The sequence below is a fragment of the Myotis yumanensis genome, unplaced genomic scaffold (genome assembly GCF_028538775.1).
Source record: "Myotis yumanensis isolate MYYU_CA2020_CCGP unplaced genomic scaffold, mMyoYum1.0.hap1 SCAF_4, whole genome shotgun sequence".
Lineage (NCBI taxonomy): Eukaryota > Metazoa > Chordata > Mammalia > Chiroptera > Vespertilionidae > Myotis > Myotis yumanensis.
The window spans coordinates 1,290,857-1,351,804 of record NW_027223755.1 but is presented as its reverse complement, the minus strand read 5'-3'; the positions used below and the strand labels follow the sequence as shown (position 1 = coordinate 1,351,804).

The 60,948-nt window shown below is 60.6% G+C and overlaps 2 protein-coding genes across 2 annotated transcripts; both read left to right on the top strand.

Moving 5' to 3' along the window:
• The first annotated feature begins 413 nt into the window (after window positions 1-413).
• HSPB3 (heat shock protein family B (small) member 3) lies at window positions 414-1,588 on the top strand. The gene is given in 2 exon segments (XM_070411405.1): window positions 414-970; window positions 972-1,588. Coding segments are annotated over 2 exon segments (453 nt in total). The 5' UTR covers window positions 414-616; the 3' UTR covers window positions 1,071-1,588.
• A 13,672-nt stretch (window positions 1,589-15,260) lies between these two features.
• SNX18 (sorting nexin 18) lies at window positions 15,261-31,510 on the top strand. The gene is made up of 2 exons (XM_070411748.1): window positions 15,261-16,920; window positions 29,149-31,510. The coding sequence occupies exons 1-2, from the start codon at window positions 15,303-15,305 to the stop codon at window positions 29,400-29,402; spliced, it is 1,872 nt and encodes a 623-aa protein (XP_070267849.1). The 5' UTR covers window positions 15,261-15,302; the 3' UTR covers window positions 29,403-31,510.
• The last annotated feature ends 29,438 nt before the right edge of the window (window positions 31,511-60,948 follow it).

Genomic DNA, 60,948 nt, shown 5'->3' with positions numbered 1-60,948 from the left:
GCACCCCCCTAGGGATCGAGCCCACAACCCGGGCCTGTGCCCTGACCAGGAATCGAACCGTGACCTCCTGGTTCATAGGTCAACGCTCAGCGGTGGAGCCAGGCCACGGGCTGTGTGTATCTTAACTCCTCGTCACGGTCAGCGGGGGCCCTGCAGCTTCGCTCACAGAGCTGAGCCCGCCTGCCAGCTGCTCTAAGGAGTCACAGTGGCCCCGGCCGCTGTCCCTCACAGGGGCCATGTCCTGACATTTCTCAAATGCTGCTTCTGACGCTAAGGCTCTTTTTGTCCCGAGATAAGCCAGGCGGACAGGCTGCCCGGGACAGCGGAGGAGGGGCAGCCTTCGGGGCAGGGCAGGCCCAGCAGCCCTATAAATAGCGCTCGCTCTCAGCTGTGACGGGCAGGTGGCAGTGGGGGTGTCTCAGCCTTGCGTCTGCGCAGGTCATAGCAAAAAGCTGCCCCTGCTCATCCGGCAGAAGCGGCTGCAGCTGGGCAGCGAGGGGCCTGGACAGCGAGGGGCCTGGGCAGTGAGGGGCCTGGGCAGCGAGGGGCCTGGGCAGCGAGAGGCCTGGACAGCGAGGGGCCCGGAGGGGACACTGCCCAGCCGTCCCCGCCCCCGATGGCGCAGGTCATCCTGAGGCACCCCATCCACACCCCGGTGCGCTACCAGGAGCAGTTCGAGGCGCGGGGGCTGGAGGACTGCCGGCTGGACCACGCTCTGTACGCGCTGCCCGGACCGACCACCGTGGACCTGGGCCGAGCCGGGGCGGCCCGCGCGCCTCCCGGGGACCCCGCGGCGGAGACGCCGCCCCCTGAGGGCCCGGCGCGCTTCCAGGTGCTGCTGGACGTGGTGCAGTTCCTCCCGGAGGACATCCTCATCCAGACCTGCGAGGGCTGGCTGCTGGTCAGCGCGCGGCACGGCGCCCGCATGGACGAGCACGGCTTCGTCTCCCGGAGCTTCACCCGCCAGTACCCGCCTGCCGCACGGCGTGGGCGCCGGGGACCTGTGGGCCGCGCTCGGCCACGACGGCATCCTCGTGGTGGAGGCAAGGCGCGGGGCCGGGGCCCAGTGAGGTCCGCGGCCCAGTGGGGTCCGCGGCGTGGGCAGGGCCACGCGGGGGGTCCCGGCGCAGGAGTGGGTGCGGGGCTCCGTGGGCAGCGGTTGGGGTGCAGATGGAACGTGTGGACGTGGCGCTGGTCGGTTGCGTGTCTGTTCTCACGCAGAGAGATGCCGTCACGCGTGTTCCCGTGGCTGAAGGCGATGCTCTGCCCACACCGAGAGCTGAGGCTTTGGAGCCGAGTTGGTCCCGGAGGGACTCGGACTGACTTCCTCTCCCCGCGGCCGGCAGCGTGGGCGCCAGAGCCACCGGGCGCGGGAGTGCGCGCCCCTCGAGGACACTGCGTGGAGAGGCCCGCGCCTGGCCGGCCGTTCTCTCCGTGCGTGTTGGCTTCAGCGGCGAGGACACGGGCTGGGACACGGGCTGGGAGACGGTCTGGGAGACGGTCTGGGATGTACGTCTGATTCGCTGTGGCGGTCACTCCTACTCTCGTGTGGCATCTAAGATATAAATCTTACTTTTACATGTTCCAAGTATGTGCCTGGTTCTTCTTTACACTGAAGCGACCTGTTTTTTAACAGCGAATGTTCTGTGGGTGCTTTCGAGCTGAATAAGACACCGAGTCACACTCTGAGAGCTAATGTTAAGCATGGAAGCCACTCTCAAAGCACAGTCGCGGGTCAAGGAGCTCCACTCTGGCCTCTCGGATGCCCCTGAGCAGCCCAGGTTCCAGGAGGACCCACGGCGGGCCTGCCCTGCGCACCGGGCTTTAGCGGAGGCGGCGAGGACGCCAGGCGCTGGGTACAGGGCCGGGGGCTCGGGCTGCTTCTCTCCCGGCTGCTCCGGCCCCAGGAAGCGCCCCACGCAGCTGGGAGGTGGGGTGAGGGATCCGCTTGGGGAACGCTGGCCTGGACAGCTGGTCAGTGACATTCCTGAGGCCCCACCCGTGCGGCACCGCCCACCGTGCTGGGTGCTGCTCTCAGAGCCGTGGCGGGGAGGGGAGGGGACCGGCCAGCCAGCCGCTGCTGTGTTCCCTCCCCCCGAGCAGGTCCAGCTGGCAGGGAAGCTCCTGTTCTGTGATGTGTCATCCAAGCCGCGCGGCTGCTCAGCAAACCAGGTGCCTGGGGTGACATTTCATCCAGGCCTCCCCGCGGAGGGGGGGGGGGGGCAGGGCGCCAGGCGGGGGGGGGGGGGGGCAGGGCGCTGGGGGCAGGGCGCCAGGAGGTGGGGGGGTGGGGGGGGGCTCACTGGGGTGAGGAGGGTGGGCTCGGCCTCCCACTGGGAGACGTGAGAGACAAGTGAAGGCTCTGGCCAAGGCCGCACGGTCTGGGAGCAGGGGCGCCTCCAGGACAAAGGGGGTGGCGAGAAGGTCCACGGGACTTGTGTCCAAGCGGCGCCGGCCCCGGAGCCACAGGAAGGGGCTGAGCCCACAGGCCCGGGGCCCACCCCAGCGCCTGCACCGCCTGCCGCACCGGCTTCACTATCGATCGTTTGGTTTTCCCTTTTCTGTCTTGGAGCGTCACGGTGAAATATATATTTCAGGGAGGAAGGGAGAGAGAGAAACATCGATGATGAGAGAGAATCCCTGATGGGCTGCCTCCTGCACGCCCCCCCTGGGGATCGAACCCGGGACCCTTCAGCCTGCAGGCCCACGCTCTATCCACTGAGCCACACCTGCTAGGGCTGGAGTGTCCCGCTCTCTACGCTCACCTCCCTGCTCTTTCCTGTTGGTCTTTAAGGCGTTAAAATGTAAACATTGTCAGAAAATGTGTAGGTTAAAAGCACATTTTTTAAAGAAACCAATAAAAAATAAAAATATGTACACATTTAAAGTTATTCATTGTTTCTTCACGCTCCGGAGGACAACTTGGACTTCCAGTCCCACCGTCATGGCCCTCCCAGTCCCCTGGTCCCTCCCGGTCCTCTGGCCCCTCCCAGTCCCCTGGTCACTCCCGGTCCCCTGGTCACTCCCGGTCCCCTGGCCCCTCCCGGTCCCCTGGCCCCTCCCGGGCCTCTGGTCACTCCCGGTCCCCTGGCCCCTCCCGGTCCTCTGGTCACTCCCGGTCCTCTGTCCATTCCCGGTCCTCTGGTCACTCCCGGTCCCCTGGTCACTCCCGGTCCTCTGGCCTCTCCCGGTCCTCTGGCCTCTCCCGGTCCTCTGGTCACTCCCGGTCCCCTGGCCCCTCCCGGTCCCCTGGCCCCTCCCGGTTCTCTGGTCACTCCCGGTCCCCTGGCCCCTCCCGGTTCTCTGGTCACTCCCGGTCCCCTGGCCCCTCCCGGTTCTCTGGTCACTCCCGGTCCCCTGGCCCCTCCCGGTCCTCTGGCCCCTCCCGGTCCTCTGGCCCCTCCCGGTCCCCTGGCCTCTCCCGGTCCCCTGGTCACTCCCGGTCCCCTGGTCCCTCCCGGTCCCCTGGCCCCTCCCGGTCCCCTGGTCACTCCCGGTCCCCTGGTCCCTCCCGGTCCCCTGGCCCCTCCCGGTCCCCTGGCCCCTCCCGGTCCCCTGGTCCCTCCCGGTCCTCTGGTCACTCCCGGTCCCCTGGTCACTCCCGGTCCTCGGCTCCTGTCCATGGCAGTCTGGCCCCTCACTGCTGTGTGTGAGGACCCCGCGCTCACAGGAAGTTCCTTCCCTCTGTGCTCCTCTTGCTTCCTTGTTCCAGTTTCCTCCAAGTCCTTCCTCTTCCCACAGCCCCTGGTCACGTTCGGGAGGGTTGAGTGGGGGGCGGGCGGGGGGCTCTCAGTCTTCACGCTGGTCACTCCCCGATGAGACTTAGAGAAAATCTAGACGCGCAGGGACGGACGGCTGCTCAGCGCGCCCTCTCCATCACAGCGAGGTTTCCATCGGCCACAGGCGACTTTACCGTGTGGGCAAGTGGCTCTTCTAAACTGATTGACGCCTGCGTCTTCCTCCAGCGTCACACAGAGGCACGTCTGATATACACACAGGAGGCCCTCCCTCCAGGGGCGCAGTCTGGTGGCCGGGGAGGAAGGTCCGTTCAACAGCCCACCCCTCCCTCCCCTCCCCCGGCCCGCCCACAGGCAGGCGCAGGGCGCCCGACTTTATCTCGCTCCCTCCCCCCCCCCCCCCCCCCCCCCCCCCCCCCCCCGCCCCCGGCTGCCCGGACACTTTTAACTAGCTCCCTGTGCCCGCGGCATCATCTGCCCCGGGGTCACCGAGACATTTTGGGGAAAGGGTGCGGGTTTCTGCTCGGGACAACTGCTGGGAGCCTCCGCTCATCTCCAGATGAAGATCGTGCTTCAACATGACCCCCGCTTCTCCGTGTTCCACCCGTGACCGTGGGTCTGCGGCTCCGAAAGTCTCCGTCCAGGTCCCGGAACCCTGAGCTGGTCAGTGCGCACCTGGGCAGGAGCGGAGCCTTGGGCCTCCCGACGGTGAGGGTTGGCTCCCGGCAGACACAGCTGCTGAGTGAGGGGGGACAAGCCTCCAGCCCAGGCCCAGGCCCGAGGCCTCTCTGTCCACAGGTCTGCCTGGCCGCCTGGCCGGCCTCTCGCACGGACACCGCCATGGAACTGGTCTGAACAGCCGATGAATAGCCGATGCTGCGGCTCCCAGGGGCTTTCAGTTCGTGGAATTGACTAGATTGTTTACCAACAGAATAAAGTCGTAATTTAAAAACGAGTCTAAATGGACGGTCATCGGGAGGAACAGCCGTGCGATCCCAGCCGAGAGGGTACAGCCTGGCCCCGCCTGAGGCATCTCTAGCTTGGAAGCACCTGATGACTGTCTTTCCAGAAACGCGTGTTTGAAAAATGTGGGGAATAGATAATGTTACCATGTTCCTGTGTATTTCCCCACCCAGACCTTTCAGCTCTGTGACTTTTAAAAAATACATATATATATTTTTTATTGATTTCAGAGAGGAAGGGAGAGGGCGAGGGAGAGATAGAAACATCCATGATGAGAGAGAATCATGGACCGGCTGCCTCCTGCACGCCCCACAGTGGGGATCCAGCCCACAACCCGGGCCTGTGCCCTGACCGCGAATCGAACCCTGACCTGGTTCCTAGGTGGACGCTCAGCCGCTGAGCCACGCCGGCCGGGCCAGCTCTGTGACTGTGTATTTCACAGACTGACAAAGAAACAACTTGCCCCGGGGTCTCCCTGAGACATTTTGGGAAAAGGGTGCAAGTCGTGTCTGTGCGGCGGTTACAGAACAGAGAATGCCGACGTCCCGCGTGCCGCCTGCGGCCTCAGCCACACTCGGAGATGGCGGTTGGCAGTCTCATCTCGGCCGGTGTGCTTCCCCAGGGCGAACCCGATCCTTTCCTCCGTGTCGTGGGCACAGTCAGCGCTGAAATGCCGATTCCCGTCTCCCGTGTGAACATCACGGAAGCAGCACCGCACAGCCCCGGGTGGGACTGCGAGGCGGCACCGTGACCAGCCGTCAGCTCTCCACGGCTCAGCGAACGGCTCAGCTCCAGGCAGCGCTGGCTGACACGCGTTCACTGCGCATCCAGCCATCACTGCTCGAATCAGTCACGGTTCGATTCCCGGTCAGGGCACGTGCCAAAGGCGGCATCACCGAGCAGGTGCGGTAACCCGGTGCTCATCACTGCCGACTGCAGGCACGCGTGTGGAGAGAGGGGTTATCATTGCCCAGTGATGGCGAGCCTTTGAGCTCGGCGTGTCAGCATTTTGAAAAACCCTGACTTCACTCTGGTGCCGTGTCACATATAGAAATTTTTTTATCTTTGCAACCATAGTAAAACAAAGACTTATATTTTTGATATTAATTTTATATATTTAAATGCCATTTAACAAAGAAAAATCAACCAAAAAAAAATGAGTTCGCGTGTCACCGCTGACACGTGTGTCACAGGTTCACCGTCACTGTCATAGCCCAATTCCACACCAGAAACTTACTGTCAGGGCCCAGAGGCCCGGCGTGTAACGGCGCCGCTGTCCTGGGCTCGCACCCTTACACCGGTCTCCCAGGAGAGGAGAGAGGAAGGCCACCGTCCCAGGCAGAAGCAGGCTCCCGCCCGAAACACACGGCCTGTGGCACCCGGCCCCTCACCGGCCCCACCGGCCACCTCCAGGTGGACAGGGCGCGGCAAACTGGACCAGGCGGCATTGGAACTACGTGCCTGTGCACCTGACTGCTAGTCGAGCTCGGACTTCTGTCCCTTCCACGTCACATTGACACATGACAACAGCCCACACAGCAAGGCCCGTCCGGGGCGAGCGAATTAGACCTCCTTTTTGTCAGAATGTTAGTAATTAATTTATGACGAAAAGGGTTGAAAATCGCTGCCCTAACAGGACGCCAAGCAGCACAGGGCTTGGAGCAGATAGAAGACTAGACAGTGCCCCCTCGTGGTAAACGGGCTAAACACCTGGAAGCCTTTTTTTCTTTTTTCTTTGATTTAGGATTCAGACTGAAATTGATCACAGAAATACAATGCAAAGCTACAGGGGTGAAACATTCAACAGTAATCGCACAGGATCTTAACTCTCACGCCATCTTGTAAAGCAAAATAAAGGGAAACGCCCCTGTCGATTATAAAACAAATCGCAGTGCAATCCTGTGAGCAACAAGATAACCCGAGCCAGAAACCACTTCTTTTTCACTCAAATGTGAGTCACGTTGCCTCCCCGCTGCCCTCGTGACCAGCACTAGATCAGGAAGCGACGTCAGCAGTCCGTGGGGTGAGTGGACAGGCCTCTCTCTGGGTTCAGAGCAGGCATGTCTGACCATTCACGGGGTTTCTGTTTTTAGAAAAAAGGAAGTGAACCTTTCCCAGAGGTTTTCCCGAAGCCTGAGCTGTCACACACTGAGCCCCCATGGACTGGACACTAACAGGCTGGCCCCGCCAGCTCCCGGACCCCACACCCTCCCTCTGACCGACACGCCTGTCCTTCAGGCTCAGCCAGGGCCATGGCCCAGAGGGCCTAACCCTCAGTGTCACCACTCACTGGCCACGGGGGCTTTACGCCTCGTCAGTGGAGCAGCAGCGAGAACACCAGCTGCTTCGTGGTGTGTGACCAGGACGGGGGAAGCTCACACGCGGACAGTGATTACAGGAGAGCCTGGGAAGTGTGTTTTGTTTTTTTTAAACAGAACATAATTATATTTATTTATTTTTAATGATAGACACATACTTCTTTTTTAAATATATTTTTATTGATTTCAGAGAGGAAGGGAGAGAGATAGAAACATCATTGATGAGAGAGAATCGTGGATCGGCCACCTCCTGCACGCCCCCTAGTGGGGATCAAGCCCATGACCTGGGTAAGAGCCCTTGACCGGAATCGAACTCGGGACCCTTTGGTCCACAGGCCGACGCTCTATCCACTGAGCCAAACCGGCCAGGGCCATAATTATATTTAATACACAAGTCTGATACAACCAAAAAGGAAAACACCAGAGTAAAATAGTAACAAAGACCATGGTATTTCATTTGCAATGCCTGAGAAATGGTTCACATCTTTAGTCATAAACAAGCTCTTAAAAACCAGTGACAGACACTATAATAACCAAGGAAACTGGAGAAAGTAAAAGGAAAGAATACAAGTGACGCTTAAGCGTGGAGTATATATGGTTTTGCTGAGCAGCGATGAAGAACAATTTCTCCGCAGTGTCCGTGAGCAGAGTAAAGACACTGACACCTAATGTTCTACCGCTGTGAGGCGTGTTGTGCTGGGAAGGGTATGATGAGCTGGTCTGTGCCCACCCTCCCCGGGATTACAGAGCGCGCCCGGAGCTTACGGGAGAACCAACCCCCCACCCCCCCACCCCGGGAGATCGCGCCTGGACCCCACTGCGGGATTGCAGGAGGAGGGCTTGTCCTTGGACACGCCCCTGGCTCCTGTCTATTCTCGTTCCCCCAGGAGAAGGGGAGGCTGGCGCGGAACGGAGTGGCTGGGACGATCCTCCCAGTGCAGTTCCAGGCTCATGCGACCCTCCCCTCACTCTGCAGCCCCTCCTACCAGTTAGCACAGAGGTTCTCAACCTGTGGGTCGCCACCCCTTTGGGGGTCGAACGACCCTTTCACAGGGGTCGCCTAAGACCATCGGAAAACACACATATAATCACATATTGTTTTTGTGATTCAACACTATGCTTTAATGATGTTCAATTTGTAACCATGAAAATACATCCTGCATATCAGATATTTACATGACGATTCGTCAAGTAGCAAAATTACAGTGATGAAGTAGCAACGAACATAATTTTATGGTTGGGGGTCACCACAACATGAGGAACTGCATTAAAGGGTCGCGGCCTTAGGAAGGTTGAGAACCACTGGGTTAACAGGTCAGCACTCAACCTGGGACCTGGGCTCCCGCCTGCCAACCCCTGAGTGGCGTTCTCCCTGCTCAGAGCTCCACCTGCGGAGCAGGAAGTGCTTACTGAGGGGACCCCGCAGACCCCAACAGAACACGCTGCCCACAGACACCACCCGGGGCCGACATGCACGTGGACCCTGCCCCGCGAGGTTTCCAGGAAGGAGAGCGGGTGGGTGCGGCTGAGGCAGCAGGAGCCGGTGCCTGGGAGTGGGGCTCGCGCTGGCTCCGAAGATGGGACAGAATCTGGATGGTGAGGAGGCAGGACAGTTCGATGTTGGGAGAATTTCTGACGAGTGGGAAAAGGGAAACTGAGGCAGGTGGTTAGAAGATAGGGCCAAACAAGTCAAGCAATTTACAGCCGCCAGTAAGTCACAAGCCCTCATCTTCCCTAACCCAGGACACGTGAGAGCAAACATTTTACCCCTCTGCCCCCAACCAGAGAGTAAAGAGCTTGCATCACCTGGTCAGGGAGAGCGATAACAGGGACCCAGTGAGTGCCTCAGTGCCAGCCCAACCCCGGATGGATGGAGTCGGGGGATAAATAACAAGAAACCCCAGTCAGAGCCGGACAAATCCAAGGGAGACCCAAAGCCGGCCAGCAAGTGGCCCTGGCCCCCTCCGCACTCGGTGTCCCATCAGCACATGAAAGGGCAGCCTGGGAAGCTGCGGAGCTTCCAAGGAGGCCACCCCAGGCCTCTTCTAGGCTCTCTCTGGTCCACCCCCTACCTCCCCTCAGGCCGAGCTCCTAAACTCCAAAACTCTCAGGGCCCCACGAGACCTGCAGCCAGGGGAGCAGCGGGCGGTGGCAGCTCGTCCTGTCTCCAAGGCACCTCTTCTCTGACTTTGCAGTGACTTCCGCGTCTCAGTGAATTCCCGCAGCCCCCTGGCTCACCGCTCTCCTATCACATTTCTATGCAGCCGAGCAGCCCCGCTGGGCTCTCCTGTTTCTTCTGCCCAAGCCCTTCCTCGGCCCTCTGTCCCCAGCCTTAATTCACGCGCTCTCAGCATCACCTGGACCCTAATGAACGCACTCTCAGGATCACCTGGACCCCAATGAACGCGCTCTCAAGATCACCTGGACCCTAATGAACGCGCTCTCAGGATCACCTGGACCCCAATGAACGCGCTCTCAGCATCACCTGGACCCTAATGAACGCGCTCTCAGCATCACCTGGACCGTAATGCACGCGCTCTCAGCATCACCTGGACCCTAATGCACGCGCTCTCAGGATCACCTGGACCCTAATGAACTCGCTCTCAGCATCACCTGGACCCTAATGAACGCGCTCTCAGCATCACCTGGACCCTAATGAACGCGCTCTCAGGATCACCTGGACCCTAATGCACGCGCTCTCAGGATCACCTGGACCCTAATGAACTCGCTCTCAGGATCACCTGGACCCTAATGAACGCGCTCTCAGCATCACCTGGACCCTAATGAACGCGCTCTCAGGATCACCTGGACCCCAATGCACTCGCTCTCAGGATCACCTGGACCCTAATGCACTCGCTCTCAGCATCACCTGGACCCTAATGCACTCGCTCTCAGCATCACCTGGACCCTAATGCACTCGCTCTCAGGATCACCTGGACCCTAATGCACGCGCTCTCAGGATCACCTGGACCCTAATGAACGCGCTCTCAGGATCACCTGGACCCTAATGAACGCGCTCTCAGGATCACCTGGACCCTAATGCACTCGCTCTCAGGATCACCTGGACCCTAATGAACGCGCTCTCAGGGTCACCTGGACCCTAATGCACTCGCTCTCAGGATCACCTGGACCCTAATGCACGTGCTCTCAGGATCACCTGGACCCTAATGCACGCGCTCTCAGCATCACCTGAACCCTAATGCACGCGCTCTCAGGATCACCTGGGCCCTAATGCACTCGCTCTCAGGATCACCTGGACCCTAATGAACGGGCTCTCAGCATCACCTGGACCCTAATGAACGCGCTCTCAGCATCACCTGGACCCGCGCTGTGAGATCTTTCCTGCACAGTCAGAACCTCACACCCTGCCGGCCGCCCCAAGGCAGACCCACTCCGGGCCTGGTCCGTGGGCCTGGTCCCCGTGCCATCGCCGTGGGAGGGAGAGAGAAAGATCCCTCTGTAGGCAGAGCACTTGCCCCCCAAGACTCACAGCAGTTCGCACTGCCCCCCAACCAGAATAAGCACAAGCGATTGGGTTAAACTCACAAAGTCATTTCCTGTTTGGTGGCTACAGAGCGACCCAGCCAAGCTCCGCGGAGACAGGCGGCGTGGTCCTCACTGCCCGAGTCTCCACACCGGTGCTGCGGCCGGGCATGTTCTGAGCCCCTTGCACATCTCAGTCACGGGCCCCCGGCACCAGCCCCAGGACACGGATGTTACCACTGCCGCCGCGGCACCCCGAGGGTCCAGAGCCCAGAGAGTGGGGGTTCGTTCGACATCGGCACAAGGGACAAGGGGACCCCACCCTCGCACGTCATTCTGCCCTGTGACCTCTGAGCTGAGGGGTCCTCTCTCAGCGAAGAGACCAGCCTGGCCCCAGCGAGGGCGTGGCCTTCAGAGGCGGCACCAGGAGGTGGACAGGTAGGTGAGGATTAACGAAAATAAATAAATAAGGCTCCTACGCCTCGAAATAACAAACAAACAAACAACAGCTCTAGCCGGTTTGGCTCAGTGGATTGAGCGTCGGCCTGCGGATTGAGGGGTCCTGGGTTCAATTCCAGTCAAGGGCACATGCCCAGGCTGTGGGCTCAAGCCCCAGTGTGGGACGTGCAGGAGGCAGCCAGTCAATGAGTCTCTCTCAGCATTGATGTTTCTATCTCTCTCCCTCTCCCTTCCTCTCTGAGATCAATAAAGATATATTAAAACAAGCAAACAAACAAACAAACTTCTGCTCTGGGAAAGACAGCGTCAAGAGGATGCGAAGACAGGCCTCGGGCTGGGAGTGATATTTGCAAATGACACATCTGATGCAGGACTATTGTCCGAAATATACAAAATATCACAAAAGTCAGTAAGAGAACAAAGAACCCAGTTCAAAATGAGCCAAGGACCTTGGCAGAGACCTCCGCGCAGAAGATACACAGACGGCAAATGAGCACACGGGAAGATGCCCACATCCTATGTCATCAGGGAAACGCAAGCTAAAGCGACAGCAAGGTGCCCCCGCCCGCCCGGCCTCCCTCTGGGCCACTGCCCACCGCACGCTGTGAGGATGCGGAGCCACGGGGACGCGCATTCACCGCTGGCGGGAGCGCAAGGCGGGGCAGCCGCTGTGGCGGACGGTGGGCAGCTTCTTACCAACCTAACCATGTACCCCTCCTACCCGGTGACTGCCTCCTCGGCATTTACTCAAAAGAGCTGAAAAACCCGCACGCGGGTGTTGCTATTTGTAACTACCAAGACGCGGAAGCGACCAAGAGGTCCTTCCGTGGGTCAGTGGGCAAACGGTGGTATAGCCAGCCAATGGAGTATTACTCGATGCTAAATAGCAATGAGCTAACAAGCCAGGAGAACACCCGGAGGAACCTTAGATGCATATGACTGCGCGAAGGCAGCCAACCCGGGAAGGCTACGTCCTGGAGGTTTCCAACTCCATGACTTTCTGGAAAAGGCAAAACTATGGAGACAGTGAAAAGGTCAGGGGTTGCCAGAGGCTGGGGGTGGGGAGGGGTGAACAGGCAGAACCCCGAGGTGTTTTAGGGACGTGCCCACGACGCCGTGTGACACGATCATGATGGAGGCTTGTCATGATACATTTGTCCAAACCCACAGGCTCCCACACACAGAGGGACCTAATGTCACCTCTGGGCTTCGGGTAGCGATGCCGCGTCCGTGTGGGCCCATCGTCACTCCCAGGCACGCGCTGTGGGAACGCTGATGGCGCAGGAGGCCTTGTGTGCGTAGGGGCAGGTGTATGTGAACATCTCGGTACCTTCGCCTCGATTTTGCCGAGAACCTAAAACTTCTCTTTAAAAACAGCTTATTAAAAAGGAATCCACGGCCCTGCAGACACGCTCGGCTCGCTCCAGGACAGCAGCGAGACCGGTGGGTTTCTCCCGAGTGGAGGCGAGGGGCAGAGGCCGGACGCCTCCAGGCTGAGGGATGAGGTGGGAAGGTGCCGATGTTTGGGGCCATTGAGTGTCTCCTGAAGACTCCTTTTCACAAAAGCTCAACAAATAGAAAGAGTGAGCCGTTATAATGGCGACTGCGTCATCTTCTGAATGAATAATACGCTCCGTTTTCTAGAGGAAACTTTAGCAATGTATGACTGTATCTACGCCCTGAGTGGACAGCGGTCAGCTTCTAACTGGAAGACATGGTATAGATATACCAGGTACAAAACCCTACGGGGTGAGGTTTCCCTGCACGTGGTGCTGCGGCCAGGTGCTTGCGACCGCCTGTCCCTGCCCATCACGGAGCCGGCGCTGGGCCTCCCACCAGACGCAGAGCCGACCCCGGCCCGTCACCCACTAGCACCTGCTTCTGCTTCTGCGGAGCAGCCAGCCGTCCGTGGATGCGTTGCCTCCAGCTGCGCGAGCGCTGGCCCCGGAGGAGATGTGTGGTCTCCTTGCTTCAAAGCCCACACGTTGCACATTTTATGTTCCCGTAGCCCTTTCACCTAAGAAGTCAGGAGAAGTCAGGCTGAGTCTAAATGCATTTACCCGAAACATCTTCGCCTCTAGCCAGTGGTCGGCAAACTCATTAGTCAGCAGAGCCAAATATCAACAGGACAACGATTGAAATTTGTTTTGAGAGCCAAATTTTTTAAACTTAAACTACATAGGTAGGTGCATTGTTATTAACTTAATTAGGGTACTCCTAAGGCTTAGGAAGAGCCACGCTCAAGGGGCCAAAGAGCCGCATGTGGCTCGAGAGCCGCAGTTTGCCGACCACGGCTCTAGGGCACTGGTTCTCAACCTTCTGGCCCTTTATTATTTTTTTTATTACTATTATTTTTTAATATATGGCCCTTTAAATACAGTTCCTCATGTTGTGACCCAACCATAAAATTATTTTCGTTGCTACTTCATACCTGTAATGTTGCTACTGTTATGAATCGCCACGTAAATATCTGATATGCAGAATGGTCTTAGGCAACCCCTGTGAAAGGGTCGTTCAACCGCCAAAGGGGTCTCGACCCACAAGTTGAGAACCGCTGCTCTAGGGTCAATAACACACACTGTCTCCTCAATGTGTAGTGAAAGCCGGCTGCCTGCTTCTGCCCACACCCTGCTGCCCCAAAACGCGGTGACCTCGGTGGGTGCTCCGAGAAGACTCCCAACCCAGAATGTTCCCTAAAAGCGCTGTCACCTGGAACGTGCTCACGGAGTGGAACTAAGGTTTCGCAATGTAAACACACACGGTGGGGCAGTCCTGGCCTGTGGCTTGTGGCCGGGCGGGATGCTCGGAATGCCACCGCCATGACCAACACTGCTCTCTGGCCTGCTTCCCCGGTTGGCTGGAAAGGGGGCAGGACGGGCTGAACCCCAATGAGAGGCGTCTGCACAGGGACAATGAGGTGACTGAACAGGCAGAGAGAGCGAGAAGGAAGGGCCCCGGGCCAGGGCCACCCTGAGGGGGAGAGACCTGGGACCGCAGCTGCAGCCACGGGAGCTGCTCAGCATCGCAGGACGTGCTCGCTGTCTCCTCGCTTAAAATGACAGCGACAGAGAGAGCTGGGGGCCACTGACCTCAGCCAGGAGCAGGGCGAGCTCCGACCGCCCTGTGCGCCCGCCTGGCTGGGCTTGGGGACCCAGCTGTTCCTCAGGAGGGGACAGCGTGTTTGCTTTCCAAAGAGCAGTCACGGCAGCAACAGTGGCAGCCAACACCTGAACGGGGCGCACCACGCAGACGGCCATGTGTCAACGCCCCTGTTTCGTGGCCTCATCTGTAAAATGGGGTACCCTGCACTGCCCAGGAGGCAGGGGCGCTAGGGGACGCACTCACGGTCATGCAGGGAGTGTGGTCAGAAGGTGGATGCAGCTCAGCCCTGCTCCGCAGCCTGGGCTGTTACTGCGCCCCGGGCTTTGCTCCTGCCCTCCGCGCCCCTCGAGGCCCGCAGGCCGCAGCTCGGCACAGGCACAGCGTGTATCCGGGATGCAAACGCTGCGCTGACAGACTGTCTAGGGCAGTGGTCCTCAACCTTGGCTGCACATTAGAATCACCTGGGAATCTTTTATAAAATCCTGATTTCTAGGCCTCATCCTCCGGAATTGTTTCTTTGTTACTAATGTTGTGGCCCCACCCCATCACAAAGAAACATAATTTCCGGAGGATGAGGCCCAGAAATCAGGATTTTAAAAAGATTCCCAGGTGATTCTAATGTGCAGCCAAGGTTGAGAATCAGCGATCTAAGGTGTACCCGTGTTCGGTATTTAGTAGTGTATTGGTGTTCTTGAACATCAAATATGAAAAAGATTCTATTGAAATAGAAAGCCGGTGTGGTTGGCAAACTGCAGCTCGCGAGCCACCTGCGGCTCTTTGGCCCCTGGAGTGTGGCCACGAAGTTTCAATCGCACTGTACGTGCGCGCCCGCGCGTGGTATTTTGTGGACGAGCCACACTCAAGGGGCCGCAGTTTGCCGACCACACCAGGGCACCGTTTCTCACTTAAAAGCCGACCAGCCTGCACCACCACCTCCACCTGCCGGGGGCTGCGGCGGCGGCTGCACGCGCCGGCCACCAGGGGGCAGCGGCGGCGCGGGCTCGGCGCTCGGCGGCTCGGGCGTCGCTTGCTCCGGCCTGGCCCTCGGCGCTCGGCGCTCGGCGCTCGAGGCGCGCGGCTGGGGACGTGGGCGCCGCGGCCCCGCCCCCCCGGCGGCGGCTCGGCTCAGTCGGCGGCGCGCGGCGCGGGCGGAGGGCGCGACCGGCGGGCGGGGCGCGGGGCGCGGCGCGCGGCGTGGGCTCCTCCGCGGCCCTCGGCGGCCGCGGGCTCGGCGGGGACCATGGCGCTGCGCGCCCGCGCGCTGTACGACTTCAGGTCGGAGAACCCGGGCGAGATCTCGCTGCGCGAGCACGAGGTGCTGAGCCTGTGCAGCGAGCAGGACATCGAGGGCTGGCTGGAGGGCGTCAACAGCCGCGGCGACCGCGGCCTCTTCCCGGCCTCCTACGTGCAGGTGATCCGCGCGCCCGAGCCCGGCCCCGCGCCCGACGCCGGCCCCGGCCCCGGCGGCCCGGCCCGCTACGCCAACCTGCCGCCCGGCGGCCTGGAGCCCCTGCCCGCCCCGCCGCCCGCCGCCTTCCAGCCGCCGATCGCCTTCCAGCCGCCGATCGCCTTCCAGCCGCCGAGCACCTTCCAGCCGCCGGGCGCCTTCCAGCCCCCGTACGCCGGGGGCGCGCTGCAGCCGTCGCCCCAGCAGCTCTACGGCGGCGGCGGCGGCTACCAGGCGAGCCAGGGCAGCGACGACGACTGGGACGACGAGTGGGACGACAGCTCCACGGTGGCGGACGAGCCGGGCGCGCTGGGCGGCGGCGCGTACCCGGACCTGGACGGCGCCTCCGCGGGGGGCCCCGGCCGCTACCGCCTGTCCACGCGCGCCGACCCGTCGCTGGGCCCCCGGGGCGGCCCGCTGCCCGCGCCGCACCCGCCGTCGGGCGCCAAGAGCTCGGCCACGGTGAGCCGCAACCTGAACCGCTTCTCCACCTTCGTGAAGTCGGGCGGCGAGGCCTTCGTGCTGGGCGAGGCGGCGGGCTTCGTCAAGGACGGCGACAAGCTGTGCGTGGTGCTGGGCCCGCACGGCCCCGAGTGGCAGGAGAACCCCTACCCGTTCCAGTGCACCATCGACGACCCCACCAAGCAGACCAAGTTCAAGGGCATGAAGAGCTACATCTCCTACAAGCTGGTGCCCACGCACACGCAGGCGCCCGTGTACCGGCGCTACAAGCACTTCGACTGGCTGTACGCGCGCCTGGCCGAGAAGTTCCCGGTCATCTCGGTGCCGCACCTGCCCGAGAAGCAGGCCACCGGCCGCTTCGAGGAGGACTTCATCTCCAAGCGCCGCAAGGGCCTGGTCTGGTGGATGAACCACATGGCCAGCCACCCGGTGCTGGCGCAGTGCGACGTCTTCCAGCACTTCCTGACCTGCCCCAGCGGCACGGACGAGAAGGCCTGGAAGCAGGGCAAGCGCAAGGCCGAGCGCGACGAGATGGTGGGCGCCAACTTCTTCCTGACGCTCAGCACGCCGCCCGCCGCCGCGCTGGACCTGCAGGAGGTGGAGAGCCGCATCGACGGCTTCAAGACCTTCACCAAGAAGATGGACGACAGCGCGCTGCAGCTCAACCACACGGCCACCGAGTTCGCGCGCAAGCAGGTGACGGGCTTCCGCAAGGAGTACCAGAAGGTGGGCCAGTCCCTGCGCGGCCTCAGCCAGGCCTTCGAGCTGGACCAGCAGGCCTTCTCGGCCGGCCTCAACCAGGCCATCGCCTTCACCGGGGACGCCTACGACGCCATCGGCGAGCTCTTCGCTGAGCAGCCCCGGCAGGACCTGGACCCGGTCATGGACCTGCTGGCGCTGTACCAGGGCCACCTGGCCAACTTCCCCGACATCATCCACGTGCAGAAAGGTGAGGCCGGGGGCAGGGGGTGGGTAAGGCGTGCTGGGGGGGGGGCGGGGGAGAAGGGGGACGGCCTGGATGGACAGGCGGCTCTCCCCTGGGACTGGGGGTGTCCAGGCCCCATCGGAAGGGGACGCAATCATCATGGGCCTCTGTGAGCACCGGGGGTGGCTTAGGGTTGGGGGTCAGGACGCTTGGAGGTCCCCGGGAGGCCTGCCTGCAAACGCAGGTGAGTCGGCTCTCACCCCCGCCCCGCTCCGTGGAGGAGTTGGGGTCAGTGCTCCGAGGGGCTGGCCGGGCAGCGGAAGCCCTCTGCTTCCTGCAGGCCTCTGGCTTGCGGCCTTGGTAGACTTTGAGGAAGTTTTGAGAAATCTGTTTCAGCCCAGTCCTTGTGATTTCGGAGCCCGTAGACTGAAGTGACCAGGGTGTGGGACGCCGTGGAATGTAGAGTCTGGACGTCGGGTCTGAGGGCCCGTCCTGGCATCTCAGGGAGAACCAGGAACTGCCCGGCCGCCCGGGGTTTACTAGTGATAGTGGCTGCCTGACACTTGGTGAAGCTCAACGGGCCCTTTGTTCCTTCGCAGCGTAAATGAGGGCAGTGTGGCCTCCGGGGACAGCCCTCCCCGTGCGCATCCCGGCCGTGCCTGGTGAGGGCTGGGAGGGCTCCCCGTGTGTGTCCTCTGAGAAGGAGGGGGGAAGGGGAGGGGAGGAGGGGGTCCCCGTCTAACCCCCTCCGGGAAACCTCCCGGGTAACAGGCCAGCCTTCCGCAGTGAGGGGTCGCGGCCTTTCCAGGGGCCAAGCCCAGTGAGGACACCCCTGGCCTTGGACATGGTCTGACCTGCATTGAACTAAAATCTGCCTCTTGATCCCCTTTCTGCTCCCGAGAGCCACACAGAACCTGTCGGTCCCTCCTCCGTGTCAGCCCTCAGGCCCGGAGGCTGCAGCCTCCCTCCTCCCCCGCCAGTGCCAGTCCTCACTCTCGGGGTGGCCCCTGCAGACACCTCGGTGTGCTGGTGCCCGGGAGACCGTGCCTCGCAGGGCGCTGTGAAGGCCCACAGCCCTGCCTGGCCCTGCGAGCCTGCTCTCCACCCCTGCGCCTCTGTTCGCGTAAACTGGTTTGAATCCTTGACCCCGGCTGGTCCTGGTGGGTCTCACTCTTGGGCCTTGAGTGCAGGACCTGACATTTAAATTCCACTCGTGTTACACCCATGGGGACCCAGGCTGCCTCTTTGTTTATTCATGTCACTTACACAAATTGTTGGTGAGTAGTTGGGAGGGTGGAGCCAAGTGCACACACCTGTGGCCTTGACCCAGGTGACTGGTCCTGCCAGGTGACTGGTCCTGCCCGCCCGTCTCGGTCTCGGTCTGGGTCTCGGTCGCTCCGACCACACTCCGCCAAGCGCCTGCTCTGGGAGCTGCTTGTTAGAAAGGGCGTGTGTCGCGTGCTCTCAGATCTGTTGGGCGTTTACAGCAGTGCTTGTGGCGTCTAGTGAGCCATGGGGCTGTTTATTTTTTAATCCTAAAGCTAAAATTGTCTCCTATGACTTGGGACTTGAGAAACTTCCTTTATTAAAACCAGAACCGTTTTCTGTCGTTTAAACCGAGTCAGGGGCACCAACCATAACCTCCAGGCGCCTGGGCAAGAACACCGGCGGGTGTTCGATGGTTGGTGTGTGTCGCAGCCTCCGTGTGTGACGCACAGGGACTGGGTCCCTGGGTGACGTGTGTTCAGGATGTGCTGCCACTTAAGGCTGCAGCGCGCAGGCCAGAGCGCCGGCTGCCAGGCAGGTTACCAGGTGAGAGACTGTCACCCCAGGTGACGCACAGGGAACGTGCCCGGCCATCGGCAGCTCCTGGCTGTTTATTCATGTAACAAGTTTATATTTCAACTCAGGGAGAATGTTAAAAATTCCAAAGAGTTATTTCCTCTCTTAGGTTCTTGTTCTTACAGAACCGCTCACTCCTGCCTGGTACTGTTCCGATAGGATGCGAGGGAGCTGATTGGAAAGTGCCGTGGAGACGCCGTTAATGAGGTGCCGCCCCCCGACTCCGGGGGGACAGGGTAGGACCACTGGCCCTCTGAGCTCGTCTCTAGCCCGGGGACTGCTTTCCTGTGTTTGACCAGGGCTGCTCCGTGCTGGCTCTGTGAGCCACGTGTGGCCACTTACGTTTAATTAAAGTTGAATAAAATGGAACGACTCGGTTTCTCAGCCACACTCAGTACCCTTACGTGCTTGGTAGCAGGTGGCCACCACATGGGACCGCAGGGATGTCGCTGGCCCTTCCCCGCTGAAGGCTGAGCCCAGCCCGTGCTGGACAGCTGTCCTGTCGGGCCTCTCCAGCCGAGAGTGGTCTTCCCACGCGCTTCCTGCTCACTCGGCCCCTCCCGGCCGCCCCTCCCGCCCCGTGGGCTCAGGAGGAGACTGGCAGGGGAGGAGGCCGGAGGACCCTCTTCCCGTGGGGACGCCCACGTGCCCGGCAGCCGCCTCAGGACGGGCGTCTGACGAGCTGGGACGCGCGGCGCCTCACGCGTGGGCTGGCCCTCCTGGCCGTGCTGACACGGAACCGCTTCGTGTACGTGCTTCCTGCAGAACTGAAGAGCGCCATATGGCTCCTCTAGCTGAGGGAGAATTCTAGGATGGCGGTTTTTTTCATCAGCTAATGGAGTCTTGGATAAACAGACCTGCTTCGTTAATGGGCTGAGTGAAGGAGGAGACAGCTTCCCCAGCCTGCAGGGCAGTGGATGGAAATTCAGAATCTGCTGGGATTTTATTCATGTTTTGCTTTGTCTTTAGAGGAGTCCCACCCGGCTGGTGTGGCTCAGTGGTTGAGCACCAACCTAGGAACCAGGAGGTCACGGTTCGGTTCCGGTCAGGGCACAGGCCCAGGCTGTGGGCTCGATCCTCAGTGTGGGGCGTGCAGGAGGCGGCCGGTCCATGATTCTCTCTCATCACTGATGTTTATCTCTCTCTCCCCTCCTCTCTCTAAAATCAATTTTAAAAAAAGAGGAGCCCTTTAGTTCTCCGCTCACTGGTTCCTGCCGAGGCCACGCCTGCCCTCAGCTGTGCAGCCCGCAGCCTGGTTTTCTTTTCCTGTCGTCCCTGCCCACGGGGATGCAGATGTTGGTGAGTTTGAGGTACAACAGGGTCTGTCCGTTTCTTAGCTTATGTCATTCTGTTTCCAAAGATGTGACTAATCTCTCGTAGATAATAACGCTCAGTGCCTGGCGTGAGTCACGGCTGCACGCTGCAGGCTTACCTCCAGGGAATGGTGCCGAAGGGAAGACTGTAAGCCTTTGGCGATGAGAAATGTGGTTTTATCTCTGCTCCTGCATGTGGGCCGGGAGCTGGAGGGCCCTCAGGGGACATTCTTCACCCAGAGGACAGGTGAGGCCCGGCCAGGTGGCTTGTCAGTCTGAGGGCGTGACGAGGACACACAGGCGTCCGGGGTCTGTGCTCTTGAATGGGGCCCTCTGAGCGCTCCTGATGGAGCCTTCTGTTCCACCCAAGCAGCCCTGGCCCCGCCCTCCCGCCTAGAGTTTCACCATTGTGCTCCCTCCCCACGTGCAGGGCGGGCTCCCTCCCACATGAATTAAAGATGGCCAGGCCCTCAGGGCAGTGGGGTGAGGCTGGGCTACCTTCCCTGTCTGCTGCCTCCTGAGCTAAAAATAGCCCTGGGGCGGAGCCAGGGAGAAGGTCTCGGAGGCTCTTAACAGACTCCGCCTGTTTGAAAGGTCTGGGTAGAAACTGAGTCACTGGTCTGCCCCCACGGCCACCCCACGCGCCTGTGGGAGGCAGCCAGCCTTCTCCTTGGGCCCAGGCTGAACTCCCAGCGAAGGAGGATTCCTGCTCCATAGAACCCTCCGTCGCCCGCCGGACTTGCCTTTCCTCTCCCGAGAGAGGTTGGTGTTACTTTGCAGGTAGGAGGATGGTGGCTAAGGGGGGCTGCTCAGTCATCAGGGGTACTCAGAGGCCTCTGAGAGAACCCGGTTTCATTCAGCAGCTATCTCAGTGCCCACCGTGGCCAGGCTCGCTAGTGCTAGGGCTGTGCCTGCCTGTGTGGGCCAGTGGGTGGGCGTTGCCCCGGGGACGGAAAGGTTGCTGTTTGATTCCTGGCCAGGGCACATGCCCAGTGGGGTGTGTGCAGAAGGCAGCCCATTGATGTTTTGCTCTCATATTGATGTTTCTTTCTCTCTCTCCCTCTCCGTTCCTCTTGCTCTAAAAATCAATAAAAAATATTTTGAGAAAAGATGCTAGGGTTGCCTCAGTGACAAAGCAGAGATGCCTGCCCTGGTGGAGGGTGCAGGCGAGCAGATGGAGAAACACGAAAAGCACACGCAGTGATCGTGCTAACGTAACGTGCGCTGGAGTGGGGTGTGCGGGGAACATGGAAGTGGGGCAGGAAGTGAGCCCAGGGAGGCAGAAGGAAGTTTAAAAGGCTCCGAGTCGGCCTCTTTGGGAGCTGAGATCTAAGCGGCCGGCAGAGGAGGCGAGGGAGGGAGCCACCAGGAGTCCCGGGAGCCAGGGCGCTGGCGGGGGGCGAGTGCCGGGCAGGCTGAGGCGGCGAGGAGGCCAGGTGACCCCCTAAGAGGATTCGGTAGGGGCTGAGGGCCCGGGAGGCCGAGCTGCAGGGCTGTGGGTCGTGGTCAGACTTGCAGGAAAGCCGGGTGAGATGCGGCCTGATGGACAGCTGGTCCCGACCCAGGCTTCCTGGGGTTGCTGTGTGAGGATGAGTGGGGAGGGGCCGGTGCCACAGGTGGGAGCAGGGAGCCAGCAGGAAGCTGCCCACTGATCCAGGCCAGAGACTCGGAGGCTGGACCAGGGACCGGGGAGGCGCAGCGGAGAGGGGAGGGGCCATCTGGACATCAGCGGAGTAGGGTGGACAGCTTTTCTCAGGGCCAGGGGTGGCGGGGAGGAAGGGGAGGGGGAGGAGGGAGTGGGCTGCCGGGAGGGAGGCTGTGAGTGGGACCAGGTGGGGTAGAAGCAGCTGAGGCTCCTGCTGTCAGATGGACAGGCTGCTGTGTCTGTTCCCATCCCCCGCCGGGCACAGCATCAGGCCCGGGACCTCGTTACTCCCCCAGGTCATCCCCTCGGGCTCCCGCGGTCCTGCCTGTCTCCCGGGAGGCGCAGGTCCTGCAGGGTCCGGGGTGTGTGCGGACGATGGAGGTGGATGTGGACGTGTGTGCTGTTGGCAGGGAGAGGCCAGGGTCTGAGGGAGCAAAGGTGTCGGCTGTTGGGGCTGTGGGGAGCCTTAGGCTTTTCCTGGAAAGGCCGTCACGGCCTGACTCGGAGGAACTGGGGGGCGGGTGCTGGTGGGTCCTGACTCGCGGGGACTGGGGGGCGGGTGCCAGTGGGTCCTGACTCGGAGGAACTGGGGGGGCGGGTGCTGGTGGGTCCTGACTCGCAGGAACTGGGGGGCGGGTGCCGGTGGATCCTGACTCGCGGGGACTGGGGGGCGGGTGCCGGTGGGTCCTGACTCGCGGGGACTGGGGGCGGGTGCTGGGGTCTTGGAAGCCCTTGGGGAGGCTGCTAAGCGCTAGTAGCTGCAGCTGGGGGTTAGTGAGGGAGGCGGACAGCAGGAGCTTTCCCCACGCAGAGGGACACGCACACGCGTGGGCATGCGCCTGCGCCGCCTGTGAAACAGGACGGGGTGGCTGACTGGGGGTGGGGAGGAGTGGAGAATAGGAGGCCGTCTGGCCCGCAGGGGAGGGCGTTCTGAACCCCAGGACAGACCAGGCCAGATGTGGCTCCCGGAGCAGCCGGAGCCGCCTGGGAGCGGCCACGGCGGTAGGCTGGCTGCCTGGCTCTGCTGAGTCAGTGCAGGCCTGGGGCCTGGGGCCCTTAGAAAAGCCCTCAGGTGATCTGCGGTCAGGTCAGCTGCGGGGGAGGGGAGGGAGGGAGCCTCACAGGTCAGGCAGAGTGACCGGGTGGGCCACACCTTTGAGGGACAGGTCCTGGTGGCAGAGTAAATGGTGGCTTGGGTGGGGTGAGGCAAGACATGATGAAACCCTAAGCTGACGGGGTGTCTGTGGGGGTGGGAGGAGGAGACAGAGGGCTGTGTGCCTACAGGAGGGTCAGGGACAGGGAGGGGCGTAAAGGACCTGTGGACCAGGGGGCTGTGGAGCCACCAGCGGAGGTGCTTGGAGAGGGAGCAGGGCGGTCTGTTCACAGCACTGGAGCTAAGGATGGCTTTTACTTAGAAAATTTTTTTTCCCTTTTGATTTCAGTGAGAGAGAGAGAGAGAGAGAGAGAGAGAGAGAGATTGGGGGCCTGGAGGTAAACCCTCTCACTTTCCCGACTTGCAGACCGGAGGTGAACCACAGGAAGTTGACTGACCCCTGGAGGCGTCCCTCAGGGCAGCCTGGCCCAGGCTCCCGGAAGCTCCTGTTGGCCGAGCACAGGCACGAGGGCTGTCCCAGTGACCAGACCAGGCACCAGGCGGCTGGGAAAGGGCAGGTGGACGCAGACACCTGCCCGCGGAGCAGGCTGAGGGCCTGGCCCTCCGGGTCTAGCGTTCCCTTTGAGGCTCCTGGGGGGCAGGAGTGAGGCCTGCAGGGGAGAAGGCGGTTCAGAGAGGCTGGGAATGGCAGGCAAGGTCAGGTCAGGCCTGGGCCTGAAGGAGCTTAGAGACCCGCTTCCTGCACGTAGTTATGTTGGGTTGGGCACCTTGACCTTCGGGAAAGCCGCCTGCTGCCTGCAGAGATGCCTTCGTGCATTCGCACTCGGGGGAGCGCGGGGGCTGGGCGTGCTCCTGCTGGAGGTGTGTCTGTGTCTGTCCTCAGGCGTGTGCTTCTGGGCGCTTTGTCTCCAGTGGGTGAGAGAAGGCCAAGGTCCTGGAACCCCAGGGGAACCCAGGGTCAGGGTGCCCCTGAGGTTAAGCAGCTCATGGAGGGATTGTCCCCAAAGCGTGGAGATCATGACGCCATGGGAAGTGCCAGGCACAGGGCACGTGGGTGCAGGAGTCAACAGGCTGTGCTGCCAAGTGGTTAGCGCCAGCATCGCTTATGGAGCAGTTTGTAAGCCGGGGCCTGCAGCTGCAATTCTACTGGCAAAGACGCGACATCCTCTGGGAAGAGAACTTGAGAGCCAGCAATGTGTCCTTTGAAAGTTCCTTGTGACTGTGCGCTCCGAGAGGCAGGCTCAGTCCGCTCCCCCGGGGCTGGCGGTCTCAGCTCCCGTCCCTCCAAGCAGAGAGAGTCCCTTCGCTCCTTCCTGCCCCTCAGGGAGGAGCTCGGCTGTTGGGCGGCTTCTCATGGACTTATTTCAGCTTTGGTCTTTCTTTCTCTTCCTAGAAAAAAGAAACTAAGGTTTTTGAGATGTTTTCTCAAAAAAGAATGAAAGTAACTCTTGGAGCAGAGAGTGAGAGTGAGGGCCGGGTGGGCGGGGAGGGAGGGAGGGAGGGAGGGAGCAGTGGTGGGCGTGAGCGGACTGGGCTGGGGCCCTGGTGACTGAGGAGGATGAAGTAGGCCACGGGGCCACATTAGCATTTTCTTTCCACACGTCCTGTGCCAGCGAGTGAGAAGCAGCGCCTGGTCCGGTCTTGGCGGCTCCCCTCAGCCTGCCTCCTGCCCCGTCGCACCGGCTGGGTTTCTGGGGCAGGGCCCTGGGCAGACAGGAAATCCAGTGCACACTGTTGGCACGTTCATGATTTCAGAATTCCGTCCTGTGCTTGCTTTTCTGAAAACGTCATCTTTAAGGGAAAATGTAGCTTTGGATCCCTGTTGCCTAGCGACGGGGCCTTTTGTGTCACTGGTCCTAGGAGGACAGGACTTACCGGAACACGAGATTTGCTTGAGGAGAGGACACACGTTCAGGAGCAGAAACCAGGCCTGGTGGGACTGACTTGGAGCGTTTGGAGCAGCCAGCCAGCCCTTGGGGTCCTGAGCAGGGGGAAGAGAGGGCACAGGGGAACTGAAGGGAGGTCTGTCAGCTGCTTCAACTGAATTTTAGATGCCCAGGTGGCACAGTACCTGGGTGCCCGGGCGGCTCAGTGCCTGGATGCCCGGGCGGCTCAGTGCCTGGGTGCCCGGGGCGGCTCAGTGCCTGGATGCCCGGGCGGCTCAGTGCCTGGGTGCCCGGGGCGGCTCAGTGCCTGGATGCCCGGGCGGCTCAGTGCCTGGATGCCCGGGGCGGCTCAGTGCCTGGATGCCCGGGGCGGCTCAGTGCCTGGATGCCCGGGCGGCTCAGTGCCTGGATGCCCGGGCGGCACAGTATCTGGATGCCCGGGGCGGCTCAATGCCTGCCTGGATGCCCGGGGCGGCTCGGTGCCTGGATGCCCGGGGCGGCTCGGTGCCTGGATGCCCGGGGCGGCTCGGTGCCTGGATGCCCGGGCGGCACAGTGCCTGGATGCCCGGGGCGGCACAGTGCCTGCCTGGATGCCCGGGGCGGCTCGGTGCCTGGATGCCCGGGCGGCACAGTGCCTGGATGCCCGGGGCGGCACAGTGCCTGCCTGGATGCCCGGGGCGGCTCGGTGCCTGGATGCCCGGGCGGCTCGGTGCCTGGATGCCCGGGCGGCACAGTGCCTGGATGCCCGGGCGGCTCAGTGCCTGGATGCCCGGGGCGGCTCAGTGCCTGGATACCCGGGCGGCTCAGTGCCTGGATGCCCGGGTGGCTCAGTGCCTGGATGCCCGGGCGGCTCAGTGCCTGGGTGCCCGGGGCGGCTCAGTGCCTGGATGCCCGGGGCGGCTCAGTGCCTGGATGCCCGGGCCGGCTCAGTGCCTGGATGCCCGGGGCAGTACATTTGCTGGGTCAGAAGTTCCCAGGAAATTGATTTCTCTGCCAATCAGGAGGAGGGACACAGCTCAGTTAATGTCGGGGACTGTTTGCTGTCGGCCGGCGGTGGGGCCTGCAGGTGCCAATGGGCCACGTGACACCACGCTCTGCCCACTCATCTTAGAGCAACAGTGACCTGGCCTGCTTCCCGGGAGGCCTGCTGGGAGGTGATCTGCCGAGGGCTGTGACGCTTTCGCAAAGGGTGCCGACGTCCCGGACCTATAAAGTGAGTCTCTCGGAGGCTGAGCCCTTTGAGGTTATGATATGAACGAGCTGTCGTGGATTCAGTTCTTGAGCTTTGGTCAGTGTGTGTGCATTGTGAGCATGGGCACCGTAATCCCTCTGAAAACGTACAACACGTGGGTCAGACCAGGCGGTGGCTCCCTCACCTTTGCTCCCTCCAGCCTGCACCAGGTGGCCTCACCCAGGGAAGGGGTGGGGGAGGCGGGGGTGCAGGCCATGGCTTCTGTGGGTGGGCCTGGGAGTTGCCATCAGTGTGACAGTGAGCCCGCTCGGGTTTGTTAGTGACAGCCCTGCAGCAGCCCAGCCACTGTCAGCTTCCCTGTGCTCAGTGAGGAAAGGGCGGGCCGTCAGCCGCCTTGGCACAGGCCCTGTGTGGGACGGGGTCGGGGGGAGCGGCCGTCGGGGAGGGGTGGCCAGCGCTCTGGCATGAGTTAGTGGCAGGACTTGGGGCAAGTCATGCAGCCCCTTGTTTGTAAGGCAGAGAGAACTGCCCCCCAAACTGTTCGGCGGCCCTTTCGGTTCTTTACAAGGAACAGCCTCAGGGGTGGGAAGAAAGGCCGGGTTCTGCTCCCGCTTTTGGCGTGGGTCTTAGGGTTACTGTTTCGGAGTGAACTGTATCCTGTGGAGACATTCCAGCCATGCGCCCAGCTCGCTCGGCAGTGACACCGAGTCTCAGCTGAAAGCTCCTGCCCGTCTGCCTTCCCAGAGGCTGTGCTGCTCCCGCCCTCCCCGGAGGACACGTGGCCGTGGCCGTGGCGGTGGTGTGGCCGTGCCTGGCTTCCGGAGGCGGCTGCGGGGAGGAGCCCAGGGCGGGCGGGGCTGACGTAGGCCTCCCGCTCAGTCCTGCCTTTTTCCTGGCCTCCGTCGTCCTGGGGATGTGTTTTCAGCGGGAACGGGCGGCTGTGCTTCTCCGTGGGTTGCCTCCCTTGGGCTGTGTCCCTCTGAGCTGTCACTGTTACTGCTCAGCGCACCGCCCCCTGCTCTGCGTCGGTCCTTCCTCTCAGGTGAACACTTGCCTGCGTTCTGTTCCCACAGTGAAGTCTGCTGAGCCACGCGCTGTCCCAGACCGTCCAGCCGTGGCCTCTCGCCCCAACGCTTCCCCTGCCTCTCGCTGTTGTCTTTGCCTCCGATGCCGGCCCAGCCCTGCCTGGAGCGCAGTGGTCTTCTGTTTCCTGACAGTGACCTCTCACCGCGTGGCGTGACGTGTCGCCCCTCCCCCGCCCCGTCTGTGCTGAAGGCCAGGTGACGGGTCCGAGGGGGGCCCACAGGGGCCAGTTCCGCTCCGGGAGCCACCTGAACAGGAGAGGCTTTGAAAACCTTTGCCTGCTTTTGGGTTTTATGAGACATTTTTAAAAAGTGTGTGTTTCCTTTGTGCTTTAGTTCTGGGCCACGTTTTTAGCTTTACAGAGGGAAATTGCAAAGCCGATAGTTTCTTTTATACACTCAGGTTCTAAATTGCTGTGAGGAAGACGAGGGAGGGTGTGCGGGAGCCCACCGGGTGCCGGTGTCGGTGCGGGCGCCGGTCCCCTCCCCGCCGCCCAGCCTCCTGCTCACCGGCCGCCTGGCTTTTCCCGTTCCCGCTCCGCTTCCTGCTTCCTTCCAGCGCCCTTAGCGTGTGCGTGAAGTCCGTTCCCTTTCAGGCCCCGTCCCCGCCTCCTCCTCGGCTCCTGGAGGCTGAGAGGCTCGAAGAGGTCAGGCAGCTTCCCGGGTTCCTGGTGTGAGGGTGCCGCAGGCCCTGCTGCTGCTGTGGCAGCTCCTGTGGACGGTCCCCCCAACCGTCCCCAGCACCCCAGCCTGCCGTGGGCCTCTGAGCACTTCCATGCAGCTGCTTGCTCACGGCTGTTTCCCGTGGTGTCACGGCGGGGCCTGGCCGCGGCGTGCTGTGCGGCGGCTTCCTCGGGAGCCTGCAGGAGGGGCCGTGGCGCCGTGGCCGTTGCTCGCACACGAGGTCCTCTGGAGGCTGTGCCAGGGAATCACGTTCTTGCCCCGGAACCTGTGGGCACTTTGGAGAGAGCAACGTTTATTTCATTTCCTAAATAAATTCACATTTGGGAGAAAAATGTGTCTTAGATTCTCCTTGACTCCTTAGGACGTCCACTTAGAAAGCAGTTTGCCAGTTCCATTCCCAGTCAGGCACATCCAGTTTCTATCCCCGTCGGGGCATGTACAGAAGGCAACCAAGATACCCTTCTCTCTCTCTCCCTCCCACCCTCCCTCCCTTCCTTTCTCTCTGCTCCTTCTCCCTTCATTTCTCTGAGCATGTCATTGGGGGAGGATTCAAAAAAAAAAAACACATTTAGAAAAAATAAGTGAAAATGCACACACATGCAAATGTATGCCTAGTGCTTGTCAGTGGCTGTTAAAGTCTCGGGTCTCTGAGCTGTGTCTGAAGACAACACACAGTTTGCCCTCCGCGGGTTTCATCTTATGCCACGTTCGCTCTGTCCTCTGGTAGGAGATGGGAGAAATTCAGAAATAGGGCTTCCCCTGTACATTTCATCCCCGTAAACCTGCGCTTCTCGGCCACCTCCCTTCCTGCTTGCCTCAGGGCCGTGTCCTCTGGCTGCTGACAGGTGTTCTAGATGCTTCGCTCCTTCCCCTGGGCTGGGAGGATGAGGGCCAGACGGAGGGCCAGGAGCCTGGACTCTGGGGCTGCCGTGTCCAGAGATTCGAGCGTTAGCATCACTCCTTCCCGAGAGCCGCGATGTCCTCTGTTTCCCACCCGAACCATCCGCCTCTGTCTCCATGTGACCCTGCGGGCCCAGTGCCCACCTGGCCCTCGCAGATGCCTTTTGGTGACATTTCTGACAGGCGGCCCTGGCACCTCCGGCTTCCTTCCCAGGTCGTCATCCGCACAGCCCCGGCCCCTAAGGAAGGCGGCGGTCTCGCTCCACGGGCCGCGGGCTCCAGGCGCCCGTCTCCTGGTGGACCCCTGCGGGCAGCAGTCACGGTGGGGCCAGCTCGCTTCCAGGGCCCGTGCTGGGGCCTCACAGCGGTTCCTTCCAGGACTTTCTGAGGGTGTGCGTCCTCTGGGGCATTGTTTTTATGATAAAACTCAATATACAGGGCGGGCAGAGGTAGGTTTACAGGTGTGAGTCGGCGAAACAGAGTTTATTCTTGTATTAATTATTGTATTATTTTCTATACAAACAACTGTAACCCACCTTTGCCCATCTGTTCCTGGGGCCCATGCATGTGTCTTAACGCACCTTCTCCCCGCAGGCGCTCTGACCAAGGTGAAGGAGAGCCGGCGGCACGTGGAGGAGGGGAAGATGGAGGCGCAGAAGGCCGAGGGCATCCAGGCCCGCTGCAACACCATCTCCTTCGCCACGCTGGCCGAGATCCACCACTTCCACCAGGTCCGCGTGCGCGACTTCAAGTCCCAGATGCAGCACTTCCTGCAGCAGCAGATCATATTTTTCCAGAAAGTGACGCAGAAGCTGGAGGAGGCTCTTCACAAGTACGACAGCGTCTAGTCCGGGCGCGCGTGGGGCGCTCCAGTTCAAGGGTGATCTCCGCAGCGGAGCACAGACGGCTCAGCGCTGCCGCCGCTCCGCCGGCACAGGCCGCTCTGTGCCTGCAGCCGGGCCGGCTGTGTGCTGGCGCCGGGCGGTGCCGCATCGTAGCTGTTACACTATGTACGCCTACACTACCGTGTCGTGGGGATACGATTATACTCTTTGCCTTATTGCTTTCTGGAGGATGGGTCTTCAGTGCAGACTGGGCAGACCTCAGAGCCCCGCGGGGTCTCGGGGAGCCCGGGCCAGCCTGCCCATGCCTTTCCCGCCCACAGACTGGGGTCCCCGAAATTCTGCCTGTTCTCTGTTTACAAACTCCGACGAGAGCAGCTGTGCGACTTCGTGCCTTTAGACTCGGGTTTTCATTTCCCCGCCCCCTTTACAAAGTAACACGACTTTTTGATCGAAAGAGTGAAAGGCCAGTGCGTCCAGGGACGGGCTGCTGGTGACTGCACGTGGCGCTGGGCGGGCGGACGGGCGGGCGGGAGGGTCAGCTGGCACCGGCCGACGTGTGAGCGCGGCAGAGGGGCTGTGCTCCTCCGGGACTTGCGGTCCTTTGGGGAGGCGATGGGGCACTCTGCTCCCGTAGGTGCTCCGCGTGGCCTCCCTCCCGCGTCCTGGAGGCCTGTGTGCGGGGCACACGCACCCCGCTCACCACGGAGGCAGGGGGCCGGCCCGCGGGACAAGCACAGATTCAGTGAGGACACGCTCGGCTCTGCCTAGGAGGGTTTCTTTCTTTCCTTTTTAGCTTGAAGATTTCTTTTCCTGTTCAGTGTGATTTTTTTTAATGGATCCACACTGTTAACCGATCGAGACTCCACTGTGATTCACTCACTCGTTTACTTAATCGACCACTTTTCAGGGATGTCTGTAAGTTCAGTGTTACACGTGATGCAGATAGCGTTGATCTGAGGAGGGACCAGAAGTAATTCTATTCCAGATGCTGAAAGCAAGAAGAATTGTTATTTTTAAGTACTGATAAGCCCCAGGACATTTAACATTAAAAATTACCGTAGATATATTCTTTTAAAGAAAATACAAAGGCTGACGCATACCAAAAAGATTCCCAAGCAGCTTCACTTAAAAAAGCACAAAGATTCTGGCTGGAAGCGCCCGGATCTCCATGTTTTTCGTCCTTGCTGAGCTCAGTAGCGTGTGGGTGCGTTTAGAGATGCGACTGTCACTGACGGTGACGGCACCTGCTGCTTGTAGGAAGGGAGACGTTCGCTGCCGCGGGAGCCTGCGCGTCAGCGTGGAGCAGAAGCAGAGGCCAGCGTGACCTGCTGGTGCGTCCCGTTGGTTAAGGAAGAGGGCAGTTAGCGACATAATTACTCCACAGCACAATTCCTCTTGAGAGGAATCTCACTTGGGCAGGGTTTTTAAGATCGGGGTCTCATGACTTACCCGCACTGTATTCCTTAGGTTGTCTCCTGGGACGTGGGGCTGTGACCAAATACATTGTTCTCTCAGGAGTGACTTCCGCTCATTGATGGCAAAATACAGTTTGATAAGCAAAACCCATGTGTGTATAAATGTTAATTTGATGACAGAAGTTTGGAGATTATAATTCTAGCATTTGCTCTGAGTTTGGGTCTGTATTGGGCAAATATGCACTATGCTTTCAAATGATTTGAAAATCCGTTTTCTTTGCCTCTTTATTTTGATGGTGGTTTGATCTTCTTTTTAAAATCACTAAACTCCTGCTCTGGCAGCCTGGACACGACCCGAGGGGTCTCAGAGGCTGGTGCTCGGGCCGCGGTGGGCAGGGCTGCGATGATACGGACTAAAGGTGAAGGCGCTGGGAGTGCACGCTCGCGCTGCCGCCTGGAGGACTGCGGAGCTTCATGGCGACCACACCCCGAGCCGCTGGTCCTCAGCGGCTTCAGGTAACTCTGGGCTCATTTCCACCGAGTCCTCACTTCTCTAACGTTCTTGGTCCTGTTGAAACATTTCAGTATAAAAGATACTGCGATGTGAATGCCCAAGAGAAAAGCCATCATAATGTGTACGCTGGTCATGGAGATCAGTGTGGTACCGCTTTTTAAAATAAACTATCATGCCCTTCATGCCACTGTTTGTCTTTATTTCTGTAGTTAATGATTCTGATACGGATTTATAACATGAGGGTGTCCGCTTCTATTTAATTGCAGATGGAGTTGTTTCTACACGACAACTCTAGTGCCACCGGGCTGTTCTACAGCCACAGGTCACAGCTACAGCCACAGGTCACAGCTACAGCCACAGCCAGGGTCACAGCTACAGCCACAGCCAGGGTCACAGCTACAGCCACAGCCAGGGTCACAGCTACAGCCAGGGTCATAGCCACAGCCAGGGTCACAGCCACAGCCAGGGTCATAGCCACAGCCAGGGTCACAGCTACAGCCACAGGGTCACAGCCACAGGGTCACAGCTACAGCCACGGGTCATAGCTACAGCCACAGGTCACAGCTACAGCCACAGCCAGGGTCACAGCTACAGCCAGGGTCATAGCCACAGCCAGGGTCACAGCTACAGCCACGGGTCACAGCTACAGCCAGGGTCACAGCCACAGCCAGGGTCACAGCTACAGCCACAGGTCACAGCTACAGCCACAGGTCACAGCTACAGCCACGGGTCACAGCTACAGCCAGGGTCACAGCTACAGCCACGGGTCACAGCTACAGCCACGGGTCACAGCTACAGCCAGGGTCACAGCTACAGCCACGGGTCACAGCTACAGCCACAGGGTCACAGCTACAGCCACAGGTCACAGCTACAGCCAGGGTCACAGCCACGGCCAGGGTCACAGCTACAGCCACAGGGTCACAGCTACAGCCACGGGTCACAGCTATAGCCAGGGTCACAGCTACAGCCACGGGTCACAGCTACAGCCACAGCCACAGGTCACGAGCTCAGATTGTCCCTGCTCACAATCGATCACGAGTTCATCGCCGCCTGTGCTTTCCCAGCTGTGAAACGGGCACTTGAGGCTGGACGGGTGGAGCGGGCAGCACAGGGCCCTGACCTCGGCCACGTGGACATTTCCGTGACGGCCGCACGCTCACTGCAGAGCCGAGCTCAGTGCCTCTGGTGGCCTGCGGTGCAGCCCCGCCCGAGTCAAAACATTCGTGTGGACCGAGCGGCCGACACAGCTTGGTGGTCCTGCTTTGTGTCGATGGAATGGTCTAGAAAATGCAGTGTTCTATTCAATGGTTCCCTTGGGGAGAAAAATGCTTTAGAAACTGGAGGAGTTTCGGGTTTAGCGAGTTCGGTCCAGCTGACCCTGATGGTGTTCCCGAGAATCTGCCGGTGTTCGGAGCCTGTGGTTCGGTCACTTTGTCGCCTGGCCCTGCCGGTGAACGCACGCCCCTGTGAGCCGCCCGGAGGGCTGGGCGCCCGCGTGTGGCCAGGACCTGCGGCACCTGCCTGAGGCCAGCGCGTCCGTGAGCCCGTGGCCCCCCCTGAGCAGGGCACTTGCTGGGGGAGCCAGCCAGGTCCTGGAGAAGGGCCGTCCCTGACGCGGGCTGCCCCACGGCCTGTTCCTGAACCCGGGAGGGACTGAGCGGAGGAGCTCCTGCTGGCAGGCCGTCTGGCCAATGGAGTCAGTTACCTGGCGGGGTGCACGCCATCGCGCCAGTCACTGTAAGAACAGCAGGCGAGGACGCTCTAGACATGCATGAGGGAGTTTCCCCAAGAAAAAAATACAGGAAAAAAAGGGCAGAGCAGTGTTACCGCTGTCCTTCCAGTGAACACTTAGAAGATGAATGTGTGTGCGGCACAGGCTGACAGTCGGCAGCCAGGTAACAGTGCACTGGGGTCCGGGAGCCGGGTCGGGGGGAGGGAGGGAGGGTTTCATTGTATACCTGCTTATATCTTTGAATTCCAATGATTGAATGTATTTTCTATTTTAAAAATAAAGATACATTTTATTTTATTTTATTTTTTATTTTTTAAAATATATTTTATTGATTTTTTACAGAGAGGAAGGGAGAGAGATAGAGAGTTAGAAACATCAATGAGAGAAACATCGATCAGCTGCCTCCTGCACATCTTCTGGGGATGTGCCCGCAACCCAGGTACATGCCCTTGACCGGAATCGAACCTGGGACCCCTCTGTCCGCAGGCCGATGCTCTATCCACTGAGCCAAACCGGTTTCGGCGAAAAATAAAGATAAATTTTAAAATTGACAGGGAGACAAGAAAAAAAAAAGAACTTAAAAAGGAGGGTTGCCCAGCCGGCTTGGCTCAGTAGCTGAGGGTCAACCTATGAACTAGGAGGTCAGGGTTCAGTTCCCGGTCAGGGAACTCGCCCAGGTTGCGGGCTCGATCCCCAGCGTGGGGCGTGCAGGAGGCAGCCAGTCAGTGATTCTCATCATTGATGTTTCCATCTCCCTCTCCCTCTCCCTTCCTCTCTGAAGTTAATAACCATATATATGTATTATATATACATACATACACACATATCTATATCTATCTGTCTACCTATCATCTATCTGTAACGGTGACCTGTTAACTATAAATGGTTAAGATGAACCACGGTGCCGGTTTCGTTCTTTAGGGCCTGGGCCTTGAAAGAGCCAGAGGGACTCCAGGACTGTCCCCTGACCCAGCCCTGAGACTCCGGGCAAATCCCTCACCCGCTCCTGCCAGGAAGGCTTTATGGCTCGTTATGAAGATGGGGAAACCGGTTCAGGACCATGGAAAAGCTACGTCTACAGGGCTGTGTAGCACTTGGCAGTTCACTGGCTGTCTCGTGTGCCGCCGCCTTCACATCGTATTGGACATCGTGCCAACTGACCTGGGCAAGCCCTTCCAGGGCGGCCCCCCACTCCCCTCCGCTGGCCGAACCCCACTCCTCCTCTGGGCCCAGGTCCGGCCGTGCCCGCCGGCGGCCCCCCACTCCTCTGCTGGCCGAACCCCACTCCTCCTCTGGGCCCGGGTCCGGCCGTGCCCGGCGGCGGCCCCCCACTCCCCTCCACTGGCCGAACCCCACTCCTCCTCTGGGCCCGGGTTCGGCTGTGCCCGCCGCTGGCGGCCCCCCACTCCTCTGCTGGCCGAACCCCACTCCTCCTCTGGGCCCGGGTCCGGCTGTGCCTGTGGGCGGCGGCCCCCCACTCCCCTCCGCTGGCCGAACCCCACTCCTCCTCTGGGCCCGGTCCGGCCGTGCCCGCCGGCGGCGGCCCCCCACTCCCCTCCGCTGGCCGAACCCCACTCCTCCTCTGGGCCCGGGTTCGGCCGTGCCCGCCTCCGGCGGCCCCCCACTCCTCTGCTGGCCGAACCCCACTCCTCCTCTGGGCCCGGGTCCGGCCGTGCCCGCCGGCGGCCCTGGCATCTCTTGCACTTGGCGCGGTTCTCTCGCTTCTCCTCCTCCAGCCGTCGGCGACTTTTCTGTGTTTCCCAGGGTTCAGGCAGCGCTGGGCGTATTTATAGACTGACGGTCGGAACGAGGTCAGAGCGGGTGACTCAGAAGCCCCCCCGGCTGGTGTGGTGTGTTTGCTGTGCGAATACCAGCAGGACGGACGGCGGATGAACTGGAATGTCTGCTGTTTTCCTCCCGTTTTCAGTTGGTGGGCAGACCCTGGCCGAAAGCAGGCCGCGCGGTGCCTCCCGGTTCTCCTCGGCGAAAGCCTGGCGTCAGCACCGTGGAAACCCGTGTGTCATCGGCTCCCTGTGGGCTGAGGGCTGGTCCTTAGTGTCACGGCGACGGGGGAGCATCTTCAGTCACTGTGTTGCTTCCTGTCATCATTGCACAAAGTGTCACTCACTCGGTGGCTGGAAACCACAGATTTCTTGCCTTCAGTTCCGGGAGGCAGAGCCCAGAATAGAGTTTATTGAGCTAATTCTGGGGACACCAGGCTGCGCTCCTCCCGGGAGATGGCGGGGAGAGTCCTTCCTCTTGCCTTTCCCAGCTTCCCAGGGCCCTCCATCCTTAGGGCCAGCAGCGGTGGTGGCCTCGTCCCCACACCTGCACCGAGGCACCTCCACGTGACTCTCCTGCCCTCCTCGTCCACCTTGAACGACCTTGGGGTTACCGTGGGCCGACCTGGTAGAATCCGGGAGCATCTTCCGTGGAGGTCAGCTGAGCAGCAGCCTCCGTTCCACCTGCAGCCTCCATTACCTGGCCGTGCCCCCATGGAACCTGGCGCAAGGACACCATTTCTTCACTGGACTGTACAAGCCTGCTGACATGCACTGGCTTCTGCAGCTGAGTTTATCTTACTAATATTAGGATTTTAACTCCCTCCCTCCCTCCCTCCTTCCTCATTCTTTCAACATCACTGTGGGTGGCACCGAGCACCGCCCCTCTGAGGTGAGCTGTAATTAAATTCGCCCCCACCCCCACCATGATCTCACCCAGAGGCTGGGAAAGGCCTGTGAGGACAAAGGGCGGCCCGCCCTTCCTCTGACGCGGTCCTTGGTGACATCACAGGCAGTCATTTCCTGCGGGGCCTTATCTCCATGCTAACTCCGTGGGTGCTGGGACTTGCTTTAGCTGTGCTGGGATTCGGGAATCAAACCGGCACCGCTTCCTACTGGGTTTATACCGAGGCCCCGTCCAGGTCCTGGGCTGGGCTGATGCGCACGGTGCCGGCGACATCCAGCGAGCGCTGAGCGTTGCTGGCGGCCACGGTCAGGCGTGTATTCCCAGCCGCAGACTGGCCGAGGGTTTGGAAGGCGTCAAGCCTGACTCGTCCTCGCATGGAGGTGTTACACTCGCTGGGAAGGACGGCTGTTGAAATTAGCGAAGTCGCCCACGCGGCTCCTGTTGTTGTGTTTTTAATATATTTTTTATTGATTTCAGAGAGGAACGGAGAGGGAGACAGAAACATCAACGATGAGAGAGAATCACGAGTCAGCTGCCTCCTGCACGCCCCCCACTGGGGAGGGAGCCCACAACCCGGGCCTGTGCCCTGACCGGGAATCGAACCGTGACCTCCTGGTTCAGGGGCCGACGCTCACCCCTGAGCCGTGCCGGCCGGGCCCACGTGGCTCCTCGAAGGTGTGCTGTGCCGAGAGGGCTGATGGAAGCGCTGGACTCACCTTCTCATTTCGGCCAGAGACCCCGGAGCTGCCTGTCCCAGAGGGAGGCCGAGGCCCAGGGACAAGTCGTGTGTGTGAAGGTGGAACCGGCCAGCGTGGCCCCTCGGGGTCCCCGTCCCACGGGAGAGGGGCTCCCCAATCTGTGTCCCCGCGGGGGACCGGCTGGAGGTTGAGGGGCCACCAGCATGAGGACCCCAACCTCCCCATTTTGTCACCTGTGACTGCCCCCCGGGGATGGGCCTGTCAGAGCCGCTCTGGGGGAGCAGCCTTCACCGAAAGCCGCCTCCCGCCCTTCTCATCACGGGTGTCCCTTCTCCCACGCGTGCGGCGGCCAGAGCTGAGACGGCGCTTTCCATGCAGAGCCTGAGCGCGAGGGGCCTTGAGAACGAGCCGCTGCGCCGTTGACTCGACTGTTAAATAGAACGTGTGTCCTTCGCTCCCTTATCAGCAGGAAGCAGCCGGGTGGGAACCAGGCGAGGCCGCAACTTTAAAATCCGCGTTTCTCTCTCAGGCCACCGACCTCGGAGGAAAGCAAACACCCGCTTGGGTTCTCTGACAGGAGGTTCTGTTCTCTGGATAAAAGTGGTGCCTGGTGAGCGACGTGTGATGGCCGGGGCAGGAACAGTCCTGCCCTCCGCCCAGCAGTTTCACCTGGTCCTCGGGCAGCGCTGTGGGGGGCACACGTGCCAGGGCTCCGTGCTGACGGACGGGCACCAGGGCAGGTGCCCAGTGCCCACGGCAGGAGGTGAGGCGGGACTTAGCCCAGGCCCTCGGCCCCAGAGCCTGCTTCTCAGCCACCCAGTCCTTTGTCCTTTCTGCCTCGTCTTCTAGAATCTTCCGAATGGGGAGGCAGAGAGTGTGAGGATGTTGGATGAGCTATTCCTCATGCCACGTGAGAGCAGTGGTGACGGGAAAGGTTCCGTCTCTGCCCCACGGCCTTCGCGTGTGACCTTGGGCTCCGCCCGACACCCTCCCGTGACCCACGTGGAGCAGCTGGGCCCGGGTCCCAGCACGGGCCGTTCCGGGAGGGGGAGCGGCTGCGGGTGGGATGTGGTCCTGGGTTGGAGCTTCTGTGTGCGGTTTGGTTCCCAGTCAGGGCACATGCCTGGTTGTGGGCGCCATCCCTGGTGGGAGGCGTGCAGGAGGCAGCCGGTCCATGATTCTCTCTCTCATTGATGTTTCTCTCTCTCCCTCTCCATCTCTGAAATCAATAAAAAAAAAAAAAAGTAAAAATAAATAAAAAGGGAAATGAGAAAACCCATGTCAGGATCTGCGCGAGGCTGGGGATGCTTCTGGAACCCTATCAGAACCTCCCCCTCCCCCACCCACTGCTCTAAGCCCCTGGGAGAAGCCCCAGAGGGACGAACTCTGGGATGCGGGTCAGGCCTCGGGTCAGCGGCTCAGGGGACACAGAGGGGCTTTGGCCTTCGGGGTCCAGGCAGCACTTTGAGGACACAGTGGAGCCCGGAGAACAAGCCACGAGCCAGTCGCAGGGACAGCGTGGGGTGGGGCCAGGTCAGGACGGCGTCCTTCCTCAGCTACGTCTTCTGAGCTAGAACGAGGGGAAGAGACCCCAGCAGGTGTTGGGACGGAGTGGGGGCCCCTGAGAGCGGGGGCGTGGCCTCCCTGCGGGCGCGTGAGAAAGGGGGGCCACGCTCAGGACCGGCCAGGAGGAAGGCGGGCACACGGCAATCCTGGCTCCTTCTGTCCGCCCCTGGGCCGAGTGCTCAGGAACGAGGAAGTGGCCGAGGGCACACGGTCCTGGCTCTGCCTGGACTTGGAGCCACGGAGGGAGTCGCCAGGTCAGGGCCCGCCTGCCGCGGAGAGAAGAAGCCACCCACGGGCCCACCCAAGGGCAGGCTGGGCTGCTCGGACCACACCCGGGGCCCGCGCTCCCCGCGGGCTGCGAGGATGGCTCTTGGCGGGGAGAGGGCCTGGTGGCTGCAGGAGGTTCTGGCACATCCAGGAGCTGCTGCTGCTGTCAGGTGAGCCCGTGACGGCACCTGGTCAGCTGGCCCCTGCTCCAGTCTGACGGCTTCGTGGCTGTGACGCAGCATGTCAGCTGCAGGTGACACCTGAACCCGCCAGCTCCGGGCCAGGCCGCCCGGGGGAGAGGAGACCCACCTCCTCTGAGGGAGGCGTTTCCCTCCTGGAACAGGCAGGAGGTGGGACCTGCGCCAGGTCCACAGCTTCTGGGCCGGAGATGCCGGGTTTCCTCCCTGTCCCGGCCCTGCAGCCGAGGCCAGGCCGGGCCCAGCGCCTGCCTCCTGGTGCAGCTGCTCAGCCCCTGCTGAGCCACCCAGTCCTCCCGCTGCCCTGAAGGCGGCACCACAGGCGGGCAGGCGGCAGGGCCTGAAGCTGCTGTGGATGGTGGCGGGGGGGGGGGGAGAGGGGGGCGCGGGGACCAGAGCAGGACCCCGGGCCCGGATGCATCCCTGCTGTCCCTGCTCTGCTCCCACACGATGTCCCTGGACCCTTGGACTCTGGTCCTCACTTCCTGCTTCAGAGGTTCCATCTCTCGCAGCTGAACGCCCTTCTTTACGACGATCCCTCCGTGGGCGAGGCGGGCGCTGGGGGGAGGAAGGATTGGCACCAGGGAGCTACTTGGTCGTTTCGAAGTAACCGCCATGGTTTTTTGTTTCTGTTTGTTTATTTTTAATATATTTTTATTAATTTCAGAGAGGAAGGAAGAGGGAGAGAGAGAGATAGAAGCATCCATGATGAGAGAGAATCACTGATTGGCCGCCTCCTGCACACCCCACACACCGGTGATTGAACCCATAACCCGGGCATGTGCCCCGACTGGGAACTGAACCGTGACCTCCTGGTTCATAGGTCGACCTCAACCACTGAGCCACGCCGGCCGGGCACCGTATCATTTTAGCAGGTAATTGTTTGTTAGTCACAGTTGGCTCCCTTTGCGCTCTAACGAGACTGAGCGTGCCCCGAGGTCGAGCACCGTGCCCCGTAGGCACGCCCTCACAGGCCAGGGATCTAGCAGACCCGTTTGCCAACCATTATATGTGTACATTGAAGTTAAAGAGCAAAGAAAGTGGTACAGGACCAGGAGCCAGTCTAGTCTATGTGCTTTCATGAATGCGGCTTTCATGGGGGCACGCCCGCAGCCGCCTCTGTCAGCAGCTGGTTTATGTGAATCCATCGGGCGGGGGTGGGGGGGGGGGGCAGCGGGGGCAAGGCCTGCACTTGGAGAGTCGGAGAAACTGGGAGGGTTCAGCTTCCGGAAACCACCCTGTAAGGTGATGGGGGAGGGGAGCAGGCGGCGGAGGGAGAATCCCAGAGCCTAGTGACGGGGAGGGAAACACCAACAGGGGAACATCCCGGTCTGTCCCGGGCGCCGGGCCCGGGAGGGGGTGGCTGCGGGGAGATTGCAAAGTGAATTTTCCTCCCTTCAGGGAACTTGAAAAACAACGGCCGCACAGTCGTTTTTAAAGACAAGAGTTGAACAAAAGCAACATATTTTCCTGAGGAACAAGGTATGCTTTTGCCTTTGCCAGGTGGACCCCAAAGTCGTGCCGGCATCGCGTCTGCCGTCCACACGCAGACCCGGTTAATCGTTAATGTGCCCACGGCCTGGCTCGGTCACTCGGGCTGGAGCGCCCGCGGTTCCAGGGCGGCGTGTGTCCGGCGGAGACCAGGACACGGGTCCAGGGCAGCTCTGCCAAGTCCGGCCTCAGCACCTACCGGGCGGCCAGCGTGGGGTCACAGGTGTGAGCGTGCGAGACGCGGAGTTGATTCTCGTGTTGTTATTGATTAGTTACTATTTTCCCTACGAACATCAGATGCCCCGCCCATGAGCACAGGCCATGCCCACCTGCTCGTCCCAGGGCAGAGCCTGGCAGCGCGAAAGCCGTGGAGATGTTTAGACGGGGGAGGGTCAGAGTTGGAGGGTGACGGAGCCTCCAGCCAGAGTTCGAAGCTGGGACCTGGGCAGGGGCCTCCAGTGCAGCAGGGAGGAGGCAGCCGGTGGGGGTGGGGTGAGGCTGGGGTGGGGGTGGGGGAGGCTCGGGTGAGGCTGGGGTGGGGGTGGGGTGAGGCTGGGGTGGGGGTGGGGTGAGGCTGGGGTGGGGGGGTGAGGCTGGGTGGGGTGGGGTGGGGGGTGGCAGTGGGGTGGGGTAGGGTGGGATAAGGGTAGGAAGGTGCTCACAGTTTGGTGGCCTTGGGAACCTGCTAGTGTCGGGATTCTAGAGGTTTTCCTCTGCTCCTTTGCCGCAAACACCGATGGCTGAGATCAATAGGTTCCTCATAGCCTGAGAGGCCGGCATGATGTGAGGAGAAAATCCATAGACATGGTTCCAGGTGCCAGATGGGTGTTTTTACTTGAGTTTTGCTATTTCCACTTAACAACCCATCATTACATATAAAATGCAATCTGTACTGTGTGTATAATTTATTATATATGACTAGAGGCCCGGTGCATGGATTCATGCATGGATTCATGCACCAGTGGGGTCCCTCGGCCTGGCCTGCGGGGATCGGGCTGAAACCAGCAGTCTGACATCCCTTGAGGAGTCCTGGATTGTGAGAGGGTGCAGGCCAGGCCGAGGGACCCCACTGGTGCACGAATCAGTGCACCGGGCCTCTAGTATACATATAAGATCTTTGGTTAATCTCTTCCTGCCCTCGCCCCTCCCCGCTTCCCTCTGAGATTCATCAGTCTGTTCCATGTTTCCCTGCCTGTGCGTTGAGCGTCTGCCCCCTGGTGGTCAGTGTGCATCATAGCTACCGGTCGAACGGTCAGATGGTGGCTTAGACTTTTATATACATAGAGTGGTACAGCCTATGACTTACCTGTGTATGGCTTGTATAATCAGAATTACCAGGCTCAGAGCTATGTGAAATCATTTCAGTTTTTAATCCAATGAAGTTTGAAGAAGCCTTGGGATGCCAGGACTTACATTTTATCGAAACCTAAGACGAGAATCCTGTGTGTGTGTGTTTCAAGTCAGGCCCAGCCAGCGCGCCTCAGTTCCCAGAGGCCCAGGATGTAGCTTAACAGGCTTTGCAGCGGTTTGTTCTTCCTCCAGTCCTGGTTCTGGCAAGTTCTGGAATCCAGAAACCAGAGGGAAAGGGGTGAGAGAAAAGGGGAGTCAGAGACGCCCAGAAGGCAGCTGCCGAGTGGGCCCCGTTGGGCATTTTTCTTTGCTCATTGCAAAACCAGAGAAAAGGCCTCCATTTCTACTAATCCATAATCCTCGGTCAACTCTACAAACTGCCGCTGAGAGAACCACGGACCAGCGAGGACCAGGATTCCTCGGGCCAGCAGGGTGGGCGGAGTGCCCGCGGTGCGCCGAGTGCTGGGTGCCCGGACGCGTGTGCCTGAGCCCGCCCTCAGGAGCCTGCAGGGAGACCAGGGGGAAGGAAGGACGGGAACCAGTACTGGGGACCCACTTCACATGTCATTTACAGAGACGGCGGGTGTCCGCCATGTGCCGGGCACTGGTCTCGGGGCCGCTGCAGGATGGAAAGGACAGGCGTGTCCCTGTTGTCAGGCAGGTTCATTCCTAAAGATGAGTGTCTGCCCCACGCCGGCCGCCACGCCGTTGAAGGGGACTTTGGGAGGGCCGGGGCCGGGATGGGCAGTCGGCTCGATTCGCAGGCACTCCGCCCTGGTCCCCCTCTCACCACAGGCCTCATCCCTAATTTAATCATTGAAATTGACGTTTTTACTGAGATAATTCTAGGTTCACATGCAGTTTTGAGAATTACTATCGAGAGATCCTATGTACCCACTCCCCAGCTTCCCCTGCAGCAACATTTTTTTCTTAAAGTTTTTAAAATTTGATTTACTGAGTTTAGAGAGAGAAGAAGGGGGGAGAAAGAGAGAGATTTGTTGTTCCACTTACTCGTGCATTCATTGGTTGATTCTTGTATGTGCCCTGACCGGGCTCGAACCCACGGCCGTGGTGTATCGGGACGACGCTCTAACCGCCCGAGCGGCCTGGCCAGGGCCCCTGGCAGTAACGTTGTGCAACTGAAGGGCACGCTCCCTGTGAGGACACTGGCGGGGCTGCAGTCCCTCCGTGGTTTTCAATTCCCCGCTTTCGTTTGCACTTGCACGCACGTGTGTGTGCTAAGTTCTACGCAATGTTGTCACCTGCGTAGGTTCGGGTATTCACGGCCTTAGGGTCCCGACAGTCCCCACACGCGACCATCCGTCGTGCTGCCGACCGGGACCACCTGCCTCCCGCTCCCCGTCCCCCATCCCACCCCTGGCGACCACTCAGACATGCTCTCCGTTTCTAAAACTGCGTCATTTCCCAGATGTCGTATAAATGCCATCATGGGGTATGCATCCCTGAGCTGGCCCTTGCTCACCACGTAGGATAAAGAGTCAGACTCCATTTTCTGATGTGTGCTGACGGCTGCTCGGCCGCCGCCTCTCTCCTCGCCCCCCCCCCCGCCCCCGCCCCAGGCAAGCTGATAGGAAGCCCACATGCTCCTTCCAGGGGCACTGGCCTGGCCGGGCTACCCCAGTGAAGCCAGGCCAGCCCCCTGGCCTCGCTCTCTCAGCCACTTGGGGGCCTGCGGGGGAGGCCTGCCTGCTGTCCCCTGAATGCACTATTAAGTGAGAAATAAAATAAAGGGGACACCTCAGACCAGTGTCAGAGCAGTGAGAACGCAGGGCAGAGCCCTCCTGGAAGATCTGGAGTTTGTTTTTTTAAGGGGAGGGGCTGCGTGAGCTAGGAATGTCGGTGGGGAAGTTTCTGGGCGGGGTCTTCATGGAAACTGCTGATGGGGCCCATGCAGTTTCCTTAGAAACCGCAGAACCATGGCCAAGGGCAGTGAGGTTAAACGAATGCTGACTGGGAGGGCGGAGGCCGCCCGCCAGCCCGTTGGCCGCTGTGGTTACCACAGCTCAGGCTGGGACTTACTCTCAGACACACAGGACAGGGCGGGCCGGAGAGCCTCAGAGCGGGAAGCTGGGTCCCTGCCGGTTCCCTGCTGGGTCTGATGAGCCGGTGAGCAGAGAGGAGCCGTGGCGGCTCTCGTCGGGTGGGAGCTCGGGGCTCAGGGCACAGGGTCAGTGGTCGCTGACCTCTGGGTATAGTGTGAGATGAAGTACATCTTCTATAACAGACTTTCTTTCCACGAATTCACAGAGACGGGAACAGGAGAATAAAGACTGAAAAGACACGGGCACTAAAAATACAATTAGAGGCCCAAACGACATACAGATGCCTACATTATTGTTTAAGCAAGTGATTCCTGATCTCAGACGGCACATCACAGTAATCGCTCACCCGGATGCAGGCACTCCACCTGGGACCCTTTCTCCTGGAGCAGGGGAGGGGGTGTCCTTCAGTCTCTGCCTCCGTCACACACAGGACAGCGCTATCAGCCCAGGACACAGATGTCCTTCCTCCGTCACGGACAGGACAGTGCTATCAGCCCAGGACACAGATGTCCCTCCTCCGTCACAGATGGTGCTATCAGCCCAGGACACAGATATCGCCCTCACAGCAGAGGCTGTTTGCAGAGTCACTGTGTGCAGCAGGTGGGCATGGGCGAGGCAGCGGACAGTGCGGTGGCCCAGGGCGGTGTCCACAGAGCTGCTGTCACCTCCTGGCCTGGGGCTTGGAAGGGCAGAGAGGGTAGAGCCTTCGGGGAAGGTGTCATCTTCAACGGAGGGGCAGGGGCACGGGCAGCCCAAAGTGACCTTGAGGAAAGAGCCAGGGGGATAAGTACATGTTGAAGGGAGAATATGCCCCCCCCACACACACCCCCAAATGATGCCTCTTTGCCATAAGAGCTGTTTGGAGCTGATTATTTGTGGGAAACAGCGGACATAGATGCTCTGAAAACAGTTTCCCTTTCGTTACGGACATGCGTGTCTGTGTGGGAACGCTCCATTGTAAGGTGACTCCCGCTGCACCTGACGGTGGGTGACTAATTCACAAGGGGACCTCCTCGAATCTGCAGGACAAACCTTACCCTCTTGACCTTGCCTTTCCTGCTAACGGCCCCATCGTTGGCCTCCACCCACACCTGTTGTTTTTTGTTGTTGTTTGTCTTTAGCTGAAGATGAAATTTAAGCTGGAGTTCTAAGCCACCGTGCAGAGTTACTACTTTTTCACTGGGTATCGCCCATGTATGCGTGATGTATGCATGCTAATCCGCTTCTGTTCGTTTTTTTTTCTCTGGATCCGTCTTCTATGACAGGGTCTCAGCTAAGAACTCAGAGGGTAGAGGAAGTTAAAGCTTCAACAGAGGAATTTGGGTGGAGCACAGTCCAGCCCATCCCAGTTGGCCGCAGGGTTTTTACCAGTAAACCCTTCAGACGGTGGCTGTGAACCCGCAGGTGGTTGGAGTTGCTCACAGGACTCCCGGAGCCTCTCTCGCTGATGTGATGGCCCATCATGTTGTTTCTCTCTGGCGTTGGACGTGCACCTCTACCCCTCTGACCACTGGGCCCTTGAACATGACCCGAGTCACCGATGGCTGGGTATCTGACCCAGTGAGCGTCATGCTGGTCCAGAACATCATTCGTTCCTGCGAGTGACCCAGCATGCTCACCGGCAGCGGAGTCCACACCCCTTTCCACGGAGTAGAACTGGAGCTGCATTTTGGCCACTTGTGTCCCCAACTCCTGACTCAGTCCTGAGGGACAGAAGCCATTCATCTGTGAGAACTTGGTTCTAGTTACTCAGGGGAGGAGAGAATTAGAAATGTCACTCTGGGGAGTTGAGACCAGTTTTCTAAAATAGCAGCTAGCCTATTCCTGTCCCTAGCAAGTGGGCCCACCCCTGGGAGGGACCTACCGACCAGGGATGGGACACAGCGCCAGTTACGGCCACTGCAGCCGGGCAGGGGTTCCCCAGGCTGCCTCTGGAAAGAGGTCACAGACAATGCCACCGTTCCCCCTCGGCATCCTCGGATCACAGGTGGTGGAGAAGGGTCACCCCTCTTTCCGCGGGCCGATCATCTTACCACACTCCCTGTTCGTGACGAGACGGGGTCACAGCCAGGGTGCTCTGGAGACGGCAGCGGCCTCACCGACCCCCCGATGAAAGGCCCTGACCACGTGGCCTGGGAGGCTGCCGACAGCTGCTGTGCTAAACGACCCCCCTGACTTTTCCTGGGCACCGCCCTCCCTGCCAGTCACTTGGGATTTTTACAGGAAATTGGCTGTGGGAACTCGGCCGCCCCGACCGCCTGGTGGTAATTGGGGCTGAACAGTGAACTCGGCGTGGGCTGTTCCGGGTTGAGCTGGAGCGTTCTCACAGGAGCTCACGAGGCGCTGCCCTCCGCTGCAGAGGGGGCCGGGCTCTGTTTATACAAAACGCTGTGCCTTGTTCGTGAGAACGCTGTGCTATTTACAGCGTAGCAGGAAAGAATTAGACCTGTCACTCCCCGTCGGGGTTTGAGGCCTGTTTCTGAAACAGCACCAGGCTTTTGCCAAGTGCCGTGGCCACGTCTCTGGCTGTGGAAGCGATGTGAACATCTGTATTACCCTGTGGAGCAGGGTGGGAACTCCCGGCCCATGGGCCGTGTGGGGCCCCCGAAATCATTTGGTCAGGCCCTGCCGAGGGATTAGGGGTGAGTCGATGAAATGTTTGACCAACCGTAGCAGGCTGATTTTTAAGTTGATCCTTTTGTGTGGCCCGAGAATGATGTCATAAACATCCACATGGCTGAACGCGGGCCTGAGAGTGTTTCCAGTGAGCGGTTCTCGCCAGGGGTGACCCGGCAAGGCCTGTGAGGCTCGGGGTGACATCACGGAGGGGAAGATGCGCTGTCATCTAACAGGCAGAGGCCAGGAAGTGACTGCCACGCCATGGGCAGAGGCCAGATGCTGCTGAGCTTTCTGCCGCAGGCAGGACCGCCCTGCGACGCGGCATCGCCGGCCCCGAACCCCCACAGGGCAGAGACTGAGATCCGGCTTCCCCTCATCTGTGGGTGACCTTGCAGGTCACGGGGCGAGGCTGCGAGCTTGTTCCTGGTTAAGTGATAACACACCGTTCAAGCTTGAACTTGTCAGGCCGGCCTCGCGAAGGAGCTCTGTCCCCGACCTGCCTCCCGTGGCGGGTCCCAGGCCTGGGGAGGACCCCAGATTCGGTTCCTAATGCTCTCGGCAGCGATGTAGGCGGGATTCCTGGGCGTCGTTCCCATCCTCTGCGTGTCCCCATAGGACCGTGTCCGCTGTAGGGGGTCGGGGTGCGGGTGAGAGGAGAACATGACGCAGGGTCTCCCATGGGATCGCACGTCACGCTGACCAACACGGTCCCCCAATCCAGCCAGAGATCTGGCTTTAGAGATGGCAGGACTTTTCTTCTGGCCGGAAAGCAGGGCACTCGGTATTTTAGTCTGTGACATTAGGAGCTGAATGGAAACCAGGCATAGGAAGCCGACCCTCCTCTCCTGGCTGTGGCAGGAGCGATGGCGTTAAGTTCTCTGCTCCGTCCCTCCCTGGGATGTGTTTGGGCCCATCTAGTGCTGCCGCCAAGGAGGTTGCTCATTCACTTGTTTATTTATTTACCTGATAAACGCTGGCGCCTCCCCGGTGCCTCCATGTGAGCGTCCCACACGCTTACCCCCGGGCTCTGCTGCAAGAACCTCTCCTACCCCGATACAGGCTCCGCACCGGCCTCCTGCGGCTGCGGCTGTCGGGGTGCAGGGCTGCTACCCGGGACCCGGGCTGCCCCGCTCCGTGGCTGCAGTTGTGTGAAGCAGAGGGGGAGCCGAGAGACGAGTGGGGCCCACGCTCCCCTCCCAGGCTGTGTGCTCGACTCGAGTGGCCACGGGCCAGGGCGTGCTCCCGTGGAGATACCTCCTGCGAGAAGGGGTGCAGGACACCGTCTCCCCCAGTTCCCACGTCAGAACCTGGATGTCATCCTTGACCCCCATCTTCCCCTCCCCTCCGAGCTGGAAGCGTGACCGGACTCTTAACCTACCTCGTTAGCCCCCCTCTTACCCCATCCCCACCTCTGCGCCCTGGAGACCTCACTGGGGACGGGACGGGGCGGGGACCTCACTGCTTCCATCCACGGTCACCGCCAGGAGCCTGGCCCACTGCCCTGGCGCATCCCTGCTCCCAGTCCCCTCGGCAGCAGCTGCCCCAGGAATGGGAAGTCTCTAGTCATGAGCGTGCTGTAGCCAGGCCTGCACTGCCCCTCTGCCCTGGACTCTCCCCGCCCCGCCTTGTCCTTCCGGTGAGCAGCCAGCTACTCAGTGTTACGAGGCAGCTGGTGTGTCTCCTGGAGAGAGCCCTCTGGCCCCGCCTTTCTAGGGGCGCCCCGATGCGTCCGGAACCCACTCCTTCAGCACATCCGTGTCTCTTCAAGGCCCGATGGCTGCAAACTCCCGCGTCCAGCCTGGCCGCTGGGGCGGGGGAGCCGCTTAGCGAACGCCTGGGTTTGCAAGAACGCCCTTTCATACTTTGCTGCTCGCAAAGCACTTTCCAAAGCATCGTGCTTTGCTTTGTTTTGTTTTTTTCTGAGACACATCCTGGCTCTTGGGCAAGTCCCTGCTGTCTCCGAGCCTCGGGGTCCCCATAAGCAGCACGTGGTCGCACCACTGTGTGGGTGAGGGTCTGTGTCCTCCCTGCTCCCAGCCGCCTCCGACAGAGAGAAGGATGGTCATTTAGGTCTGTAACAAGGGCTGTTTGGAAAATCTAAAAACGTCACATCACCATTATCCTAATTCACATTCCAGTTTCCACTTTTCCATTCACTCAGATTCAGAGATGTCTGTGTAGAATGTAAACCACTGTGAGGTATTTCAAGTTAATTAGAATACGTCACACGTATATAGTTCATTACATCTGGATTCCGGTCACTGTGCTGGGATCTCTCCCATAGACTATAAATATTTCTCTCTTTTCCGCGTCCAGCGCGGCTAGAGAGCGGTCCGGTTCCTGAGCAGGGGCGGCTGGGGATTGAGAAAATGAAAGAAAGAGACAGACACAGAGATGGAAGGGAAAAGCTGGGGCCGGTGGGACAGCCATCCTCTGATGGAGAGACAGGGACCCAGAGCCGATACAGCGCGTTTACTTTATACGGCAAAATACCAGGGAATCTTACTAAAGCCCAAGACAAAGGAGATGATGTGCATTCTTGGGGCTTCTCTGTCATCGTCACTTCTGGGTGGGCCCGGATAATCGTGTTTGTTCCTGGTGCTTGGCTGGATTTAGATAGTGAAACCCACCCCCTGGCGCCTGAGCTGAAGGTCAGGCTGACAACTCACCTGCCTCTGGCAAGGTATGTTTCCAGGGCGTGGCTCTGTGGGCACCGCTGGATTCAGCTGACAATCAGCTCAGAGGCCTTACCCAGGCGCTCTCTACAATAGACGAAGCCCCCCATCATGTTATGGTTATGACCATTGCCCTCAGGTGCTGCAGTTACCTGTGGCGAGTCTCCTTCCTGCTGAAGCCGGCGAGTAATCTGAGGAAAACACTGACTGGGAGCTTGCTGTGTATTTGCCGCAGCAGCTGGCACGGTGGTTTGTACAAAAGTTGCCATCTGAGTTGTGGAAGGCATGGCTCTGTCTGGAAGAGGTTGTGAACATCTAATCCTTCAGATAGATCAGAGGTGAAGTACTGGTCCAGATTACTAACAGAGGAAACTGGAAGCGAGGGGCATCGAAGGACAGCATCACTCTCAGTTGAGAGATCAATCCATCCTTGCATTACCGAGGAAAATTAGACTTTTCTTTAAGACCAAGTGGGAAATGATAACAGCTGACATTTATTAAACGCTTTCTTTTTTCACATACAAGCCAACGTTTATTGAGAACGTCGCAGAGGTAGAAGACGTGAGCCACAGGAGAAGTGAGCCAGCTGGGCTGTGTGGGCTCAGGAAACAAGTTACAGCGGCCAAGGAAGGGCCATGGGAGCTTGGGAAGAAGACAGCCAGAGAGGACACACCCGGGGGAAGGAGAGGAGGAGAAGACGTGGACGTGCTCCAGAGAGAGAAAGAACGTGCCCGTCATCTCTTGCCACGTTAATGCTTTACAAGGAGTGTTTTACTCGACTCTTTAGGGAGCCTCGTGAGGTTAGGATTTGCAATCACATTTATAAAGGAAGAAGCTGACGCACAAGGAAGGAGAATCGAGTGGCACCAGCAGCAATGAAGTCCAGACAGTTGGTTTCCGATTCCGCTCAGTTCACCCACTTCCTGTGACAGCCAGGCACCAGGTCCCACCTCTGTGGGAGCGAGAGTTGACAGCTCTGCCCAGCTCTGCTGTGCCTGGAGCCCTCCACCCCCACCCCCGGGGCCCTGTCTGTCAACATGGATGGAGAATTGATACAAGAGTCTGGGTTAGCTCCCCCTCCAAAGGGAGGAGCCCCGGCTGCTTGCACAGATGGCGCTGGGTTCGGGGGACCTGTGTGTGTGGGGGGGGGGGGTAGTAGGGGGGCAGTGGGGGGGGAGGGAGACACCTTAGAAGACTCTGAACCTGTAATGGACACCCAAGGGGTCCGGGCTGCTGTCACTACCTGAGCCAGTGAAGCAGAGACGGGGCTGAATCCTGTGTGAGCGTTTATTCCAGTCCTGCCGGCAGCAGGGAGAGCAGCAGGCCACCCACACACGTCTGCTCTGCGCCCCCCACCTCCCCGCCATCAGCCGGCTGCTTGTATTGGGCAGGACACAGATTACAGGGCAAGTGGGCAAAGGGTGTGCCAAGTGGGCAGTTCACAGGCAGTGGGGGCTGGAGACTTGCCAAGGCCTCAGGCAGGCAAAGGGGGGGCTCTTCACAGGGCTGGCGATCTGGGTTCTGCCACAGGTTCTTCATCTTTCCGGGATGATCCGCACTTCGAGGGGAGCTCCCGGGGCCCACGGGCAACTCCAGCCAGGCTGGACCGTGCCTTCTCCAATCAGAACAGAACAAGCGCAGGTCGCCGGGCATGGCTAGCATTCCTCGCGATCACAGCTGGTCCCCAAGGCCCTGTTTCTGCCCCGTCAAACCCTCACTGCCGTTCTCGGAGCTTTTCATTTTGAAAGTCGACCCACCGTTTCTTTAGTCGCAAAAGTGCCGAGTGCTCTGGTCTGGACTCGTCGACTCCACCGAGAGCCATGGCAGCCTCTGCCTCACTGGCCCTGAGTCCAGGACCCCGTGGCCTCCTGGGAGACGGGTCCGCCAACATCTGGTGCGGGAGCGGGGCTCGGACCGCCATCCGCCGCTGCACCGTCTGCTGCGCGAGCCCCAGGAACGGGGCGGGGGGGAGGAGGGGAACAGGCTTCCCAGCCCCTCTCCGCGGAACCGAGTCCCTGGGAAAACCCGTCACATGCGAGGCAGCCGGGGATTTTAGAAAGCTGAAGTCATTCGAAGCAAGACAGAACAGCCCATCTCCCCCGGGCGTTTGATCGGAGCATCTAAGGAAAGGGCTGTGGGGTGACATCACAGCCGTGTGTATCTCACCCCGCCATCTCCGCCTGGAGCCGACTCCGGCTCGCCCGCCCAGGCCGGCTCCCAGCCCAGCCCCTGGGCAGCATGGGGAGCCGCCCCTGTTCACGCAGGGAAACCCCTCAGAGCAACTGCAGAGCTGCTGAGCGTCACTCCCCTGTAGGGACAAGTCCAGGATGGGCTCAGGCACACTCAGCGGCCGGAGTCGAAGTTCCCCCGTGGGCTTGGCTGCCGTCTCCGGGGATGTGCCTCTTAGGAGGTGCCTGGAGGGGCCCCAAGGAAAACCCGGGGCCAGTTCCTCCCCACCCCCTGCCAGGAGGCAATGCTGAATGTACGGTCGCCTGAGTTCCTCCTCCTGGACAGGCTGTCGCCAGTGTCACCTTGTGTGCCAGGCTCAGCCCTGTGCCCGGGCGAATGGGGAGACAAAAGGACACACTCATCTCAGCAGCACCTGGGAGATGTCACACACACACGCACACACACACACACGCACACACACACACAAGCACGCGCACACACATGCACATGCACACGCACACACACACGCACATGTGCACACGCACACGCACGCACACACATGCACACAAGCACACACGCGCACGCACGCACACACAAGCACACAAACGCACACACAAGCACACACACATGCACACACAAGCACACGCACACGCACGCACACGTGCACACGCACACGCACGCACATGCACACAAGCGCACACGCACACACAAGCACACACAAGCACACAAACGCACACACAAGCACACACACATGCACACACAAGCACACGCGCGCACACACGCGCACACACAAGCACGCGCACGCACGCACATGCACACACAAGCACGCACACACGCACATGCACACACAAGCACGCACACACACATGCACACACACGCACACACACGCACACACACGCACACGCACACACACATGGGTATCAGATGGCCAAGAGGTGATGAGCATCAGCTGAAGGGCCCCCTGTGTACAGATCAGAGGGTGGTGAGGAGCAGTGTGACCTCACGGTGTTGCCTGCAGTCGGTGATGTATTTGGGGGGCGGCCCCTCCCCCATAGCCGTCACTGTCAGGGATGCCTGTGGCCTGAGACTCAGCTCCCACCGCAAGCCCAGGCGAGGCCCCTGCAGACGGCGCGTGTGCCGGCCTCTCTGATAGGGACGCGGGGACCTCCTCCCAGCCTCTCCCGCGGCTCAGAGAGGAGCGAGCCAGGGAGCCCACGAGGCCGCGTGCCCTTGCCCGGCCGCGGTCTGCACAGCTTGAGGGGCTCGCGGTGTGACCGGCACAGGATGTCCCCGGGAGGGGTCCCGCCCCGCGTCTGCCTGGGGCCGGCCTGTGGTGTGTGGGTCCGTGACTTCGCACAGGAGAGACCTCCCACTCCGTCCAGGAGACGAGAGGGCGTGTATTCCCCTGGGACCGTGAGCCAGGAGGGGCCTCGGGTGGCAGCAGCTGCGGGAGAGCCGGCGGGAAAGGAGCCAGGCGGCGGCTCTGGAGGGAGAGCCTGTGCTGGGGGCGGGGGGGTGGGGGTCCGGGAGGTCCGAGGGGGGTGCCCCTCGCCTCTCCATCGGCTTCAGCAGATGCACCAGAACGAGGCTGAATCCCTGGACATGTCGTCCTGGGTGTGGCTGGCACAGGGCGCTCGTTGGCTTCTGCTGTCGTCTCCCTGGGGGTGATGTCAGGTCCTGGCCCTCTGGCGGGGGCGGGGAGGGGGAGGGGGAGACGTGCAGGCCTTTCACGCTGAAGACTGAGTGTGGGGAAGGAAGGATTTTGTGCGTTAGGAGACGGCGGTCACCTGCGTGGCGTTGACCTGTCTGGGTGTCCCTGTGCCGCCTGCCCTGCTGATCAGCCTTTCTCCACGGCCGTCTGCGGAGGTGCTGGTCGCCGAGCCGCGTCCCTGGAGGGCCCGGCAGCACCCAGTCCACGAGCCCGCTCCCTTCCCTGCCTCTCTGAGCTCAGCATCCCGGGATGTGCGCAGGCCCGGGAGTGGGTCCAGCCAAAACATGTCCTTGGCCGAGATGCCAGGGCAGGGCCTGGGAGCAGGAAGTCTGGCTGATAACCCGCTTCCTTGGAAGGAGCCGGGCCGAGGCCTGCAGGTCGCTGTCGGCACGGGGAAGGGGGGAGACGCGGCCTTGCGCTCAGCCCTGGCTGGCCTGGACGCAGGGGCCCGCACCTCTCCCTGCACACGCGGCTGCGTGAGGGCTGCGCGGAGGGTGCTGGAGGCCCAGTGGGTGCTGTGCCTGTCCCCGGAGCCTCCCTAAAACCACGGAGGGGGCCGAGCTCACAGGGAGCTGCAGCCGCAGGCTCTGCTCGGGGAGGGCAGGGGTTTGCTGTGGTTTCTTTAACAGTATCCCTTCCAGGCTGAGGGCAGCGTCTTTGCCTGCGCCCCGCCCCGCCCCCCCCCGCCCCCCGCCCCCCCCCCCGCCCCCCGCCCCCCAAGGCCAAGTGCCTGCCTCCAGCAGCAAACAGAAGGGCTGTGAGTCTGTGTCTGTAACCAGGCAGGGTGGCGGCTGCGCGGAGACTGAAATAGAAGCGGAGCGTTCTCTCACTTCCCAAAACACATTTAGATCCTGACCCGAGGCGCTGGGGGCGGGGGGGGGGGGGGGGGGGGAGATCTAGGTGCTGCATGGCCCAGTGGCCGGGCTGTGATGGACCACACCCACCTCCAGGCTGCCTGCCTGGGACAAGACTAGACGCTCATGCACCGGGGCCTCCGTCTCTGCAGTTTCCAAGCCCGGAGCTGCCGGTTGGGTGGCGGTGGGAGGGAGGTTCGCCTGGTTTTGTGGGGGTGGAGCAAGGCCCACCGGCTCTGGTTCCTCCGAGGTGCAGAGGTGGGGGCGCTCTGGCCAGGCCCTCCCGGCTGACCCAGGCAGGTCGCTGACACCTCCGGGCCTCAGTTTCTCCGTCTGCAGGGGAGAGTAGCGGCAGGGTCCTCCCGAGAGGTGCGATGGCCGGACCTCGGTGCTCCCTCCTGTCCCTGGCGAACACAGACACGGCGCCCGCGGGCAGCGCGTGGGACAGGGAGCCCCCCAGGTTGGGCACCACACCTGTGAGAGCACAGCAGGAAGCAGGAGACCGGGCCCCGGGGACCTGGCCGAACCCCAAACCAGCCCTGAGCTGCCCGTCTCTGCCCTTCACCCAGGAGAGAACAGGAGCCCCACGCATCACTGTGACTGTGGGGGGGAGGGGGGGCGCGACCTCCCAGGGAGTTTATTAGAAAAGCTGGGACCCAGCCCCTCAGGGCCGACCAGACCGAGTCTCCGGCTTCACGTGACCCCACCCGCTGGGCGCACAGCCACGGGCGAGGCTCAGGTCTGCGGTCAGCACGTGCACCCGTTCCCCTGTGGGGAGGATGGCTGGCTTCCCGAAGAGTCCAGTTTGTACCAGAACCTGTGTCCGCTCAGCACCGCTATTCCCGGACGAGGCCGGCAGTCTCAGGGTTATCAGCTAATGATTTATCAGCCGGAAACTGGGGAGTGCAGGTTGGTGGTTACTGCCTCGTCCCGGGCGTGTGGCGTCAGTAGTAGTGTGGTCACTGTGTGCGGCCAGGGGCACTGGAAATATCGGGGGGACGCTTTGTAAGTATCCGATTGTCCAATCTATGCTGTACACCTGAAACCAATACAGAGTAAGACTGAATGTAAACTGTAACTGAAAACGAAAATAAAAAATCTATCTCTATATATAAAAGCCTAAGCAACCGTTATGACCAGACAACCGGATGACCGGCCGGTAGCTATGACCTACACTGACCACCAGGCGGCAGACGCTCAACGCAGGAGCTGCCCCCGGTGGTCAGTGCACTCCCACAGCCAACCTCCCGGGGTCCCTCCCCCTGGCCGGCCCTGATTGGGACTGGGCAAGACGGGACCTCACCCATGCACGAATTCCTGCACCGGGCCTCCAGTATATATAATGTACAGTCAATAAGAAAAGAAGGAAGGGAGGGAGGGAGAGAAGGAGGGAAGGAGGGAGGGAGGGAGAGAAGGAGGGAGGGAAGGAAGGGGGAGGGGAAGAAAGAAAGAGGGAGGGAGGGAGGCAGGAACAGGCTCTTGTCTCGTCTTCTAGTCTCCTAATGTGAGGAGGCTCCGGCCCCGTCGGCCAGGTGAGGAGCGTGCAGAACCTGGGGAATGAACTTCAAGGGCCTCAGAGCCGGGGACCAACTAGCGACCTGAGCGGTGGAGCCCCTGGTCGCTAACAGCTTCTTAATTTTGTCAGCACTGGTTCTGAGTGACTCCCGATGCCGACCAGCGGTTCTCTCTGTCTGTCTTCCCCGCCGCAGCCCTGAAGCGGGGACCCTGTGCCGGTGTTGCCCGCCCTTCCCCGCCCATGTCTCCCCTGGGCCTCTCCCGCCCGTTGCATTGTTAACGGCGAAGTCTCAGCTTGGATGCCTGTGGTTTGGCTGGCGGGCTGGGAACTTCTCTGGCATCCGAGTGCGATTTCTCTCCAGGGAAAGGAGCTCAGGGGCCTAGAGCGCTGGGAGGAGGACGCGCCAAGTGAGGAAAGAGAGACGCAAACGCCCTGAGCAGCGAAGCCCCGAGCGACGTTTCCTCCCAGTTTTTATGGGTTTGACCTGCTGGGAACGAGGACACTGTTTCTAACAAAACCCAAGTCTTACTGTTTCTCTCCAGGAGCTGCGGCTTCCGCCTTCCCCCTGCTGCTCGGTAGGCTCCCAGGCCCGTTCTCTCCTTCCTCAAAACGGACAGACAGTCCCGCCGGGAGCACCGCGGGGAAGTGAAACAGGGCACAGGGCTCGGCCTGCCAGGCCGCCGCCGCTCGCTTCTCCCACGGTGCCCGTGCCCGGTACCCGGTGCCCGTGCCCGGTGCCTGGTGCCCGGCCTCGCTCCCCGCCCCCCAGTCGCTGCAGTGACAGGCGAGGGGGAGGCTGGCCCTTCCGTGTGGCCTCTCTGCCGAGGATTCCAGGTCAGCAAGGAGTTACCCAGCGCTAACCAGCGGGCACTGCCAGGCACGGCGGAGCACACATCCGTCGAGGCCTCCCTCATGCTGCAGCCCCCGCAGGAACGGCGCAGCGAAAGCCCCGCGTGGTGGCCGGCACACGTGTGCGGCCCAGGCGTGTCCCGCTCGCTCGAGGACGCTGTCGCCCTGTGTGGGTCTGACGCCAGGCCCACAGCCACAGCCCCCACTCAGAAGGTTTCTTCGTCTCTGACACTTGCAAGAGGAAGTGCCTTCCTTCCCAGCACGGAGACCCAGGCCCCGGGGAGCCCACAGCCCTCCCCTTGGGGCTCGGGTGGTGGCTCCCGGCTGTGGCCCTGCCTCTCCCCAGCCCCGGGCCCGTCTGCTGGGAGCTGGAGGGTGAGCAGCTGGCTCCCGACCCCAGCTGTCAGAGGCGAATGCTGACGTCCTACCACGGGCATTGGCACCTGTGCCTTCGTAAACGCACCGGTGACGGTCGCAGTGCGTGCCCGGGCCGGGCGTCGCCGAGGCCCCTTTGCCGGCTGTCACGATGGAAGGCCTCGCTGTGCCGCGGCTGCGGGGCAAAGGCGTGCGGAGACGGCATCCCCTGACTGGGCCGTGGATTTGAATTCCGGGCTCTTTTCCGTCCATGGCCCCTGAGTCTTCAGCTCATCAGGTGTCACTCACGCCCTCCTCCCTCCCCCACTCCACTCTCTCTTGCACGGATGCCTCACCCGGGAGCACGGATGCCTCACCCAAGAGCACGGATGGCTCACCCGGGAGCACGGATGGCTCACCCGGGAGCACGGATGACTCACCCGGGAGAACGGATGGCTCACCCGGGAGCACGGATGACTCACCGGGAGCACGGATGCCTCACCCAAGAGCACGGATGGCTCACCCGGGAGCACGGATGGCTCACCCGGGAGCACGGATGGCTCTCCCGGGAGCACGGATGGCTCACCCGGGAGCACGGATGGCTCTCCCGGGAGCACGGATGGCTCACCCAGGAGCACGGATGGTTCACCCGGGAGCACAGCACCTCTGCCCCCACAGGAGCACTTGGGGCACCTTGGACTGCCTGGTGGGACTGATGCTGGGACCAGTCACTGAGTGCAGCTGGGACAACGGAGCAGCAGAGAACGCAGACACAGGGGTGCGTCTTAGAAACGCACACAGATGTCAGGTGACCACATTAAGTAGACGAACTAGAACTAAGGCCCCAGGCTGTTTGGGTTCATGTTCACCGTGGCTGTGCACAGCCTGGGTTCGGGGGGGACGGGTGGAGGCCTGGGCAGGGCCGCTGGGCTGTGTTGGTCAGATCCAGGCCTCCCCCTCGAGGGGACAGCCAGCTCTCAGGGCTCGGCTCCACAGCCCACGTACACCGCCACTCTGATGCAACGCCTGCCTGCTCCCCGAGCCTGCCTGCCACCCCCCCGAGCCTGCTCCCCCCCCCGCCCCCGCCTGCCTGCCCCCCAGCCTGCTCCCCCAGCCTGCCCCCGCCTGCCTGCCCCCCAGCCTGCTCCCCCAGCCTGCCCCCGCCTGCCTGCCCCCCAGCCTGCTCCCCCAGCCTGCCCCCGCCTGCCTGCCCCCCAGCCTGCTCCCCCAGCCTGCCACCACCTGCCTGCCCACCCCCCCACCCCCACCCCCGCCTGCCTGCCCAGCAAATCCAGGAGCGCTGGCGGCTGGCCCGGGGCCCGGTGACATCACTGCCCATTTAGTTGATGACGCTCAGGAAAAAGCCGTAGGTCTGGCAACAACCCGACCCCCCTGCACTTCGTCCACCTCCTGGCAGAGACACGGAAAAACCCATTGAGGGCTGCTTACTCTCACCAGTTTGCGCTAATTTAAGCATGGATTTGCTTAGTTGCTGGTGGATTCTTAAAAAATACCTTGTGACACATCTTGGCCCCTCCCACCCCCCTGCCCCCAATGGATACCTTCACTCACAGGCCGGCTCCTTCCAGAGGAGACGAGTGAGTGTTACAGGCCACGCATCTCAGCAGGAGGCGCCCTCGGCTCCCCGGGCGGAGCTCTGCTTCTGTGAACACAGGTGCTGATCGAGGGCTTGTTTATCTACCGATCAGATCATCGATGGTCCACGCGATGCCACACAGGACACACGCGGCCTCTGTGGAGCCTCGCAGCGTGTAACACGTGACACACACAGGCAAGGAAGGAAGAGGAAGGGGGACAACACAGAAATTCACACCAGGGGGTCCCACAGACACCCCCCCGCCCCGGGGACCGCCCGTTAGCCAGGCTCCTCAGTAAACCCCAGAAATCCAGAGAGAAGCCACACCATTTCCCTGATACCAGCTAAGAACGACCTGGAAGAAAGCATCATGCAATGGACACCCTCACAGTATCCTTACCAGGGCCTATGATGGCTGAACGGTGTGCCCCTCTAACTCCTATGTTGGGGTCCTACCCCCAGAGACAGGGCTTTTCAAGAGACAACTCAGTTAACACGAAATCATTCGGGTGGGCGCCGACCCAATGCCAGTGTGAAACCCAGAAGCCACGGAGCGAGGGCTGAGAAGAAAGCAGCCCCGAGGACCCCTTGATGGACGCCAGGCCCAGTGCTGTGACGAAACCCCTTTCCCTGCGTGAACCACTGGGCTGCACTGTGCTGTGGCGGCCCCGGCGACTCACAGAGAGACGCGTCCATGTGAGTCCTCAGGCCTCTCAAGGGCACCCCTCCCTCCGCAGCTCCTGGCATCACCGGGTGCACAAGTTGCTCCCTCCCCCTGCAGGCCCCACCCTCCCCAAGGCTCCGTGGCCGCTGGGGGACTGTGGGGACGGGTGCTGGCCACATGGCCGGGCCCCGCAGAGAGGAGGCAGCCGCCCGCCAGGCCCCGGCAGGTGCCCGCTGAGCCCTCCCGTCAGGAACCGAGAGCGACTGACATCCGTCCTCTCCGGAGGCAGAGGCTGGAGGGCAAGTGCGTCAGACTCCAAGGCTACGACGGGCGGATGGACAAGGCTGACGTGGATGCGGCCACTAAAAAACAAAAGCTTCCATTTTCCTAGCAACGTAGGTTTATTGCGATGGAGACACGCTGAATACAAAGGGCTGAAATAAACGAGTCATCGTTAACATAAAATAATAGAACATTTTAACAAAAATTAATATTTTTTCTTGAACATTAACTTACCAGACACTGAATAACTGCACAAATTAATAAGCGTAACACAAATAAACCCATTTTTCTTGTTCTCTGAAAGCGGGATATTTCCTGTTGCGCACACCAAACAAGTCAGTCCGAGATTAATGCTGTGGCCATCGGCTGCTAAAATATTCGCTGCTGGTATTAGTGGAGGGAAATGGTGCGCCTGCCTTAAGGCGCGTGAGGGAAGTGAATGCAACACGATGATAGTCATCAGTCATTAGTGGACGTTATTAATAATTATGTATAACAGGATACTGTAAAGATTAAGTTACAACATTTTTATTAAAATGTTTCTTTATACCATCATATTGGCTGGGCCACAAAAATATTCGTTGTGGCCACGTGAGGGCCACGGGCCGCGAGTTTGACGTGCTTGCTGTAGGGTGTGAGCCTGCAGAGGCCGTCCTTGCTCCCGGGTGGGAACTGATTCTGTAAGGAGAGAGGCTTAGCTTCAGCCCACTTCCTAGTGGATTCTTTCTTTCATTCAGTGACAATTTATTTTTATTTTTTTAAAATAAGTTTGTATTGATCTCAGAGAGGAAGGGAGAGGGAGAGAGGGATGGAAACATCAATGATGAGAGAGAATCATGGATCAGCTGCCTCCTGCACGCCCCACACTGGGGATCGATCCTGCAACCCGGGCCTGTGCCCTGACCGGGAATCGAACCTCCTGGTTTGTAGGTCGACGCTCAGCCACTGAGCCGCGCCGGCCGGGCCTCGGTGACAATCTATTGAATGTGACTCTGTCCCAGGCACGACTTCCGTCGTCCCCGAAGTTCATTTACTTCCCTGCATCCTGGCAACTTAGGTGTGTTGACTTCATCCTCAACAAACCGCTGTCCTTGCTGAAGACAGAGCAGTGCGTGTCCGCCTGGTGCCACCTGCGCAGCACATGGCAACCCCCACGCCCTCCTTCCCGCCGGTCCCACCGAACTGCAAGGCCTGCTCTGGGGAAACAGGAGCCCGTCGTGGGCCGCGTGCTTCTGCGCTTGAAGGTAAGTGCAGTTCGGATCCCCTCGTGCCGCTGCGACAGCCCCTGTTTCCCCTGAACACCGGTCGGCCCCTCCTCTCCTCCCCGCTCAGGTCTGAGGAGGTTTTATTAGAAACCAGGTGACTGGCTGTTTCGAAGGGCCCCCAGCACCGAAGCTCTTTCCCAACCTCCCGGAGGCAGGAAGCCCGAGCACGGCGCCCATCCTGAGCCCGAGGTGTGCGTGAGTGGTACGTCCCCCCGTCACTCACTCTCTGCCCTTGGCCTCGCCGTCCGGTCGCAAGTGGCGCGTGACCGCTCCGTTCCACGCGGAATCCCTCCTTCAGGAGAGACGCGTGCACATTCCTGTGCAAATGGCTTCTGTGCTCGTTGTGCTGATTTCATGCTCTTCCCGAGGAAGTGGCCTTCAGCCCCATCGGAAACAGGCCCTCAATCAGGGTTTCTTCATAACGGGCCAAACATCAAATGTTTTCTGAACAGGTGCTTCCTTATTCCGACACAGGGGGACAGCCAGAGCCCCGGTGCTTGGGAAACACGGTGGCTCGCTTCATTCATGAATGTCCGCGTTGTCCCCGTGTCTGTGGTGGAAACGCCTGCTCTTTGGCGACTTGAGTTTGGATGCCAGCACCGGTGCGTGGTGGGTGGAGGCTGCCAGGAAGGTCACGGCGCTCCGAGCCTCAGTTTCCTCATCCGCAGAATGGGCATGAGAACGCCTGCTCTGCGGCAGAGCCCTGGCGACGGTCGGTGGGTGTGTAAAGGGCTCTCAGGGGCCTGGCATGTTGCGGGCGTCCGAGAGCTGCACCGTTACCCAGCCCGCTGCCTGGGGCTCTCGCTAACCTCAGCTGCCGTGTCTGCTACTGTTCACTTTCTCTTGTGATTTCCTTTTTATCATTTGGTCCCGAGGACGGCTGTGCTCCCAGTGACACACAACTGCTACCAGGGCACTCGCTGGCTTTAACCTAGAAGCACAGGTGAGAAAAGGCAGAAAAGGAGGGCGAGTTCCACACGGAGGAGTTAACTTATTCCCGGGAGTAACCGGGA

Coding starts and splice junctions, on each gene's coding strand:
- SNX18 (XM_070411748.1), top strand. CDS start 15,303: ATGGCGCTGCGCGCCCGCGCGCTGTACGACTTCAGGTCGGAGAACCCG. Junction 16,921..29,148: donor CATCATCCACGTGCAGAAAG/GTGAGGCCGGGG, acceptor TTCTCCCCGCAG/GCGCTCTGACCAAGGTGAAG.